Below are 64,737 nucleotides of genomic sequence, written 5' to 3' on the forward strand. Positions count from 1 at the left end.
AATATTAGTTAATGGAATTTCCACACACAGAATTTATACTGGTAAGTATTTTATCTAGATTTCTACATAGAGGGGGCACACAGCTTCATAGGTTTTTTACATAATTGCATCTGCCATAGCTATTCCAAGGACAAACTTATAAAGGCTGAAGCCTTTCTCAAATCTTGCCTTACAGATGAAATCCTTAACATGGATTCTACACATATTCCTTATATTTACCTTAAAGTATATATTTATACCTAATATCAGTCTCATACAAAATCAATCTTACCACAAGAAAGCATTGAAAGGTTTTAAAAATGTAATCATCACCTTCCAATATTTTACTCATCATTTGCACCTAGCATCTATCTTAATGCAACATCCAACATCCAATAAATCCGATTAGACCTTATGCATTTGCAAGGTAACTATTGCAGTAAGACATAGCTAAGTTTTGACAAACAGGTTTCTTGTTTTTAACTCCAGATCTAAAAAATGGCTTTTTCTAGTTCTGATCATTAACTGACTAGCCCTCTCAAATTTAGAAATAAGTTGTTGCAATTCCATATGTTTTCACCTCTTAGCCCTCATTGTTTACTATTACTGTAATGATTCATAATTTTATATTGCCATCCTCCTACAATTTCATTTGTTGTATTTTTCATCCATTACTACCTAAATCTCACTATGTACTTTCCTACATGGCACTTCAGTAATGTAAATCACCCTCCAGCAGGGACAATGCTTCTAATCTCAGTTTGCAGGATTATTCAGGTAACACGATGATGAGCCTAGAAAATCAGGTTAAAGCGGTCACTCTAGGCCTTGAAAGACAGAAAGGAGGGTGCTTACTTGAGGGAAAAATACTGTAATAAGAAGGAAAACTACTTTTTCCAGGTTATTACACCTCCAAAACCTCCCTGACAGAGTAATCTTCTCCAGATTTGTCATTTCAGAATTTAATTATTTTCAGAATTGCTAGAACCCCAGCAGAGTTAATTTGTATGTAGATAATATTTTCAAAGCAAATGAGAGCATAGTTTGATAATACTTTAAAATAATTTAGCAGATGTATTGATTTAATACATCCACTTTCCCACTTTCAGGAAAAAAAAAAAAAGAAAAAAGAAGGGAAATTTGAATCAACTGCATTGGCACAAGTGAGAGATGTTTACAGAGCAGGAGCTGGTGATGGGAACTGGTGTGGTCAGAAATCAAACTGGTCTAAGTGCCCAAGGCAACCAATGCCCAAGCCACAGTCTCAGCTGCAATGGTAATATGCACTACTGTAATCTGCATTTCTTCTCCATGTTACCTCACAGAAATGCAGTGGCAAGGGTCCTATCCTTCAGCAGCAAACAAATTACAAAATCTGTAGGGATTTTGGGTGGCTAACGAATACTATCACTTCTTCTGATGTGTTTTTACCGTGATTATTAGGTCTGCAAAATAGCGTCTAGAGGAATAAATACTCCTTTCACTTATGGCACAAATTCTTATCCGTCTTTCTTTTCCATCAAGCTTGCAAATTGGTTGGGATTTCTAAACTTTAAAAAGTATGGTGAGAGTGTTAGTAATTATTACTTCAGGCAATAAGTGATCATTGACCATAACTGTGTATATTACTGCTGAGCAGATAAACAATAGCATAAAGAGGATGAATTCATAGTGGAATCATAAAATGTATATTTCCTACATTAATTTATGTAAAAAAGATGTTCCTTTAAAAATGCAGATATAAGCACTATTTAAATTAAGCACCCTTTTTAAAGTGTGCATTTTATATGGATCAAAATGTGTCTTGGTATTTTTAATCTTAGGCCAAGTGGTTAAAGATATTTTGACACAAACGTTTCAAGTGTGAAATCCTCCACATAATTTCTCAACAATCTCTTCTGAGTTAAAAAAAACCAAACCCCTTATTTCTATAATTTAAGACGTGCAATACTAAACTTTATAACAACAAAGTCATTATAGATGCAAAGATCTCTAGATAAATACCAGCCACAGATACTAATGTCAGTATTATGAACACAACTAGTAAAATAATTTTATATGAAAATAAAGCTATTTATAAATTAAAATCTTAGGTTTCACCACATGACAGTTTGCACCAAAATCTTACGTAAGCCACCACTTCGTTTCTTTTTTCTTCCCCCTCTAACATGACATTCTTTGGCTTATTCTTTTGAAACCAACAATATAACACAAATGAAATTATACTACATCATTTACAGGCCATAGTCATGAATTTATAAGAATTTCTAAAATTGTATCTATTGTAAAATCAAAGCATTTTAAAATTATTTTGGTTGTTTTGGGTTTTGTTTTGTTTTGTTTTTATTTAGTTTACTGCATTGTCTCTTCTAAAAAAGCTTGTGATGTACTTAATAATAATGGGAAAAGCATAAATGAAAGTGAAGACGCTCTGTAGTTAAAACCAAGAGATTCAGAACACAGAATTTCTTTTCTGTGTGCCTTCTCATAGTTCAGTAATGCCAAGTAAAATCACAGCTAAGTATCAGGTAAATCCAAGTTTCTAAATGCTTCCTTCCAAATGGGAGGATATATGTTATTCAACACTTTTTTTAGTACGATGTTTCTTTTCAGGTAGGAAAGGTTTATAAGAAAAATGAATACCAGAATCAAATCCTAGCGTCAGATAGAAAGGAATTTTAAGATAACAACCAAAAGAATGACTATGGGTATGTGAAACATTTGTTTGCAAGATACAATGGTGTTTTAAGCACATACCTAGTGCCTTCTCCACATGCTGAGTAACCAGGCTAATTAAAAAGCCCATACAGCTCTTGTTAAAATCTGTTCAAATTTTTGGAGCACCTGTTATAACAGAATGCCCACAGACTTGATAGTTTAGAGCCAAGACACCTGCTACCTTATGTCTCACAGTATGTTCAGTTTTATACTGATAGTGAAAAAAAAGTCCACTTCCTGACATTTAACAATCTCATAAATAATGAGAAATAAATTGCAAAATTTCGTAATTTAACCCTTGACTGTCACTTCTCTTTACCTACCATTTCCTGTGAGCAGGCAATACAATGTGCTTTTGGAACTATCTCATTTCTTTGTTGCTGAATTTATTGTATGTTTTGCTGCACTGAGCACAGTGTATAATTCTTGCTTTGCTTTGCTCCATACATTTTAAAGGTATGGCTAGTATATAAGTAAATGTAGCTTATCTGAAAGGGGAATGTGCTTCACACCTGCAGTAAGATCCAGCTAGCTGGTATTCGTGCCTCCTCGAACCAGACTTTCTTCTCCACTACTGATCAAAAACTAAAATACACTAATTAAACAATAACATTTTACTTCAGAATTTTGTTTAAATATGATTTGGCAATATTAATAGAAATGTACCTCAGCACACAATTTTGTTAATAAACATGTATAGGCCCCAATCGCTCAAGAGTGGAAGAATTTTTGGAAATCCAAAAAAAGGGGAAGCTATTAACAAGGAGTTACCAACAGGTGTAAAAAGTAGAGAAAGATTTTATTACTTAAAAAATCATCACAATAACCTCGCGACAGTGACTCAAACCTTGTCAATATTTATGTATATGACTAATTCTACATGTATGTCAATAAAGGGTATGAGTATCTGCAGGATCATGAGTTACCTTTTGTAGGTATCTGAGTCACGCTGGAATCACTTTATGTAACTGATTGCTCTTGGAACAGGATTTAATCTATGGATTCTACAAGAAACTGTTCTATTTAGGTAGCCATAGCTACAGGTTTAATCAGACTTTAGTATTTAGAAAGAAATTGGGAATGAAGAGACTCCATGAGCACATCCTGAAGTCAGCATACCTTGCTATTCTGCAGTTTGGATCTACAAAAATCTGGATTTAAATATTTTTTTCATCTAATAACATTTTAGATATACTGATGAACACAAATACAAATCTCTCAGGTTCAGAACTACATTTTCTTTGATGAATATTCGAGACCTCACACACTAAGTACAGATATCAAGCTATTCCCATGTTAGAATATACAACAAACTTGGACAAAAAAGTGAAACAAAACTCTTTCAAGGCACTTTGTATGCCTCTACTTTTGTTATTTAACATTTCTATATGAATGCAAGTAATTGTCAATGAAAACCTGGTCCTCAAAACATAACAAAAAATACATGAAAGAACAGAAATGAAGCAAAAATGACAGAGTAATAAACCAAATCTCATCAGCACAGTTCTTCAACAGGTAGATTTCATTCACTCACGACACTTACAATTGCACAGTGACTACTTTATGGAGAATAATCAACTAAGACTTAAATAATTATTTTAATTCTTTAAATATTTCTATGTATTTCAAGTCTCATTTTCCCATAGCTTTTCGATGTATTTGAAGTATAAATGCTGTCAGTTTGCACATCCCATTTCCATTCAGAATTTATCTTCATTTAAGCCAGGAAAACTAATTGGTAAGAGATATCAAAAGTTCTTGCAAATTTTGTTAACTGTTAGTTGTGAAAATGGAATTTTTTTCCATATTCTGCCTATTGATTTGCCTTTGAGATAAAATACAACAACAAAGCAGGTGATAAGCCTTTGTTAATGCCTCTGGGATTAAAAACTGCAGCTACAGATACTGTTGATAAACAGATTTTGAATTAATTAGTCCTGCATAATTATCTGAGTTACCAAGTCTTAAAATTGAATGCAACTGGTCTTCATACATTTGTTTATATACCTCCTGCCAGCCATGAAAAATGTTTTTGTTTTATAAAAGATCACCAACTAAAAAAACTAATTTTAAATAAGGTAATCATAGAATAGTCTGCTACTGTACAATGGCATATGGCAGAAGATACATTAATTGCAGTTATTTTTATTGAATTCCAGAGGCAAGTAGGACAGCTAGCTCTGCAGAATTCAGGTCACCCTGTTGGCAAATGAAAAGGTGGGCTCTGTGCTGGTAATTCTTTTAGTCTATTTACACTGAAAAAGCAAGACTTAGACTTTAGAATTGAAGGGAATTAGAAGAAAAGTACTCTGTACTTTACTGACTTGGAAATCATGGATTTGAACCATTTCAGCCTGAAGCAATTTTGAAACATTACAGCTATATCTTTCATACTGTTTTGAAAGCTTAGGTGTTCGGGGATATTTTGGCTTCGTTTATTTTTCTGCTAAAACCTGACTCCAAAGCTTGGGGTCACTCTAAGACAAAGCTTAGAAGGTTGTCAAACAAAGACCAAACAAGAACAGAAAGCTGCATTCTGCAACCATAATCTCCATTTTAAATTGCTTGTATTTTATATATATATATATATACACACACACATACATATACATATACATATATACATATATATATATATATATTTGTGTACATCAAAGACAAAACACACAGGAAGAAAAATCATTTATTCAAAAGGTTATAGAACATAGGACATGAAGGCATGACAGAGATAAGCAAATAATATTATTTAAATATTTAAATTTTAGTGTGCATATGGCAATTTAAACAAATTACATGTCCACTAATAATTAGGATTTAAATCCCATGAATTGGAACAGCATTTCAGTCCAATTTCTTTGAAATTCCAGAGAAGAAAAATTTACTTGAGCCTCATCAATCTCAAAAATTTCAAGGAGTCATTGATGCCAAAACCCATAATATTGTGACTTTTATTTAATATAAGTAAGCTCTGAACTTCTCTTCAACACTTATAGTGAGTTTGAGCAATACACATGAAAAACAAACCAGGAAAGGAATCGTTACCTTCACCGCTCATGTATACTCAAAGAAATCCTGTGATTTGTGACTAAAAAACTTTGACAGAATATTTTATCCATTAAGAAATACAGTATTGGGTATACAGTTTTTCTGTGGATCACTTCCCACCCCACCTCCTACTCTCAGTTTTCCTTTTCTGCTAATCTCATTAAATTTTCTTCTCCAGTTCTCAATTGTCCCACTTATTCCAGCTGTTGCTTCCTTTTTCATTCAATTTTTCATCCAGTATTTTCTTCCTTAATATTCACAATTATGATAGGTGTTTTTTCTGAACCAAAAACATCATAAGAGAAATATGACCACGCTAAACACAAAGGAAATATGCTTATCTCAGGCCAGTTGCACTGGCTTACAACATAAATAGTTGTTTTGTGGAGATGGTAGCCTGGTCATCATAAAAGCCCATGATACCAGAATAAGCACAAATATAGTTGATTTCTAAATTAAACAAATTGATATCTAGATTGAGATGTACTCAAATATTTAAATCTGCTAAAATGTCTTTAAAGAACAGTGCCAAACACCAGACTCTGTATTTCAAGATCTGCCCATACAACTTGATATAGTCCTCTACTGCACCAGCTATTTCCAGGACATTATTCTCTTCTGCCAAAAAGTCACCATAGTTTCCAAGCTCCACTTTCAAAAAACTGGACTTTTCCAGTTTTCAACTGGAACTATTAGGACAGAGTGATCCTGGTTTACTTTGTCAAGTAGCAGAATAGATTTGCAGCTTAATGAGGGTGTTGTTAGTATTTGTTATTCAGTGAGATAAAAACATTGTATACTTGGTACACTTTGTCCTCTGTCAGTACAGAACCTGGACATTACATCAGTGAGAATTAATTGCAAAACTAAGAAAGGATTAGGAAAAATACATTGAAGTTCAATATTTATACAACATAAGTTGCAAATCATATTCAACTATTTGTATTTTGAAATTTTCACATTATAATATACCTTAGCTGATCAAAAACATTCTCTAATACAGGGCATTCTTAGGTAGTTGTTTTTGCATTTTGCATTTATTTGAATACGTTAAAGAAATCACAATTTTTGGGTAGAGTTCACCCCATTTTCATGAAGTTGGTCTTTAAAAGTGTTAACGAATGGCTTGAAGTGGTTAATATGTTTTCATACACGTTGCAAGCTGCCTGAAACGATTGTAATGTGACTATATATTGGCTTGATAGGAGTGACTTACTGATCTGGAAGACTTCAATAAGAATTTTATAAAAATATTTGCCTGAACATACACTTTTGCTGTCTTGGTATGTGGATACAGAAGGCTTTTTGCCCATGTCTACAGAATGACACCAGCACTACAAAGCCTGTGTGCTCAGCTGTTACGGGCTGTGGACTCTCAGAACACATGCATGGCTAGACCTGGGCTGGATTTGATGTGCAAATGCAAACCACACACAACAGCTCAAAGCCAGGAACAGTTAAAGACAAATATTAAGGCCAGTTTGAGAACTAGAGTGTTCACATTCATTGAGCCAAATGGAAAAAGCAAAAAGATATGCAGAAGTCAGTTCAGTCAACCACAAGACCCCAAGAGGAGGAGCAGGCAGAAATGAAACAGATCTAGGCAGGATGATTTCAAGGCTGAAAGATTAGAAAGTCAGAGCTCAGATTCCAGGATCAGGACTGATAGGAAATCAGAAATGAACCAATACAGTGAGTCTTTCTCTCTGGAAGCTTTTCTTTAGATCAGTTTCATTTCTGCTGACTCACTGTGAAGTTTGAGCAGAGACATGATCCTGCTGACTACAAGTTTCTAGGAGCCAGAAAAAAAACTTATGAGCAAGAACCCATCTTAAGACGGGGGACAAGAACATTTCTTTTGGAGAAGACCTGCACATAAGTCCCTAATCTATAGGACTGCTTCTTTTTTTCAGTGTTTATGGAGAAAAACAGAGAAGTAGAGTGTAAGTTCTTGGGATGCTTAAGCAGTGGGAGAAAAAAAAATGTTTCTTTGAGAAACTTCAACATTTGGGAACTTTGAATATCTAAACTTCTAACGTGGTGAGGGACACCTCAAATGTAAAGATACACAGATTTTTAGACAACCTTTCTCCTTTGGCACTTATGTAAGTGTGTTGTCCTATTCTTCACTGCTTTACTTTCCAAATGTGCCTCAGTGTCCCAGCTACTGTGATTGCCATTGGGAGATCTGTATACAGTAAGAACATTTCCCCCAGTTTGCAGTTCTTGGAGCTCTCTGAGAACTGAGCTACCTAATAGATGCCATATGTTAGCATAAACCTCTGAATCAGCAGCAATTTACTGAGTCCTGAGAACTCAATATTGCTCTTTGGAGCTGGATCCTGGGCACAGACACAGGCGGGCGCTCAGCACGCGATGGCAGTAGCTTGCTCACTCAGTACCGCCTGTACAGAGGCAAACTGAGTGGGAGGGCAGTGGTTTCCTGGGACACTGAACGTTAGGCAAGGCCTCAGCACTTCCCTTCACATCTTCTGTGAGTCAGAACAAGAAAAGTAGTAAAAATAGGTGTGTGGGAGGTGGGGAAAATGCATTATAGTTCTACTTTAATTGCAAATGGATCATTCAAGTCACAGTGCCTTTACAGATACACGGTTTTGTATTGTGCAGAAAATAGCAATGGGAGGCTTAAGGAACTGCAGAAAGTAGCAGTGCTGAATGTGGGATAATCCTAAAATGGGTGGGTGTCAAATGTGTCAACAGGATATCAAGAGATTACAATTTTTTAACAGGAATCATGGTGGTCATCAGGTCGTTCTCTGCTGATTTGTTCCTCCCTTACTCCCTCACAGACACATAAAATAAAACAAACAAAATACCCTCAACAAATTGATTAACTGCTTACAGTTCAACCTTCTCTTGAGCTTGTATGTGTCTGAAGATCATCGGAATTGCCTTTAAAATATGTTTCCTCTATTACGTTTTGAAGGGATCAAAACATAATCCCATGTCACTTAGGATTTTCCAAAGGAGGAGACAAGGTATACAAGTTCTTCTGAAGTATACTGATGTCCCACCATTCAAAGCTATAGTCAAGGGTTCACTCACAGTAGTTGAAGCGAAAGCAGAGTGTTTTCTGTTCTAGAGCTATTGCAGGTGCAAGAGATTTGTCTCTTTACTTTGTAAAGTAGATCTAAAAGTCTATTTCTTCCTTTTGATACGAGTATAAAATCTAGATAAAAAGTGATTCACACTGTGTATACAAAATCTGTTGTCCATTGAGAGCTGATGCTATTATTCATCATTTGTATGCGCTGTAAATGGGACATTATAGTTCGGAGTGAATTATTTGCTACTGAAGAATTATCTATCTAAATTAAATCAAGAGGTTGAGCAAGAAGCATTAACCAAAGGAAAGCAGAAGAAAAGTAAGATCAGGAGGAAAGAGTCTTTTTTAAAGGATCACATGGAATTTTTATCCTGGTGCTAGATGGCAACGAAAACTTTTCCTATTAAAAAAATATATATATATATTATAGCCTGTGGTGACAGTGTGACTATCTAGAGCTTTTGGTTTCTCAACATTACATCTCTAGCATGTCTAAATATCTATAGAAAGTACACGCAAAATTCTGCTGGGCTACCTAACTGAATCTTAAAGACAGACTGCTTTTTTCTTCTGAAAATCTCACTGAAGTAAGAGCTACAAGCAAAAAATACGGCATTTGACCCTTGCAATGAACAAAAGCACTGTCACACCTCCCTTCTGCCTTCTGAAAAAACTTACATTAAAGAGCAAGGTGAGTACACAACTTAGATTGATTCAGTATCTAATTCTCACAGTTTAGTGCCCAGGTCCCAGCTGGTGTTCAACACAGCGCTAAATCTCACCCTGAGAGTCACCCACACATACTGGATTCAGCTCTCCTTTAATCTGTCCCCAGAGGTGACAAAATCCTTACTTTGATTTGTAATACATGACTGTTGCTCCGTCATATCTCTGAAAGACCCTTGGTCCCTTGCTACACTCACCATGAAAGTGGAGCCCATGGGAATCTGCACCACGTGGCAGACAGATCAGGGAAGAGTCTGTGTTTGTTGAGCTTTCAGAAAACCCTTTTGCCTAACTTGAACTTGTCTGAGTACACACCTTTGACTGAAAGCAAGGTAGACTTGTGACAAAATTTTCACAAGCTGGTATTGTCACCAGTAATATTAAAATATGAATGTCATAGTAATGATTATTATATACAGATAATAAATGGATATGGAATTGCAGCTCAGTTCAGAATTTAGCAATAAAAAGGGCATCTTAAGGTATGTTTACAAATATGCCTGCCATACACTACACTTCAGCAAAATTGTGCTAGTTGTTTAGCAAAGACATAGAATTGTTTCAGAGCCCTGGGTACATAAAATACCTGGGTTTTGCAATCGGACTAGCTTTGTAAGATTCAGAAACTAAAATAGTTTCAAGTATTTAACTTATATGCTTTTAAAAAAGATAACAACAAATCAGAGTTGAACCATCTAGCAATACAAACAAGATCAAAACATGGGTTGTGATCACGGCATGCAAAGCAGTAACATGGAGACATGAGGTCTGCGGTGCAGAGTTGCTCCGCCAGAGAGAGAGAGCAGCCTGTTTATTATCGTACATTTTTATACATTTGTGGGTCTGGTTGTGGATGGGCTTTTGGGGTTACTACCCTTCCAACCCACTGGCTAGACTAGTTGTTAATTACAATATTTTTAGGTTAGAAGTATGTAAATAAAAGGAATGAAAACAAAAGGTTTATTTACGTTCCCATGCGTGAGAAAAGCGAAATCCTGTTCCTAATACTGTGCAGAAACTAAAGAAACTGACTCTATCTCATGAAAAAGTAGAAGGCTTTAAAAAACTCAGAAAAAAGAGGGTGATAATGGGTCTGAAAGCCAAGGTCTGAGAGATATTTCTGTTTTAAAATTCATTATTTATTTAGGCCAAAGAATATGCTTAGTGCTTTATGATACGGAAAATAAAAGAGATCTTATTTTGAAATAAGCAATAGATAAACCTTGGCTGCTTGAAAACAGAGCTGACACAGAGATTTGAAGTACCACTTCTCTAATCCCATATTCATAACATTTGGCAAAACTTATATCAAAACCAATGTGAATTACACTCACATAAAAATTACAAAATTATCCCCCTGCTTTGTTACATGATTACTACTTCAGTTTTTACCTCTTTTATGACAGTACACCAGAGGTCTTGGACTTTGAGAGTTCACATACTGTACAAATACACTGAAAACACTACTGACTGTTCTGAAAATTTTACTTTGATTTAAGAAAATGTGAAGACGGGAAGACAATAACAAAGAGTAATTTATTTATGAAGTGAGAGGGGGAGAATTAGTATACATAAAGGTATCAGTACGTGACTTCTATTTTCATATGGTCATAATTTCTATGCAGAATGTACATCAGTTTCTTGTAATTAATTTTTTGTGATGGACAATACTTTTTTTGGACAACTTTTGTGGTTGTTTTTTGTTTGGGTTGTTTTTGTAGGGTTCTTTAGCCTCAATTACTGTCTGAATTCTTATTAATGTAATGAGGTATGTTATTGTTCACTGCTTTTCACATCTTACACACGTATTTTTCTAAATGCTTTGTACCCAAGGATAGCCTCCATTTTTGAGGGAAAATTGTATTACAGTGCACAGAAAGTGCATTACAGAGGAGACATATGTAGGGATTTAATTCTTTTGTTTTCTGTTTATTTTTTTCTCTTAATTTAAAGGAAAATTAATTCAGGCAGAATGTCTAGAGTTGATCTCTGGGTAGGGAAAAACATGATTATTATTCATGCAGCAGTGTTTATTTCCATCTGTCACCATAGCAGTTCTTTTAATAACTTATTATACAATTAGTTCAATAGCCTTTCTGCTCCTTTGCTACCATGCAACATGAAACTATCTTATTCCTATAATGTTTTCACTGTCCACATTACACAATCCATAAGTAAATCTGTTTTCAATGTTTTATTGGTATGCTGCATCTATTTCCTGTGTAGTTTCTGAGATTAATCTCCTAAACACCTCTAGAAACTACATATGCAAAATACATACATGGTGAATTGTAAGAGATGAAACCAAGGACTATTTCTGAAATCTATTTAAATAGTTCATACATCTCAAATCAAAAATAAATTTTATTCCTGCAGAACTTTTCTGGAATTCTTCATGAGGACATGAGGGCTTTCATTAAATCTTCAGGAAAGGGGCTGAGCTCGTTCAGATGGGCAGATTTTGGAGAATTCACCAAGGGAAAACTAAATGCATAGGCCTTGTACTCCTTCACAACCCCACAGGCTGAACAGGAAGTTTTATAGCAAAGAAAGGGCATACAGGATAAGTTTATATTTACAGAACCCAGAGACCTTACCAAAACAAATCAACAACAACCAACCGAATGCCTGAAATGTTATTGGGAAAGGAAGGGAGAAGCTGGGAGTGGAGGGGAGAAAGAACATGAGACCACCAGCATCTCTGCAGAAAGGGATCTGGGATCCTGTTGAGCAAGAGGAACGTGAGTCAGCAGCTGTGCATTTGCAGTGACAAAGGCTGTATTAGCAAGGACATTTGGAAAAGCAATGTAGAATTGCTGCTCAGAGAAGTTGTGGAATTGCCACTTTTTTGAGATTTTTTTGAACTTAGATGGGTGAGTTCCTCATGAATTGCATTTAACTTTGAAGTTGACCCTTTTTTGAGCATGAGGTTGGGCTAAATAACCTTTGGAGGTCTCTTCTAACCTAAACAACCCTCTGATCTTAAGCATAATGCTACAGAGGTGCATCTGTCCTCATCATCCTATCTCGTCTTTTTGGTTAGGTCTGCTTCATCAACATTTCTGCCCCCAGAGTAGAAAATAGGAACCTGAGAGCTGACTCTATCAGTTCTGTTCCTTATTTCCAGCCCACGTATCTCTAAAGATCTGACATCTAGAGAATAATTTCCTGCAAAATCTATCTCACAGAATTAGAGAGAAAAAAAAGTATAAGGATGTATTAGCTAAGAAAAAATATTTTATTTCAATTTGCCTAAAATTTGTGGGAGAGGGGAAGGGAAGAGAGTATATATATTTCCTAACATATTTCCCCTAAAAAAAATACAGAACATGTGAAAAAGCAGTTGTGACTGCCATCTGATTTTAAAAAAAGAGGCCAGCAACATTCATGGCCTGTGGAAATGCCGATGAAAAAATCCAATTAATAGATATTGACATTTCAATAGTTGCTATTTCAGTAAAAAAATACAGAAACCTGCTAGTCAATGTTGTACTGCTGGTTTTTACTTCTTATTGTAAGGCTAAAAAAGCACCTGTCTGCCATTCCGAAACTTTAAAGAGTCTCTAGACAGGAAATATAACTCAAAGTTTTAGATCTGTAACACAAATGAGAGCATCACACTACCAAAGAACGCAGAGCTTTACAGTTTCATATCTGTAGTGACTGATTTCTGCAATCCTGGAAGACTGAAAATGTATTAGAATTATTCATTGTGTTTACTGTAGTCCAGAAATGGTAATAGCTTTCTAAGTGATTCTGTGGATGGTCACCACTGAAGAAGACAGCTTTTTCTGAATTTACCCCTCCTCACTCAGTGTTTGAGAGGCATCCCTGGTTGCTTGAGATGAAAGTTATGGGTTAGGTATGGTGCTCTCCTCCTCTCTTTCTCATAGGTCAGAACACGACACTTAAAGCTGAAGCATATTGCTGCGAAGACATTTCTGTTTTGTTTAGTTCAAAACAATTCAAAACTCATGATCTGAAATCTAAATGTGTTGAGAGATAAGAGAGGAAAGAAACTCAAATAAAAATAGGCATGCTGATAAAATGTATGTATAATGTTTCACTAAAAAGGCTTTCTTCTTGTTGTAAAATGAAGATAACCACAGTTTCATGGGCAGCTGGTAGCCCATATGCCAGAACTACCAGATTTGAGTAGAGGAATTTGGACTAATCTAGTAAGTGTGCTATGGGAGAAATGGGGGGAGATCCTGTAGCATTTTATTATACCAAGTGAAATGCCAAGAAATGTAGCTATTTCAGCCTGACCTGAACACATCACTGGGAAAAAAGGGACCCTGACCATATGAAACTTGGTTCTCACCAAACCATGTATGATTTTTTCTCTTCACTCCTTTTGTCAGACACAGATTTTTTCTTCATCATATGTTACAGGACTTCAGTTCTTTTTGCTCTTTCTGGGTTTAGGGGTTTTTTTGTTGTTTGTTTGTTTGTGGTTTTTGCATTCAAGATGTTAACTTCTTTTTCCCATTTGAAGTATAGAAACAAAGGTACTTAAAGACACGGCATTTGTGAATATATAGCTTAGCTTCTTAAAAAATTCATGTTTTATAGCAAAACCTCTGTGTACTAATGATTATCTTTGTGCAAATATGTTTGGAATAAATGTTTTCTTGCTATTGTACCTCTTCCTGCAGAAGTTCCTTTCAGCATATACCCACAAACCTGACTTCCCACTGAAGTCACCAGCCTGTATTATAATGTGCATAGAAAGGTATCTGTAAACAACAAAAAAGTTCTCTAAATGTCAACACATAAAATGATATGCTGTACTGAAGAGAAATTATAAATTGATATGTAGATTTCTCTCTATGGAATAATTAATATTGAATAGATGAAACTGAGGCTTGATGAGTGTAAAGGAAATGTTTTCAAAAGCAACTTAGTCACCAAGAGATTGCACATAGCAGGCAATCTTATCACACAATAAATTTACACCTTCATCAGATATCTTGTGAAGTCAATCATTCTTGCTTGCACTCTGATTTACAGCACTGTGTTGATGGAGTCTTCTGAGTAGTCTTCACTGGTGCAGGGCAAAACGACCTGAGCAAATCACAAAGCCTGATTTGCTGATCTGCCTGAAGGTTTCCCTTACAGGCCAGATGATGGAGCAATGATGGAGGAACTTGGTAAAAAATACCTATTTTTGAGCACGTCAAAAGGCAATGCCAAATAATGAACAGAATGTTCAGAACGTTTTCATTCCCTTGTGAATAAACCACAGAGCTTCTTTTCAAAGTGTGCCCAGGTAAAGAAGTTGTCATCATTGATACCGGTATATAGGCACAGAGAGCAGAAAAATGTAGTAAGCATCAAGACAGAGTATGGTACAAAAGAGGGATTAAGGCCATCTGCTATTGTATATTAAGTTAAAGAGTTGAAAAAAAAATATCTGAAGAAGCAAAGAGGAATAGGGAACTTCTGTTTTTGTTGTGAGGAACTGGAATCCATGCACATTTCTGTGCACTAGAAATGTTTAGGATATATTTATACAGGAAACCATAAAGCCATCAAGTCTGTGTTTGATCTGCAAGCAAACAGAAGCCTAATTAGAGTCAGGTAATTCTTGATTCTCCTAATTGGAAGAAACATTTTAATGAGACAGCTAGAAACTTTCATGGAAACAAATGGCACTAGATTGTACACAGATCTGATAAACAGTGATGCTCTAAGCCAAGGTTCCTCTTAGGAGTGGTTGCAAATTTTAAAAAGGGCAAAGAAAAGGGTCAGCAAAACATGAGACAGTCGTGTGCTAGACCTTAGAAGGGAGTCAAAGCAGCTCCCTCAGGGAGCAGGAGTAACTGGAAAGTCAGACAGAGAAACTATTAGCAAACTGTCTGTTGTTGTTTATTCATAAAGTGGGCACTGAAAAAGACTTTGTATTACCTGACCAGAAAACAAAACAAAGAACCCAAAAACATTCTCAACCATTAATTAACTTCATGCAACAACCAGTCACACAAGGTCACAAAACACTGGCTGTCTGCTTGGGCCAGAGAGCAATTATAAAGCATTTTGGTAAAAACTACCTGGTTTTGAGAAATTTAGAATACCAGTTCAAAGATTTTAAAAGAAAATTTTAATTTAAGACACTCTCAAGCTCGGTAACATAAAACTCACTATAAAACACCTTAGTTTTAGTGAGTCCAAGGCTATCTTAGCTCTGATGAAAAATCAAACAGATTGTTGGCAAAAGGAGAGAAAGATAAACTGAGCTTGCAGGTACTACTCTCTATCCATCTGTGGCTGGTGAAAAAGAGGAATGCAGAAAAGGAGACAACATAGACCTGGGTCGGTCATCTCTTAAGGAGAAGGTAAAATGTAACTCATCTAAAACCAAAATAAAACCTACTCTTTCTCCTTGCTAGCTCTGCTTTGTAAATATTAGGCCGAATTCCAAAATTAAATCAACTTGGTTCTAGACCAGGCAAGTGATTGACTGAACAATGTCAGGACTTGAATCCATTGTTCAAATGGCAAGTTATATCCAAGCTGATGCCCACCAAATAGTATTTAGTTTGTAGCCCTTGCCATCAATATTCCATGGGAAAGACTCGGTGTGGAAGCCAGCTGTCATGTTGAAATATTTTCAAAAGAATTTTCGCAGGAAGAAGTATGACAGGAAGAAAATCAAGAGTCCAAACCTATTTATGAAAATGCAGTAAGAAAGAGTTATGAAAATTTATTGTCTAGATCACACCATATTATCTTTTTAGAAATTATATGTTTCTAAATACCTTGTTCCTGTACTTTGGATAGGAATACTGTAGGAATAGGATAGGTCTGTAGTTCACCAGATTCTCCTCCTTGCTTTTTCAGAAGATGGACATATTTGTCTTTTTGCTAGACAGCACGAATTTTCCCTAATAGTCACGACTTTTCAAAAGATTTCTTAGAGATGCCTTACACTGAGGAAAACCAACCAACTCCCTTAGCAATACCAGCTAAATCCTATGGTCTTAACATACTTTCTCCAGTTGATTCTGATTCAGTTGTCTATTGTGGACAGTAACTTTCTCCCATGAACTTTGCTGCTGGGAACAGAGACCTGTGAAGTCTGAGAGCAGGCCTTGCCAATGAAGACAGAAACAAAGACATCCTTGGTGTCAGCCTTCATCCTCAGTATTAGATTGCCTGCCCCATTCATCAAGGGGAGCCATTTTCTGAGGTCTTCCATCTGTTGCCAGTGTACCCACACAAGTTTGTTCAGCTTTTTTTTTGCTGCCCACACTTCTTTCAGTTTCAGCTCTAGCTCTAGTTCTTCCTAATTCCATCCTTGCATGTCCAAGCAATACTTCCATATTCCTTCTTGGCAGCCTGTCCACGTCCATGTTCATGCCTACAGTACACTGTCTTTTAGTGCTTGAGCTGCCAAGAGGAAATGATGAGAATGTGAATGGTAATTATGTGACATTATGAATGACCAAGAGACAATCCCAGTTTCAAGACTGTATTGATGCAAAATCTGATTAATGAGAATACCTTCCATAGATAAAACTTAAGTACTCTGTATTATTTCTTGCACTTTAATAACCACAGGTTTCATCTAGAAGTTGACCACTGTTTCAGTGGCCTAAAACAAAGTCTTGAAATCCATTATATTAGACAATTATTGGGAAAACTACAAACCTGAAATTTTGTGAGCAATCAAGAAGCACCATCTGTAATAGTCTGTTAAATGTATATTATAAGAAAAAAAAAAAAAAATGAGGTAGCATGTCTATTGTTTCGAAATCCAAAAACATATGACAAACCCAAATGCCAACTAGGTATTTAATGAATCCTGCTGTTTTATGATATACACACAAAAAATATGAAAATTAAGGTCATAACACTTCTAATAATATCCAAAAACACCTTTTCTATTTCAAATATTTTAGTGCTTTTGTATTTTCCAGCAGACTATTTATATCCTTTGTATTATTCATGTAGACATTAGCTGAGACATGCTTACTAGCAATGTATGCATGCTCCTCCTCAAGAATTAGCAAGAAAAAAGTTTAAAATAATGGGGAAATAGGACCTGAAGCATAGAGGAAAAAACCAAGGAGAACTGGATAAGCTTAAGGTAAGTGTAATTTTTCTAAATTAATCCCCACCTCCAAACTTCAAGTCAGTTTTTGTTTTCTAGAAGCTCTTTACTCAACCTTAGCCAAGCTGTTTGTTTGGGTTATTTTTAACATTACCCTACTGCTAAACACAGTCAGATGTCAAAATAAAATAGGGTAGAGATAAGGAGGATAAAGAAATCTGCTAAAATAAGTAAATTTGGTAAAATAAATATATTTGGTAATATAGTAATTGTATACTCGTTACCCTTGCTGCCAGGCCAACATTTGTAGGGCTCTCAAATATCAAAAATATGGAAAGAGTTGTTTGCTTTCAAGTCAATTCATTTTAAAAGCTTACTGGTTTAAACAACAAGAACAATTTGGTTCAAACCCCCCTCTAGTATATTCTGAATGCTGAGTGGATTTAAAGGTTCAGTCTGAGCATTACACTGGATCTTGTGAAGGCAGTGAGAAAGGACAGTGAAAAATTTGCACTACAGAGAAAAGGCAAAGACGGCCAGAGAAGTAATGAGCACTCTGCAGGCTAGAACTTTCTATCACTTCTAGAATCTGCTTCAACATGTTCTCTTACTTTCCACAATCCAGCGTCTTTTGTTATTTTAATAGTCAAGAACAAGAGAGCATCTTGGCAAATAGAATTCGTCTTGTTACAACTGCAGTCGCTCTTTAGAAAGAAGTTAAAGCTGACAACAATCACAGCTCCTCAGGCTGCTGGTTGAAAAATCAGAGACGTTGCAGTGGCTGTACCATTCAAAGGGATTTCTGAGGTACAAGAAGCAGAATAGGAAGGAGTGGCTGAGTTAGAGTTGGTGGAGTCTGGGCAAAGGCAGAGCGAAAACTGAGAAACTCTTCTAAGACCTGCAGAAGCAGCAGAGGATAAAGACAGGAAGGTCTAGATAGAATGAAAGGGGAAAAGAACAAACAGAAATATCAATGCATGCTGAAAGAAAGAAAGCTTTACCTAGCATTGCCCAGCTTTGTTGGCAAAAAATCCCCATATAGAGTATGCTTTGTGAGATGCTTTGCATATTAATTGGTCACCAAAGGGAGGAAGTGGAGTGAAAGCTGTATTTGTAATGTAACAAAATACTACTACTGTAGATGAAATTATGTCAGATGCTGTCTGACCTCTCCATAATTAACCTTCTTCATTATACTCTATATCCATATTAACCTCTCATCAATTGCTGTTTTTTCCTGTAGTGAGATATTATCCTCTCATTTCTTTTAACATAAAAATGGCTAAGAGATTCATTATCACTGTTTATTATCATTATTCTTAATGATATGATGAGGTATTACCCATGGCATTTTACTGCATGTCTGCTCAAGTAGATTGAGATTTGCAGCAAGATCCTGTTTAGACACTGAATGAACCCAAGAGTCATGTTTAATAAGTCTTATGTTCAGTCAGAAAAAGTAGCTTATTACTAATGAGATGCATTATGTTATTTAATACCCAAATAAAATTCTATTTCTCAAGTATGCATGCCTGGGGCACAAATCTGACAAACACTTAGGGAAGCAAAATGCTGTCCAAAGAGACAGTGATTAATAAAGACCAGTTGGGGGGGGGGTGTTGTTTCCATGTTCTAAAATACTGGCTTTGATATACTTATTTTTTGGAGTGACTCCAGTATGAGAAAACAGTGTAAGCATGCTAGGAAGAGCTTCAGGGAACCAAAGAATATTCACTGAGTCTCTGCCTACTGGCTGAAATGCTCACATCTTACATGGTATGTTGCTGGAAACAAGAAAGCTTTTCTTAGCTACTGAAGTGATGCCTGGGTGTCTTCAGTTTCTTTAGCTGGGGTAGAAGCATAAATAAGAATTATGTTGAACTAGCATTACATTTTGCATTTCATTTGTACAATATTTTTAGCCTGGGTCCATACTATGGATATGGCCTTTACTCAAAGTGAATTTGTATCATTCAATTAACACCAATTTTCACAAGCTACGCTATGGAACAAAAACCATAACTGTTGTAATTCTCTGCTAGGATACTAGTGGTAGAACCTAAAACCTGGTATATACAATGATCTTACCCAGCTTTCTCACACCTTAGGACAGCCACATCTACAGAACTGACTCTCTTGAGTGGTTTTGTGACAATCATCTCATTTTCCCTTGCATTCTTCCGCTAAAGTAGAAGTTCCTGCATAGCAGAAATCCCTAATTGATTCAGAGATGCCAACAGGAACTAGGAATGGATGCCTAGGAAGTGAGTACTATGCACAGAAGATTCTCTGTGTAGTTTACTTCACCTTTCCTACTTCTGCTCTGTTTTATTTAAAGCTCACCTAAACACCTGCCAGCTTTCCAGAAAACTTAGTAAAGCCCCCACCACAGGGGAGTCAGAATAGAGGAGAAATATTTTGGGAGAAATACCCAGTGGGTGTAATTACTGCTAATAGTTATTTTCAGATTATTTCCATGTAAAAGGAAAAATTCCTACAGAAATGAAAAGAAACAGATTATATATTCTATAGCAGTTACCAAAAACTCAACAAAGATAGAAAAATGCTATAAACTACTTTAAAATTATATGAATCTGCATAATTTTCTCCTATTTAATTCCTTTACAGCAAATTCCACTTAAAATAGTACGTAAAGGTTTGAAACTTTGTGCTTTTTCCCATTTCCTATTTGCTTACGAACTATTCAAATATGTTTAGTTATATTTTTAGTTATTTTGAATACAGATGTATCTCTCTCCTTGAGACTGTCGTGTTTTGGGTTTTTTTGAAAGAACACTGAATTATAACATTTATTTACCTTGTTACCTCTAATCAGTATGATCGTATTGACTGATTTAAATATTTTACTGATATGACAATAAGTTTAAAAATAAAATAATTAAACCATACATTTGTTTTTAAATGGCTGGGTTTTCTCTTGACACAATGGAAAAGAAACAGAATAATTATGTCCTTGCAACACAATTGCTGCAGTCAAACATTTCGGTTATGAGTTAATATACAACATATTGTCTATAAGTGGCTTTATAGTGGAAAAAGAGGTTTAATCCTCAAGAAAGGGAATAAAATGATTCTTGATCCAGTCTGGTATTGCCCAGAACTAAGAAGAAGCTAACCTTTGGACTTGGGAAAGTAGAATGGGCATTGCATAATCTCTGGGGAAAGAATAAGGAGAGGTTGTACCTATTTTGCTGTTTTTCATTGTTCCCAAATGAATGAATATTAACTGAGAAGTACTGTTGCATATTTTATGACATTCTGAGTACACGTTCTGAAATCCCATGAGGCCTTGTTTAAACACAAATTAATCCTAAACTACACTTAATTAGCATTGCTATAGTTGATTTTGCTTTTTCTGCTGTAAGGAGGAATACAATATCTCAGACTTTTGTTTTTTTCAAATGTTAAAATATATGATGGAGGTGAAGAAGTGATTTCGGAGCTGAATGACTTCCTGGCAGGAGAGAATCTGACAGGATGGCATTTTACTAATTAAGAAGAGTGCTGGACTAACCAGATGGGAAAAATACATACTGAAACTTTTTTCTTTCATTAGTTCTTTTTTTTTTTCCCCACAATACAATGTAGAAATAATCAAGGACAATGAAGGGCATGCAAAGAAAAACTGGTAAGTAAGGAAATTTGTTAGCATAAAATAAACCTACAGAAATCAGACAATCCTGCTTTAATAGGATCAAAAATTAAGCAGAAGCCACTGATGTGAGCAAGATATTTCTATGCTTCAGACCCATCTCTAACATAAATGCACAGTGTGATTTCTGGCAAATCAGTCAGGACTACATCTACACAGACATTTTAGCTCCTAAGTCTAGTATTTAGATATCATCATGATCCTTGAAAAAAATAAATAAAGGAGTTTAAGAGATTTTCCATCTCCTTTAGAGAAGGAGGAGATAACACAAACCACCCTAATGCTAGGAACAAAGTAAGAAATACCATTCAAAAAATCCCAACACACTAAATAACAATAAGAAGGTTTTTCTAGGTAAATGAAGCTCAATAACATTTCAAATGAGTGTAAAAGAATGTAAAAGAATGTAAAAGAATGTAAAAGAATGTAAAAGAATGTAAAAGAATGTAAAGAAAAGGGGAAAATAGGAAAAGTCAAAATGGGATAAATAGCAATGCATAAAAAATATGTATTCCTGTAATGCATTCATAGCAAGACAGACAAAGGAGATCTGTTACTCAGTGGAGAAAAAGTATTATTAGAGATGATGTCCAAAAAATTGATACCTTTTTTACTTTTCTTCACTAGAAGGGTCAGCCCAAATCAGCTGGCTAGAATAATTAGTCTCGGAGACAAGGAGAGAGAATACAGGGCAGGACAATAACTTAGATAAAATACTTTCAAACCAGCTTAGCTTGAACAAATTCCTTTCAGGATACTTGGAGAACAGAATAAAGACATTTTGGAGTCATTAGCAACAATCTTTGAGAACTTGTGGTGAACAGATGAGCTTCTAAAAGAATGAAAAAGGACAGATGTCATATTTATCTTTAAGAGCAGAGAACAGAAGAAATCAAGAAATTACATACTGTTCTGTCTTTCTTCCTGAGAAAAATACTGGAGCAAATAATTGAACAAGTTTGCTTAAAAGCTTAAGTGTTTTTGTCCCGTTTTAAGGATATAAAACACTCAGCATGTATTTATTGAAAACTATGGTGGAAAGTCAGCTGGATGACGTTGTCCAGTTTGTTCATTGTACCTTGTGGAAAATGTGGTTCAACTGAAGAATAATTAGAGAGTTAGAAAAAAAATCTGTAAGAAAGAACAGAAGGTCCCTTGGGAGGCTGTGAAATCTTTATCACCAATATAGATCTTCAAAACAGGCAAACATATGTTAGAAATGGTTTAGGTAAAGCTGATGCTGCCTTTGGCAAGGATGGTATCTTCAGAGGGCTGTTCTAGGCACCAGTAAAGTAGAAAATCAGCCAGTAAAACTGATTGTCAAAAGCAGAAAAGTGGGAATGACCTACTGCCTACTGTGCCAAAAACCACATAAACACTGTTAAAAGGAGACTGGAACCCAAAGATTGTTGCAGCCAAGAGAGAAATATAGTCCCTGTGATCTGTCCCGATTAGTCCACGCAAAATCTGATTCTCCTCTCCAGGAGATGTGACTAGAAAGGATCCAGAACTACAGAGTATTACCCAGAGACAGCAGCTATACTTAAAACACTGCTTTTCAGCAAGCTCCACATTCTGTGTAACAAAGTTATGTACCAGAGGCTGTAGCGGCCACTATGAAGCCACTGGTACCATAACCCTAAATTCCTTTTCTGATTCTTGTCTTTAGCGAATCTACCATCTGTCAACAAAGTAGGAAGGGATGGGCTGGAAGATGAAAGTGTGTGAGGGGTGGGACTGATGGAGCAATACTTTATCTGTCCATAGCCTCTGAAGAATTTGGAGAAAAAACTTGAGAACCCTTCTTTAAGTTCCAGGCCATAGTATACGTCGCATCTTTTAAAAGAAAGGTTTAGACACAGCGGCCAGTTTGGCTGTACTTCAAGTTATGGACAGAAAGGTAAGGCCAAACAGCAGGGAAGGAGGTCCTCTGGTACTTAATTCTCTTACTCCCAACTAACCTGACATGTATGATTTTATCTTTCCTGGGTTTATCCCTCATATTAAGAGTTGCCTTTCTTTAATGCTCTTTTTGCCTGGTATCCTTTTGCAATCTAAAATGCAGTTGTTACTCACTGCTGCAAGAACTGATTTTTCAGTTCTGTGTAGAACTGTCCCATTTGATTTACACAATAAACTGATTGCAGTGCAATTTAAGAGCCCTGGCAGGTATGTGATGACGCTACGGCAACGGCCAAAACCTGTACAAACAAGAGAATTTTCAAATGATACAAAGGCAAAAATTAATATGAGCAAAATGCCACTTTGAACATGTCATTCGTGTTGGTGTATACACACCTTTGGTGTGTATCTAAAAAAGTAAATTGGTAATTAATAAATACAAATTAATGTATAATTGCTTTTATAAGACTGTTTTGAATTATCCCGTTCTAATTCAGATCTCGGCAACAAGCCAAAATACTCTTACATCTTTTGCTTCCAGAAAGCCAACAATAAGTGGATACAATGCTAGAAGAGCAGGTGTGTTTTCACTCAGAGGAAGCAGCTACAGATAAGAAAATGCCTTAGCAGCTGATGTATCAGAAGACTGAAGCCGTGCCAAAGTGAATGTGTGCATGTGTGTGTGTGTGCACATGAATTTTGCCACTAATTATGCAAAAAGGCCCAAACCCATTGATCATGTGTTTCTCTCCCTACTTCACTGGGAATAAATCTTGAAGTGTGACAACTCTTCCAGAAAGTCAGAGTTATTATCAGAGGTGCAATTTCTGTATTGGAACTGACAACACACAATGAATAATACACTTTTTCTTTATGTTTTTTAGATATACTCCTGTTTACTGCACGGTAAGAACAAATATCATTTGCAAGAAGTTGGTCTGAACTTTTATTATCATTAGCTCCTCTTAGCTTCACAGACGATGTGACTTTATTCAACCCAGCACAGCGAGAACACGTGATGAGCTACACGGCACATAGCTTCAAGTTTTCTTTGCTTAAAGCTGGGAAAGATTTACCACAAAATTCAGCAGGCACAGCTGCTGATTTCTCTTTTGTGCATGCAAATATCAAGAAATTTTAGTTAAAACTTGAGCAGCCTGACTGCTCAATGACAGCTCAATTTTATATATTTTTATTTTGGTCTGGGTTTGTGGGGGTTTTTTGGTGTTTTTGTTTGTTGGTTGGTTTTGGTTTTGTTTGTTTGTTTGTTTGTTTGGGGTTTTTGTTTTTGTTTTGGGGTGTTTTTTTGTGGTTGTTGTTGTTTAATCGGTTATAGAACTTCACTGCAATGGTACATTTTAAGACTTACAGAAACACTCATCTGAGCATCTTATTTTGTCTTGTCACTCTAATTAGTCAAGCTTATACCCACCAAACTCGCATAGGAAGATTGTGAGTAAGAATCAAGAAAAAGGTTTATTGAAGTCACAAAACCACTTTTCCATTTATAAAATTGTTTAAAAATGAAAACGAGGAGCTGGAACAACTATATCACAGAACAAAGATGACAGAGATTAATAATTCCAAAAAATATCTTTTCACTATGCAGATAAACAGAACTATTTATTTTCAAATTCTACTATAATATACAATCTAATAATGTTGAAAGAATGCATACCAACTCCATGTGTTAGGGAAATTATGGATATAGTTTCAGTTGCTCTATCACCTTGCAAAAATACCTAAGGACGACTAGTGGTTTTGTTAAAAGGTTACACAGGAGAAGAAGGTCGCCTTGCTGTGTATTTACACAGACATACCTTCTGTTAAGCCTTGTGAACAGTTAGAATGATATAATGTTGGTCATCATAATTTAACTAGAAACACAGTCAAATTATAGCATCACTGAGAAACCAGACAAAGCTGATTATCTTTAATAAACTTGCCCAAAGGTTCTATGTTTCAAATAGTATTCTCAAAATACTACGGAGTAATTCTGAAAGGATTTTCCAAGATCTTTGGAGTTTCTGCAATAGTAATGTTCCCTATACTTCTACAGAATCCAGTCTCTTACAGGAGGTTGTTTGATGTAGAGAAATTCCTACACATTTGTATCAGCATGAAGTCATTAACGTAAGAACATATGCCACATTGGTTCAGACCCATCTTCTCTTCAGCAGTGGCTAGAAATCAATGCCCTGGGAAGAATGAGAACAGGGCAAGCATATGTAATACTTCCTCAGAGTCTTCTCCCAGCTGCCAGCTATTTTCAGGTCAGAGAACTTCCTGAGATTGATGCTGTCTGTCTCTTTAGTTTCCCCCAGTGAATCTCTCAAGTATTTACTTGTCCAATCTCCCCCTGAACACCAAAATTTTCACAACTTGAACAGTTCTGACAAGAAATTCCATAGGTATACTAACACAGGTCCATTTATGTAATGACGTTGCATCAACACCTGTCTCCTTCTTCTCCCCAAACTTTGGAATTCTATGACACTACATTAACAAAAATAATATTGTGGAATCTGTGATCTTGCTGCATGACACAGCTCTCCTTTTTGTAGAAGAGCAAAAGAGGTCATAAGATTCCAGAAATTAAATGTTTCATTTCAAATACATCTTCCTTGACTTCTTCCACTCTTACTCCATGCTGAAAAGCTAAATAGAGGCTTGAGATCAAAAAACCCCCATTCAATAAATAGTGCAAAAACTCTGATTATCAATCATGTTTTCTTAAATTTGATACTGTATACAACATAGTTCTACACAAATCAGCTATCAAGATTTAATGAATTTTAAAATGGAACAAAGAGAAAAGGCTTATGTAATGTAGTTGCTATCAAAATATCTCACTTTTTCACATTGACAGGTCTAAGGAATTAATGATTATATGTTACATTTCCTGAATACTTGCTTCTATGGCAAAAAGGCACTTATGCTATAACATGAATTTTTCAAGGTGCTTTCCCTATATTGTTCTACAGAACTCAGTTTCAGTGGTTGAGTGGAAGCGGGGAGAGACAATTACGATAATAAAGTTTCTTTGGAGCTTAACTAAGAATCACTGGATTGGCTATTCTTCTCAAAGAAGTATTATGCTCCCCATCTTTTACTCCCTCTATATGTAACACAGGTTATATTCTATGTAGAGGAATAGCATTTGTTTTCCAAAGCTGTTGCTACTTTCTTTTGGTTTTTCTTCACAACATATTAGAAAGTATGTATTATGTTTGGTACAACAGTTGCCCTGTATGTTAACTGTTCCCACGCATGCAGGGTTGCCGGTTCATGCACTGCTCCCTTTTCATGCAGGGTAACCTTTCTCCAGGGTAGGGAGCCTCCAGGAATCACTGGCATCACTTAGGGCAGTAAAGAATGTTGCACTGGGTCCAAAACCAGTTTGCAGGCTGTTTCTGCTAAAGTCTCTGCTTCAGAGAATGACTGTCTGCACACAGTTGCATTTAAGGAAGTTCTTCAGTTGGGTATTTCTCAGTGGAAGTTCCCAGCTAATATTAGTCATAAGAAGCACAAAACCACATTTTATAATGCTGTTGATAGTCCTCTAGGCAACATAAAGATTTCCTATACTGTTACTAAAGAGATGAGAAAAGAAAATCCAAATTTTTTGTTCCTACACTTTGTAAAGACAAGGAGTAAATTACACTAATCAGCTTCAGCATTCAGATACATCAAGAAAGTGAGACATTACTTTTATGTTGCTTATAGTGCTCCAAATTTTGATTAAATATCCTTTAGCTTCTGGAACCCAGAAACTAACTTTGTCTGTTACAAACTCTAGGCAAATTACATACTAAGGTTTACACAGGCTCATCAATTACTACTCTTGATGCTGGGAAAAGAAATAATCAGCCTCACCTTCCTTCACACTAAGGAACAGCAACATTTGTTCTAAATTAATCCACAGATCTTATTTTCTGACCAGGAAAGGCATTTCAAGATCAAAACACTCTCTTTATTCAGTTAAAGTGGCAACAGATTACGAGAACGGCGGAACACCCCGTAGCAGCAGAGACTCTTTGAGCACCCAGCACGCTCCCCCGGGACCGCAGCCTGAGCTCTGGAAAAGCTTTAACATCTGACGTGAGCCACCTAGCGACTGAAAGAATGCCTACATTAACCACTTGCAAGAAACATTTTAACCTCTTCCTAATAGGAGCTAATTTGCATTTATAAGCTCAGAGATTCATAAAAAGGAATCAGCTGAAACATTTGATAACTACAGCCTTTTGCCAGATGCTCCAACAGCATCCTCTCCTGAATGCAGTGAGTTCCACCCCAGACCTCAGCACAGCGTAACCATTGCGTACAATGTTAACACATCAGCACAGACTAAGGAAAATTCCCGTTAAAATACCATTTCGGAAGTAATGTGAAACAGCAAACTGCATATAGATGATGTAAGTATTTAAACAGGCTGACCCACTGAGCGCAAACTTGAATTTTCACTATGAAAAAAGTATCAACAAAAACTATCAGCTAATTCCCAATCACCAAGAAACAAACAAACCCAAACAAACCCCCCTACTAACAACAACAACCACTCAAAGATTCTAAGCATAAGCTGCCAAAGTAAGACTTTCTCTGACTCTGAACACAGAGTGAAACAAAATAATAAAAACAAGAAGCCCTGCACCACCACTCCCAAAGCCCAGATAAGTGGCTTGCAACTCTTTTTAAAATCAGTAGATTCCTAAAATCCTAAATCCTTTTAAAAGACACTGATATGTGCTTCTTCTTTCCAGCTGTCTTGCGGGGACTACATAGAGGAAAGCAACCCTGTCTTGACAATAACATATTCAGAGCGTGAAACACTGATGTGGGGCAGAAATACAGGAAGTTGTTCCTGGAACAGTTGTAGGGAAGGGAATAGAGACAAAGATGAGGAAGCAGAAAAACAAAGAAAGCAAGATGAGGAAGAAAGGATGAAAAGTAATTTAATAATTGACTGTAAAGCAGAAAATGCTCTAAAAGATCAGAGATCAAGATAGCTATGAAATAGAGATTTTGTACTATTTTCATGGGTATTTTTCTTTTCTTCTATTTAATTTATTCAGAGGTTGGAGGTCCCTAAGATTATTAAGATGGGTTACTGTAAAGCTTGTAAAATACAACTTATTGTATTGGGGCAGGAAATGTAAAGAAAGAAGGCACTAAATAATGAAGATAGAGGAAAAAACAGCTTCTCCCGTATTTTAGTGTGAAAGAATATTACTGATAAAGCACTAAGAGATTAATGCATGTGATTTGACAAGTCATGCTTGTAGATGGTTGTCTGTTTTGAGTTGCTGAGTTTGAGACCTTCACAACAAATTTACATTAAGTACATTCCCAGAGTTTAATAAACTTTTTTTTTTCCTCCTAAAACAACTAACATGCAATGACAGTCTTTCACAGGTGGTATAAATGTTATGGCTCTACTTGAATTCAGGTAGCTATAATCTTAGTTGAGGCATGCTTATCATCAGACAACACTCACTTGTACTTTTCTGCACATTATCCCTTTTTAAATATAGCATCAGTTAAATTATATTGCATCTATTGATCTGAATGTAAGAAATGCAGGTTATATTTCAGCTGATATATCCGTTGTAATTTTAAGTGCGGAACTACTTTGCCAAAACTGACAAAAAATGTAACATGTAGAATTAAAAGAGAAATAATTGCCTTTTTTGCCCATACCCTATTTTATTTTTTTAAGACCCCATTGAATGAAGGCTTAACGTGAACATCTCAAACACCACCTCTGAAAAAAGAAATTGAATTCCCCTTTCTTTGAAACGTGCTAAAAGAGTAAATTCTCTCTGAATCTTAATAGTTTATTAGGACCTCAGCTGAAGTTCTTAAAGATGGCCAAACAGGAAGTATATTTATAGGCTCATTAGGCTATCTGCCTGTAAGTCTTTTTGGCCTTAGTACAGACCAAAACAGACCAAAAGACTTGCTAAAGTCTTTGCAGGAAAGACAAATTATAATAGAAATAATCTTCAAAAGAGCACAAAAAGCAACAGCAGGCTACTTTTTCTGTGGCTATGTTTGGGCTCCGTCCTCAGGCTTCCAAGGGCAGGCCCCCAGGGTAGATAGCTTATGATTGCTGGAACCCAAGTTCAGATCTGTGAGTGGGCAAAGCAAAAAGCTCCGCCCTAGAAGAAACACCACAGCTCGGCTGCATGGATATGTTAACTGGGGTGCCAAGACAGTCGAGCTTAATTCAAAATCCATAGTGCTTCTCTGCCGCTGGTTCTTGCGATGGTATCCTGGGCAGGTATATAACTCCTCATGTTCTCCCATTAGCTCCCATCCTCCTACACACCCTCAGGAAAAAAAAAAGTTGTGCTTATGCATGTGACCTAAAGAGAGAAGGGCTTGTAGCAGAAGCAAAATTAAAACTGTTTCCATTATTCTTACCCAATAGTATTCGCTGCCTGCATGAAACAAAAGCAGGGGAGGAAGCGCCTCAGTAGTAGCCTGCTAAACACCATTTAGAGAGAAACTACCCCGAGCGTGAAAAGTATATTACGAATGTAACTATTGTTATATCACTCTAAGTCATGGAAAGACAGAACTCGGAAAGGGCCGTGGACATCGGGAGCAGCACGAAGGCTGCTTGAGGGGTCTTCTGCAGCCAGGCAGAAAGAGGCACTGCCCGACAGCCGGAGACGGACGGATAACCTCCCACCCTCGAGCGAACCCGGCGGCCGCTGCCCTGCCCTGCCCCGACCCGTGACAGGGCGGGGAGAGGCAGGGCAGGAAGTCGCTTCTGGTTCCTGGGTTAAGGCGCCCCGGCAGGAGCGAGCGCCCTGTGCCGGGAGCGGCCGCGGGCTCCGCGAGGCGCTCGTAAGTCGGAGTGCTTTGGAAACCGCGCTCTCCTCGCGCTCCCGGGAGCGGCGGGGCTCGGCCCGGGGCCGGAGCGCGGCCCGGGGGATCCCGAGCCGGGGGCTCTCGGGCCGCGCTTCCGCCCCCCGCTCCCGGGGGTGCCGCTTCTCCCTCGGCGCCGCTCGGCCCGGCTCGGGAGCGGGGCCGGGGGCGCGAGGTTTGCGGGGAATCGGTGGACGGGATCAGCGGGCTCGCTGCCGGGAGGCGATGGCCCGGGCGGGCGAGCGCAGGAGCGGGAAGAGGCGGCTGCCCCCGCGGGCAGCGGCAGCGCGGCGGGGAGAGCGATCGCCGGCGCTCCGGGAATCGCCGCGCCGAGCCCCGAGCGCGCAGGGCAGGGGCCGCCCCGCTCTAACGCTGCCGTGCCGTGAGGGGCTCCTGTGTAAACCACGCGTCCCGCCGTCGGGCGAAGCAGGAATTGTGTCTGCTCAGAAAAAAAATAAGGGGAAAATAACAAGCCACGAAAAAGTTCAATGAGCTCTCAGTTTCTCACAGATTATTACCTCAACAGGCTTCCCGTTCCCAAGATGATGGCAGTTTAACTTACAAAATAATAGCAATCGAAAAATCTGTTTGGAAAGCAGATATACCTAGAGAAGTGCTTCGTGGTTGTATGGCACCTGTGTTCTCATCTCTCATGAAACTGTGAGAGGTAGGAAAAGGTATTATGAATTAATGTGCACATACACGATTAGCTAAAACCTCTTTTTCAGAATTTAAGGTGGTTTTTGAGGCGATACAAAAACTAGTATGAAAACTCCAGTGAGCTGTGGAGCTGGAACTGCAGCAGAAATATGTTGCTAATCTTTGTGTTGGAGCTTTATTGGTATTTTCCTAAGAAAATGCATATTACTAATTCTTTTTTTCCTGCCACTTATATCAACAAAATGTTTCTGATTTGAAGCAAATTTTTTAAGATAATCTGGAGGTTTCATTTGATGTGTTAACTTAGAACTTTGTCTTACAACATTAGCTGTACCCAATGGTTGTCCAGCGTACAAGTCTTTACTCAGGTATGAAATTCCAGTTGTCATTGCCATAGCTCCAGCAGCATAGCACTCACAGGTGTTCACACTTGCAGGACAACCTCTGTAACTAATCTCTTCCTCTAATTCTGTCCCTGTTAGAATAAATGCAGCATTTTTTTGTAGTGCTGCATCTCTGCTGACTACATATTGCTGCTAATGGTTGCGAAACTCTTTAGGATCTAATGAATATCCAGAATGTAAATTGCTAAAGATAAGGATTGTCAGCTTTGGGCTGAATTATGTTCCAGCTGCCATTTGGATGCAGCATAACTAATCATAACTGATTAAAATAGCAGGAATATTTGGGTTGGTGTTTTTGGTTTGGTGTTTTTGGGGGGTTTTTTTAGGGCTATTGGGAGGGAGTTTTTTCCTCCTCATTGGATGCAGGGAGAAGGGTAAATGACAAGGAACAGTTGGCAAATTCCCTGATAAATATTGATGCCTATGGAGGAGAAGCAGGAAAATGAGCCAGTTTTTCTAACTGCAAGGAGTTCTGGATATGAGACAGATAACATAAGAAGCAGTTATTTATTCCAGCAGCAGGCAACCCGGGGTGTGACTACAGAGTAGTTTAATCCAATCTAAATCTAGACTGCGGCAGTCCTGCCCACGGCTAGTCGCATGTTCCCACTGCCTTCTTGTGCTGGTAGTAGTGCTCCAGCAGCCTTGCAGTGAGCTAGCTCCAGTTTTAATTTCGAGGTTGTTTTTTTTAGGGGGTTTGTTGTTGCTTTTTTGAGGAAGTAGGGAGCTACTTCGGCATACTCGACTGTGTAGCATAGAAGTACTGATCGCGGTACCAGTGAGCAGCAAAAATGCAGGGCCAGAGATGGGGGAAGGCTGGCCTGTGCTTCTCAGTGGCAATGCAGACTTGTGACTCTGTTAAGTAACTGTGACTTAATGTGACAACTCAAAGCCAGTGCTGCTGTTGAACACAGGCGTTCTGTCTGCCTATTGCGGATTTCTGTCCCTGTGCAGGCTCCCTTGTGTTTTCGTGCCATTTGAAGTGGTCTGTGGATCTGCATTAAAACTAATGCAGCAAAAATACATTTAGTACTTCGTTTTAAACTGGATTGGTTTTCCTGATACAGTTTACAGCAAGGTTGCTTATGCTGGAAGAAAGGGAAGGGTAAGGTCAAAGAAGAATGGGGTGAAGATAGGACCAATTTTTCTAGTTACAGTGCCATCTTAAAGTGTCACTAGTAATGACTTTCACTGACCTTTTCTTACTGCATGGAGTCTGAAGTTTAAGGAGCTACCAGTAAGTAATTTTTCTGTACCAAGCAGAAAATCAGGCACTGTGCTGCAGTTCTGCCTGTTGGATCAATTACTTTTGATACCATCAGTTCCCAGACACAATGAATGACTAAAAGGCTGGAAATCAGGTATGAGTTTTAAATGCTGCTGTTCAAATGGAGGTTTGAGTTTGCATGAATTAAATTAAAACCTTCATTTTCTGTGAACTGTGAGCCACATGGAGCTGAGCCCCGTTCTCTCCATTTGAAGCTGAATGTAGTTTCTTAAATCCCATTGCACTAGTTTTTTGTAGTTATCTCTTATATGTAAAGGACATGCCATTTACTAGGTAAGTTGTTAGCACTGGAGAATTTCAGAAGAATACAAAATCAATACTGATTCAAACTTTGCAAGCTTTTAAAGATTGTGAGAACACACTTTCAGCTATAACAATGCCCTCTGCAGCTTAGCACTTGTCCCTGAATGCAGATACAACATCTGATTTTATTCATTGAACTACATAGAACAGTTCTTCATTTGAAAAGGAAAGAAAGCCTAACCATTTATTTAAAGGTGTGCCCCAGATATGAGCATGAATATTCCATTTAGTGAAGGGATGCCATTTGTGGGAAGAGGTGGATGAAGTAGCCTGTGTTACTAACAATGCTTTGAGACAGTATGCAAGGTCAGAGATTATAAACTACTGAACTGGTGTTTAGGAAAACAAAACAAGTCAAACAAACCCTTTCATGTGAAACAATATAGGCCTTTTATGCAAAACTTGTAAACTTGGGATTTCAGTAACGTTTGTTACACCAAAGGAACCCTAAAAAATTCCAAGTTGTTAAAGAATTTGCTTTGCTGCAAATAAAGTTCAGGCATGCCAGAGGTGAGATACAATTGCTTTTCCTGTAGGAACATATCGGTAAAATAAAATTTGCAGGACAAAATGGTGTGATGCCCATATAGTACTCTATTGAACCTTCTAGAAAATTCAGACCTCATTTCTGTATTCAAGCCCTGCAATAGGGAAGATATTCAAAAGCAAGAAAATACTAACAAAATCTTCAAGCTGCAATCTTCAGAATTTTGAGTAGTGTCCAAGGCAAGGTACCCTCATACTCTTCTTCCTGGGCTTATCCACATGTGACTTTCTTTAGTATTTGTGGTTTATGCATAATCCCAGAAGATAGTGAGAGATGATAGTGGCAGTCCGCACTGCTTTAAATACCAGAAGAGATTAAATTGCTAATTGTTTTTTCTTAATGCTGCTTTTTTATGGGGGGCTGTGGAGTGGGGGTTGAGACTTCACTAACTTGTTCTCTACTGTACTTGTATCATGTTAAATTCTGATCTTAAAATTAGTATCATATATTACTATAGAAGCAAATTACTTGTGTTTGCAAAGTTCTTGAAATAGGAGTCTGACATTTAATAGTGTTCTAGTTTTATGTGTCAAAAGTTCATGAGCCATAGTTTTGGGAATTGTTACTGAAATTGTACACAAAGTGTAAAAAATTCATAATATTGCGTGAAAAGGTCTTGATAATTCATACTGGTTGGTACCACTGATTTTTAGATAAAAGATGTTTTAACTCTACCTTGGGGTAGCTTGTGTTGACATTTTCAAATTTGGCACAGAATAGGATAGGTTTGTGTGACCTAATTGAGTTATCTTTTTATTTCTTAACGCTGATAGGAAAGATGTGTGCTAATGTCTTTACAAACAATTCCATGGGTGAGGGTATGGGTGTTAAGATCTTTGAAATGGATCTCAATGTCTTTACCAAATTCAAGCAGCAAGTTTGTTGCAGAGCCCAGACAGTTTGACTCCTGAAGCAGGCAAATGGGTCCTTACAAGCCTGAGTTTCTGAACTTTGGGGTAAAAGGACAGGTTCAAGGGGGCTATGTTGTAGGCAGTTCAGGAAGGCTGTACCTTCCTAGTACCTCAGCCAATGAGGAAAGGAAAAGGCAATGTGTGGCCAGGAGTTCAGGATAAAAGGAGGCTGAGCCCTCTGAAACCTCGAGAGAGAAAACTCTGCAAGTCGTGTGCCCCAGTGTGCTCTCTCCCTCCCCTTATTCAAACAAAGTTGCAGGACTCCTCTGTCTCTGGACACTGGCTTTTCATAGCATGGTTTTCTGCACAATGCCAAAAGCTGAGTTTAGCTTTGGTTATTAATGCCGTCTTTATTTCACAGTTACGCAAACATTAAACTTTGGGAGGTCACATAAAATCAGATAACTGGTAATCTGCACCAATTCTGAGTCTCAGTCTTAAATGCTGTAACTACAGATACATTTACACATTCTATACATCCAGAATTTGATTCAGAGTTAAGCGGCTTTTGTTTGTCTTTTGTTTAAACCTATCCCTGGACATAAAATTAAATGTTGAGGTGAACGGAGCTATAGTTCAAGCTATGCTGTTTATGGTTAAACATACTGTCCGTATCAGTTGAATAGAACAATGGTACAAGTCATGCTATATATTATTTTATTTACATACTGCTGTTCCTTAGCATTCTCTCTTTTTCCTTCTGATTACTTTTCAGGTCTGTTAATTTGACTGTCTTTCCAGTGATGAAACAACATTGGGAATTATGGACAAAAACCTTGGAGAGCAGCTTAACAAAGCTTATGAAGCCTATCGACAAGCATGCATGGATAGGGACCATGCTGTGAAAGAACTACAGCAAAAAGTAGGTGTTGGAATCTGAATTCTATCTTTGAAGTCATCCTTCCCATGGAGGATGCTAGTACATGTAGACACAAGTTTCAGTTTAGTTATGTACACTTTATTGCATCTGTTAAAGTTGGAAATTGCCATTATGAAATCATGCCAGTACACCGCGAAGTTACTCATTAGGCTTTGAGTTTATTATCTGGGTTTCTGGTTTTTAACCTTGGATTTTTTTGTATTTTTTATTCATTTTAAAGATTGGAAAAGTGTTGTCTGTTTTGGAGGATTGTTGAAGTCTTAAAATGTAAAAACAGCAAAGATATACATAAAATTTACCTAACTTTAACAAAGTACTTTTTGGAATTTAATTTGCATTCTTAAAAATAATTTTTATATTATTAATATAAATATCTTAAGTTAAACAATTTTTGTGACAGATGTACCTGAAAATTGCTAGAATAGGTATTCCTCTTTTAAAAATAATAACCTGTACATTTATTCTTTAATGAAATAACAGAAAGTTTCTTAAGGCATTTTGACCAGTAAGAAGCATCTTTGAAGTTTCAGTCTGTTGTAGAAAACATTAATTCAGTCAAAACTCTGAAGATCTTCTCAAGTAGGACAGCATATTTCAAAGTTATCAGGTTTGGGCTTTGTCACAGTCATTTTATCCTGCATATTCTGCCCAGCAATGGAACCTCTGTTACAGGCAGGCTTGAATGTTTTCATTTTACAGGACTTTCTGATCCTCAGTAGAACTGGTAGGCTGGGACTTTGTTCAGGGGGCAAAGGATCATATTCTGTGTCAAGTTACGGAGCAACAGTAGAATCGGAAGCAGGGAAGGATCTAACAGAGAATACTCTGTTATCTGGGCCCAATCTTGCCACCTCCTTGCATGGCAAAATAAACTAGCCAAGGCATCACAGAACACATTCCCAGTCAGTCAAGTGTGCAGTCATCCACCGTGCACTCTGTCTCTATTCATAGTCTTGCAGCAGTGCTGGTGTAAATCTGTAGAGGTTTCTATACATAACAAGCATAAGTAGTGTGATTTTTGTGCTGAAATTGCAACTAATTAACAAATGCACGACATTTTAGAATGTTTAGGGATCTTTTAAATTCTGTCTCTTAGGATGAACTATTAACTATTTGAAGGAAAGACAGTTAAGTTAATGCTCCTGAATCATCTAAAAGTACATGAAATAATCTTCTGACCAAGAAACAAGGCATCAAGTACAAGATCAGATAGTCCTTCTAAGGTCTATGCAAGAAAGCCAGAGAAGTGTGAGAATTATCAGTGCCAAGTGAACTAAATGCTTGCAAGATTACTCTCTGCATTTTCACTGGTTCCAAAATTAAAAATTTAAGGCCTTTGGTAAAGAATTACTGCCAGTTTAAATATTTGTCCTAATCAAACCTTCAGTAGTTGAATTTTATGATTTCAAGAGAACACAAATATTTTTTCAAGAAGAGTTGATACTAAAATTACTTGGGGTCTTTTATTTGTGTTGCTTTTTTTTTTTTTTTTTTTGAACCAAACTCCTGTTTTTTGAAAGACCTTTGTACAGTGCTTTACTCTAGTAACTTCCTCTGTTCATTGTGTGGCCTCCACACGCTGTTGGATTGTCCACCATGCTGTTGTTAACAGTTTACTACTTAAGTTACCGGTAGGCCACTTGTTTTGCCAGTCTCTAGAGCTGGGAGCCATGTCAAGCACACAGAAGCCAGAGTCATCTCGGCCAGATGGTGTTTGATACAGATGGATGGTTGGTTGTCATGCAGATCTTCTAGTTGGTAACTTGTTGCTGCCATCTGACTCAAGGAATAATTTGTGCACACTGGCTGTCAAAAGCATCTTCTCTTCTGTCTGTTTTAGCTGTCATGTCTGTGCTCTGTACAGAAGTGTTGACAAGACATTGCTGTTGTACATTTTCAATTTGGTTCTCAGTGATTTTTCTGCTTCATGAGGTCTCTTATAGCTGCTGGAGTGTACTGCTCTTTGATCACTTTTTTAAAAAAAAAAAAAAAAATCCTCTCATAGTACAACTACTACCAACTACTACCTGGCCTTTTAAAATCAATTTTGCTTGTAGATTCTTTTCCTGTCTGCTTTACAGACAAACACAGCGGACAGTAGAAGGATATAGAATTTAAATGTGGCTGAGATTTGAGAATCAGATATAGCACTATGGATAAACTATGAATAGATGTGAAAACAATGCTGAGTCTTGTTCCAGATGGTGACAGGTGGTGACCTGTTTAGTAATAGACATATTCCTAATTTCAGAAAAATTCTGTGCATTCCTGAAATTTTTCTTGTTGGGATTTCATGAGTTTTCTTGCTTAACACTGCTGTAACTGCAGCATTAGGCATGTGCTAATGAAATAATAGTTTTGAATATTAACATCTTCCTGCCACCTGGCCATTCATTCAATTAATGGATAGTCTAGCAAAATTTATAGTTTGATGAAATAGAAGCAGTATTATTAGAGGAGTCTGTGTGGCCTGTTTATAGCATGAGTTGTAGTATTGGAGACAAAGGATAAATAGGGCTTTCTGCTTACCTTCCTCCCCAGCCCCATTATGTAGGTTAGAAAAACTAGTGCACAGCATTCAGAGAAATGTACAAAACTGTTCATAGGCAGTCAAAATGGTTTACAGAGTACTTGTTGTACGGAGTAAACAATGCTGTTGTTTTCCATTTAAAATCTATCTTTTTAAAAGCCTATTTTTATATAATTTGTTAGAAAATATGGGGAGAAGATTACATTTTTCTATAGATGAACTAACTGACAAGCATTCTGAAGAATACTAAAATTTTAATTTAAGCCTGATGTATTCTACTTCTGTAAATGAGGAATCCTAACTTAAAAGTTACAACTGCCACAGTGGAAAAAGTTATTAAAACTCAGGGGTTATTTCCTACAATATCTTTTCTAATGGGTACAGTCCCCAAAAGATGGACTTGCCAAAGGTTTTTATGCAGAGGACCACAACTACAGTTATCTTTAAAAATCAGAGCTGCTTTTTATATGCCAAACAGGAGACCCCTAGTCAAAACAGAGTAAGATTAATGCTAATTAAATTATATTTGCAGACAGAAAACTACATACAGCAAATACGTGAACAGCAGGAAAAGATAGAGCTTCAAAACAGCATTATTGCAAAACTGAAATCACAGTTGGCTGCTCAGAATGCTAATAGAGGTATGTAATCCAGTTTGCACATTATTGCTTTTTATGCTGTGTTGCACTGATGAATAGTTCTGACTTTGTTACTTCAGTTTTTACAATATACATATTTCAAATGAGTATCATACTTCCCTGTGAATGTGAGAGTTAACACAAATGTGCCGTTTCAAGATCTATTTTTAAAATTCAACACTTCTGGGGTCTCTCTTTATCCTCTTCAAGAAATGGTGAGATTTTCTATAGAGGTAGAAGCTGCTTACACTGAAGCCAATAAAAATTATGAAAATATGGGTTCAAATCATTCACTACAATTTTTTAAATTGTTATATCATTATTTTTACACTTACCTGTTAATAAGTTTATCTCAGGTTGTTCTAGATGTGAGTGCTATGATTATATGTCTTTTATGTTAGATGAGTCTTGTGATGCTAATCTTACTGCATAACCCAAACTTTATAAGCAGGTAATACTCTTTCAAATCAAATAGTCAGTGATGGATAATTTTTCACTGTTTGACTGTATTACACAAATAAGAGAAAAGAGTCAAAGTAACCATGTGTTAATCTGCCATGCTCATTAAATATTTATTCACACTAGCCTAACACTCCTGATTTTCATAAATACTAGCAAAGCAGCTGACTTTTATTTTTAAGAGTAATGTGCATTTCTTTATTGCTGATTTAGTCTTGCATTGTCTCTAAGCACAGAATTTAGCATCTCTTGCTTGTTTAATTTGAAGGTTCAAAGAACTTAAAGAAGTTAATATAAGTCTAGCTTCTTTTAATTTTGCTTGTACTTAGAAGCCAACTGTGAAAAATGCAGCGATAGTCAGTTGCTTTTTTTTTTTAATTTAAGGCAATGCACATCCTTACATTCTGATGCATGAAGACATTGAAACATGCAACTTATCTTATAGCCAGCTCTCTGAAAAACTGAACATAGCAAAGCAAAGAGAAAAACTCCTAAAGGTATGTCACCTGCAGTAAGTTCACTTTTGTGCTGTGATTATACTATGGAACCTAAAAGATAGGTGAGTTTTTTACTGTCCTCTGAACTGCACATGAAGTGCATGAGTGTTGTGCCACTGCAGGCTGTTTACGTGAACTAAGCATTGTCTTTGGTCCTTCCCTGTGAAATCTCTGGCCATCAAGCTCTCTAGAACAGTTTTGATCATAAGGCAGGAGCTTAGTTGCTTATTTATTTCTTAACTTACCAAAACCCATAAAAGGGCTTTTCCTTTCTTATAAGAGCATTTCACATTGCAAACAATCTCTGTATTTTTGCAAGAAATGGAGAATCTGCACTCAAAAAGTGGTGGAGTGGGAAGTGAACGATCCGTTGCTCCAGAGATGCTGGTTTTTGGGGTTTTTTTGAACCGCCAGCATTCAGATGTCTCTTCTGCCTCTTCTCACTGAAGTAACATTAAGATTTTCACTACATCCTATTGAGTGTAACAGGAGTAAGAGTAAAGTAATAGCCCAGAATAGCTGGGAAATGCCTTGAATGGATTTTACATATTGAGAAAAGACAGTGACAGAGATGCTCATTTTTTTATTGTAAATCATCTCACAGTGGTTTTTGAGAACTGTCTTGTAACATAAAGTCTCTTATTTTTGAATGTCAACCTCCATATCTCCATAGCAGGGACTTTGTAAAGGTTGTAAAAAGACCCTTGTGAGAAATCAGTCATTAGAATTTAAAAAGATCAACTTCAGGATTTATTCCCTAAGCTACAAACAAATTAATTGCTCTAAATTCACAGAAACACTTTTTTTAATCAGAAATGTAATTCCATTAGATCCCAAAAGTAATTTCATTGGATTACTGGTGCTTGCTTAGTTATCCTGAAGGAATCTTATATGAGACTAAGCCTTTGCAAACATTTTAAACATACCATCAGCCAATATTTATATACACTCCTTTTCTGTTTAAAAGAAAGTCTTTATATAATTTTTCTACACCGAATCTGTAATTATATGATGTCATTTCTTTCCTAATCTTTGCACTTACTTGGATTAAAACACAGCTGAAGACTTAATTCTTTGATGGAACATCTTTGCATGTTTTTGCCGTTTGCTGTCTTGAGCTGGATAAAAATTGTGTCTTACGGTTGCACATGAAGATCTGACCAAATCTAGTATTTCATACTCCTCTTTCTGGATGCTTACTGAGGAGTAATAGTCTTAAGCAGCCTAGTCATGTAATGAGTTAGGAATGAAAGGAATCTGTGTTATCTGCTCTTCTTATGGGGAAGCACTAAAATAATGTGATCTCTACAAGAGATTATAGGCAATGGATGAGAAGCTGGAATCATTATTTATGGAGCTATTTTCCTAATGGAATTGGGGAAGGTTGTTTTCTTTATCCGCATTTTTGTTTTGTGTAGCCGGTTACTGCCGTTACCTCTCAGCAAGACGTATTTCATCTGGATTTTGCTGCTTCTATTCCATGAAGAGAAATATTTCTGAAATACCTCCATGCAGAACAAACCATGTAAATCTGTCTGCATGGTGGTGCATTTAAACCCAGGCACCTGGCTATTCAAATAAGGTCTTTTTAGAGTGGATGTGTAGAGACTTAAACCCACGCAAAGTTGGGTTGACCCAGCCTATTCCATGTTTCTGTTACTGGGAAAAAGCATGGAGCTTGGGGAAAGTATGTTTGACTGGACAAAGGCTGCCTTCTGCAGAGGTACATGGATATATTTGCACCATCCTTCCAATGCAAGGAGGACCCTAATGTTTGGTATTGTGTTTATAGTAAATTTGCAGTGATCTGGCAAGAGTGATACAAAAATGTCCAGACGGCACAGCAGAGGCACACACACTTGTAGTAGCTTTGGCTGTGTCTTGGCCATGCAATTCATGCCTATGAGTGAAGATATACAGCAATGTCTCTATACAACTTATCATTTTATTGAATAAAAAAAAAAAAAAAAAAAAAAAAAAAACCACCACACAGTAAGCCAGTGGAATTCATGCTTCAAGGGAAAATTGGACAACTCCATGGAAGAGACATCTGTTGAGAGTTAATAAATAGATAGAAGCTATTACTAAGAAGATCTGGGAATTTATTAACGGATATACCATGAGTGTCTCCTGTTTTCTTGTACTTTTTTTCCCCCAGATGTCATATTTTGACATCTCTTAAACTCAAAATCCACCATCCTGTCACTGACCTGTATAGTTTTCTTCTACATAATTCAATAAATTATTGGCTTTTTCAGGTATTGAAATTTGGAAGTTTGAATACTCTATTTGAAAGCCTGTATGTTTTCTAATCATATTCTATACACATTCTGCTCTAAACCAAATAAATTTTATTACTACAGCCATTGTCCTCTACAGTGTCCTTAAAATTCAAAGTCTCTCCTATGGCAGAAAATGCTTGGGTTTATTGATAACTTTTGAAACTGTCATTTGCTAAGTCCAGTGGGATTTTTCAGTGGACTGTATTCTGTGCTGCAGTAAAGTTAATAGAAATCACAAATTGATTATAATAGGTGCATGATTAGAGCTTAAATTTCAGAGGTTTAAAATGAGGGAGGAGCTATCTTTTTTTTGTTGTCTAGTAGGTGGCCATACATAGGTATTTCATATGCTGTTGCCAAGGTCTGTTGCCTGTGTGTCATAAAACGCTTTAGGATTTTTTTGTTCACATTTGTCTTCACTGAAAGAGGTGAGTGGGCCAGATTGGCTTGGCAGTCAGTACCAAACTATGTTCAAGATTACCAGAATTTTTCAGCCCTCTGCTTGAGAAGACCAAAGAGACCTATATTGCTACTTAGTTTTGAGACCCTGGCTAAACTTTGTTAAGTAGGAAGAATTGGGTCTATCTCAGAGCCAAAGCTGTACAGCAAACCAAAAACCTTAGAGATGAGGCGATGTCAAGCTTCCACTTTTTAATACGGTCAGACATCAGAATCCTTGTGAACTCAGCAAGACATGAAGCTAAAGTCAACTCCTATGACAAGAAAACATCCTTATGATCCCATTTTCCTGGTTCAAGAATCTCAGTATTAAACACTGTCTGGAATTTGTTCATCAAGAGTGCCTTTTGCTGTGAAAAGGAGGAAACTCTGTGTCAGGAATGAATGATGCAAATGTTATACAAAACTCTTCATCCTGCAATAAATGTTTAGCTCTCCTTTTTTTTTTTTTTTTTGTTTGAGTAGGACATAAGCAGAGGAATGGCAGACATACCATCATCATCTTTATGTTCTAAATTATGGGGCTAGAATTACTTATATAACTAAGAGCAGCTACCACAGCAGTCTTGTGGAGTTCCATGTTCCAGTCCATACCAGCTTCGCTAGTGTCACTTTGTTTCCTATCTTTAATGCAAAGAAAGCTGGACTTGATTTTTTTGTTGGCTGATAATATTGTGCATTTAGCAGTTCTTTTTGCTGGTATGATGTATGCAGTAGGATTAGGCCCTAATATAAGATACAAGAATTTCTGGTATTGATAGCCTTTTCTCCTATTGCTTCATCTGTTTAATCTATCTCTACCCGATAATAGAGAAGAGTTAATGGGGAAACTGTTAGAAGACACAGTTAATATTCCTTGAGACCACTTATAGTTTATCAGTTGAATTCTGGTTTTCCTTGAAACTACCTGACCATTTGTTTGTTTCAGGAAGCCACTGAAACCAGCCATTATAGCACACTTTAGGGAATAATAATGGGACCTGCCTTTGCTGCAGTACAGTCTGGGGGCTGACTGCTGTGAAGCAGCTCTGCCGGAAAAGAGCTGGGATCTTGTTAGATCTTGAGCGTGAGCCAGCAGCGTGTCATGACAGAAAAGAAGGGCAACAGCTCTTTGTGTTGTATTAACAGGAGCACAGCTAGCACACCCAGGGAAATGAGTACCTCCCTCTATTCGATGTTCACTGGACTGCATCTAGAGTACTACATTGGGCTTGGGGACCTCCAGTGCAGGAAAAACATTGACAAACTACAGTGAGTTCAGCAGAAGCCCCACTGAAGTAACTGAAGGCTGGAGTATGTATCCTGTGAGAAGATGCAGAAACTGCTCTTGTCCAGCCTGGAGAAGAGGTGGCTTCTGTGAAAGCTAATAGCATTCCAATACCTACATTCAGGTTATCAGGCAGATGGAGCCAGGCTCTTAATGGTGGTGCATGGCAGGAGGATGAGACAACGGGCAGATGAAACAGGAAGGGTTCAGACTGAACATAGGGGAAAACATTTCACCATGAGGACAGCCAGGCATGGGAAAACGTTGCCCAGAGAGGTCGTGCAGTCTCCATGCTTGGGAAATTCCAGGCCAAACTGACTAACCTGATCAGACACTGTAACTGACCCTGATTTGATTAGAAGCTAGAGAAACCTGGAAGTCCCTTCCAGTTTCAGTTATCCTCTGATCCTATAAAGCCTCTGCAAAAGAAAAGATACTGATCTGTTCATAATACATATGTAACCACTTTGCTGGCAGCTAATACCAGCATGCTTAAAAGATCCATTGTGTTGCCAAGTACTTAATTGAGCAGGTATGACCTGTGTGACATATTTATAAAGTTGATAAAGCTTATGAAGTTTATCAAGCATTAGCTTTGTAATCTTAAGCCAGTTTATAGGGGTTACCACATCATTGCAAACCACTAGGCACAGTATTGGAAACTCTTAAGATCATCAAGCTATGAAGGGTTGCCTTATTGAAAGATCCCAAAAGGTGTAATTGTTTCTCCAACTGGTATCCTGATGGTGCACAGGAATGATGATTTCCATCAGTATGTACTGATACGTCTTTACTGTAACATGTTGCATGGCTCTTCTCATGTGGCTTTTTTCCCTGCTTGTTTAAATCTTGTCTTAACTTCCTGCAGATGTAGGAGAAATGGAGAACCACTGGCTATTACTGCACTGCCTCCAGTTATCTGAAGGCCTTTGAAAGCCCACATGTGAATTGGATCTGTAATAGTATCAAAGAGATAAATTATGCTGTATCACAGGCTCAGTGAGTTATTTTATTGTCCTTAAGATACAATAGTTCCTCAAGGGCAAGCGTTATCTTTGATGAAAGCTCCTTCCTAGGTGTTTGGATTTCCAGCAAATAATGATGAAGGAAAACACAGGAGAAGCTGTATCCCCTTACCTTATTTAAATGGGAAATTGAATTTGACCTGTCAGAAATGCAAAGCATAGAAGTGTTAGGATTAAGGAGTTTTGCTGGGATTGAAACATGCCATTTTTAGACAATGTTTCGAAGTTGCTGAGCAGAAGAAGCTTAATCTGGATCCTTAAAATACCACCCAAGTCTGGAGTGGCACTGAAGCTTTTACTGTAGATTTGCGGTTGAGACTATAAACCAGTGCCTTCAAAGCTATTTTTTCTGCAGGTTTTTCTTTTTTATCCAGCTAGTATAACTTTTTGAGGCTAAACAGTTGTGTCAGCTGCATGTACACACATCCATGCTTAGCCAGCTGTTGTCTTGGTAAATCAGCTCTGGCCCCTGCATGACTGTCTTTGTCTAGTAGGGTAGCCCCTACCTACCTAATCTCCAAATGCTCAACCTCACTCTATATAAGTTCCATTTTAAAATAAAACAAAAGGTCGTGGAAAAGCACTTAGTTGCTTCTTTATCTTACCCTACCTTCTACAGACTTCTACTATTTAACTGCATTTCACTTATATTCTTCTTTAAGAGTTAACCCTTTGGGATTACTTCTCTTGCAGAGACAATCATGGGGCTTGGAGACACTTTTTGTGACACTTGATACAATTCCCCAGATTTCATAAACTAACAGCTATAAGGTTTTCATAGGAACAGTTTTTAACTGTAGGTTGTTTCTTGAAAATTTTTGTCACTACTATCTTCTAAAAATATTTTTTAAATCCTTCATTATTTTCTTCTTTATTCCACAAAAATCCCACATAGTTAGAAGTTCCATGAATTACTAGATGGATCATCAAAGTGAGAGCAGGCAGGGCTTTTTTGTTCCACAAATCTTTATAGGACTGAACTATTTGCAATACAATCCTGGTTATGCATAAAGAATGGAGGATGAGAGGCTGGAGAGCAGCCCTGCAGAAAGACATCTGCAATTTGGGTTGACGGCAAGTTGATAGGAGTTAACAGTGTGCCTTGGCAGCCAAAAGAGCCAGTTGTGTCCCCGAGGGCATCAGGCACAACGTCGCCAGCTGGGCAAGGGCTGGAATTGTCCCGCTCTGCTCTGCAGTGGTGCAGCCCCACCCCGAGCACTGTCTGCAGTTTTGGGTGCCACAGAAAGGACATCACACTATTACAGCATGTCCAGGGGAGGGTGACCAAGATGGTGAAAAATTTTGAGGGCAAGAATTAGGAGGAGCAGCTGAGGTCACTTTGTTGAGCCTGCAAAAGAGAAGGCTCAGGAGTGTCCTCATCACAGTTGACAACTCCCTCAAGGGCAGCAGTGGCTGGGGAGGAGCTGCTCTCCCCTCTCTGGGGAGCAGCGACAGGACACGAGGCAACGCATCAGGGGAGGTTCAGGCTGGACATTAGGAAAGGGTCCTTCACTGAGACGGTTGTTGGTCACTGGAACAGGCTCTCCAGGGAAGCCATCACGGCACTGAGCCTCTCAGAATTGGAAGAGTGTCTGGACAATGTTCTCAGTTCTGTGGTTTAGGTTTAGGTAGTTCTGCAAAGAGCAGAGTTGGACTTGATCTGTATGAGTCCCTTCCAACTGGAGATATTCTAGGATTGTGTGATTGTGTTCTTGGGTTTGCTCAATTTGCAGAATTATCACCATACTCAAAATGGTGTAAGATTGAAATTAATTAAATACTATTTTATGTATCATATATGCAAAATATTATACAAAAAATGTTAATGTAAATGATACAGTAAGTGAACCGAGAAAGTGTCTTTATTTTGTATAAAGACTAATATAACTTCCAGAAATTCAGAAGATACAGTTGTTTTATCACCTGTGAAGAGTTATAGCTCTGTATAGGAGTAGACGGTCTTTACTATCAATTGAAAATGATTAATGTAATAAACAAGACTAACCCTTACTTATGATGCAAAACCTACATTTAGTTTATTATAGACTGCTGAATAGTGATATTCCACAAGCCTCAAATTTATTAATTGTACTTATGTTTCTAAAATTATTTTTTAGGAACAGTTAGACAGTGAGAGCATGAAATTGAAGCAACTTGAGGACAAAAGCAATCAAAAGGAAAGGAAGCTTTTATCTATTATTTCCAATCAAGATGATAAAATAAGAAATCTGGAAAGCAGATTGCAAGAATTAAATGAAGCACAAAAGGGTGTACAGATGCCAACATATAAAAGGGAGGTAAGATAAGAAACCAAGTAGAGATGAAATTAAAAAGACAAACATTTGTAAATTATTACTTCTTTCAAACATGAAATGTTTGGAATTCATACTAATTATTGTAATAAACTTATTTTATATTTCATCATTATATAAATCCTAGGAAATTGTCAAATTATACAAAGCACATAGAGAGCACCATTAAATACATACTGGTTAGTTGGTATGTTAATTATTTTGTGGTATGTCTTCAAAATTCTCATATTTGTGAAAAGACCAGATTAGCATTTCTGGTTTATAATTTTCAGCTGGAAGTTTTCACCAAAACTGAGTTGATTTTTTTCATTTTTACGCCACCCTATTTTTGTTACAGAATAGCATCCAGGGTGCTATTCTGTCCTTGTGGGATAGCTAGAGTGCAGTCACCGACGTGACTCTAACCATGGATACACATATTAGCTACCGATTTAAAGTGAACACAGGTAAGCGGAGGAGTGCAGCAACACAGAACTTGTTGCTGTTAGACTCCCTAAGCATTGCTTAGCTTACTGTGGCAAAGACTTGTATCCTGTGTTGCTGGGTGTAAGGCAGCTGAAATGCATCTACAGGAGCTGCAGCCGCACTTTAGCCTTACAGGTAAGACACACCTGTGGTTACAGGCAATGTATTAGCTTGTGCACATTTCTAAGCTTACACATCTTTGAAATCGGCTGATTTGGCAGGCGTGCTCAAGTTCGTGTCTGACTTGGAGCACATATGAACTACCCAGGCCATCTGGTAATGTAGCTCTGGTGCAACTGCAGCTTACTGACTGCTTATTATGAAAACTTCCCCTAATGCCTGGCAGATGTAAAACCATGTAATACTGGAGTGAACCACACGGTGGTAGTCAAAGTTAATAACTTATTTAAAAATCTGCTAGAACTCCTGACATATTAGCTTCCGATGTGTTCATTGAAATTTTCAGTGAATAAATTGATTTTTAAGAGGTAAAATAGCTGGGTAGCAAGCTTATACAAAAGACAGAATTTTACCTTATACATGACTGAAAATGAATTACAATCAAGCAATATTCTTAGAACTAGTTCCCTTTCAAGGGAATAGGAGCAGAGAAATGCCACATTGAGTTAACAAGTTAACCTAAAAGGAACTAGGAATTTCGTACAAACTCCTTTTGTCATTTTGACAGTGCTTTGACAAAGCTTTTGACAAAGCTTTCAACAGGACTAGGTGAAGGACCCCATGGCATTTTTATTCGTATCAAGGTGAAGCGCAAAATTAATATGCTAACAGGCTCAATATTTTCATATTTTATTTCCAGGGGAAAAGTAAGAAAGTTGTTCCAGATAAGCCTGAATTATCTCTAGGGTTCTCTGGTATTTCACCTGAAAGGTAAATACTCCTGCAGCATTTTTCAAATTTGCTTTTGGCTTTTCTGCAATTTAGTAAGGCCAGCTATTGCCCTCTTTCCTACACAGTACCTTAAAAACTAGCTGGGCAGGGAGTCGGGAGGGGAGGGTGCATCAAAGGTCAAAGAGCAAATGCAGGAAGATAATAGAGCCAGCAACTGTGTGGAATCATAGCTGGGGCTTTACAAGTATGGAGGGCTAAGCTGGGAGGGAGAAAGAATAGCCACTTGATTCAGCAGGAGGTTAAACTCTGGGAACATGTTAATGCTGGGGTATGGATAAGCATTAACTGCCTTGCATTGACTCTTGTGGACAGGAATGTACAGCCATTATGGATTAACTGATGGCAGCACAGCACAGGAGCCTGCTGTGCTGCCAGGAAGAGGTCTGATAGGCAGCATGAAGAAATAATTCTTGGCCTGATCCATCCTAAATGAGGTTGTTTGAAACCAACTTTATCTGTAAGCTGAAGCCAGCACGCCCCTGCTATGACCAAGGGGTCAAAAGCTGTAGATTTCCTCTTCTGCCAGTGATTTTGGAAAAATATTGACCAAAATCTTAGGTTTGCATTTTTCATAGGATAGGCAGGAATGCCACTTTTAACAATTTTGCTGTGGTCAACTAGAAGATTCTCTAAGGTGAGGTTAGGGCAGTATTAAGGGAAAGTACCAAATTCTTGCTGTCTTACTCTCTTGCCTAGGCATCTGCTTTTGACCACTCCCATACATAGGCTAGGTGAACCACATGGATCTTTAGTCTGGCTCACTACTCTTACGATAAGAAAGAGAGGAAATAAGACTGTAATGTGAGAAAGACTTGTTTGTCTTTTTGATTGATATCTAAAAAATGAAAAACCTTTACCTCTCTTCTGTCTTTCTGCTCTCAAATAGCTTCCTTACTTTACTGTTTTCTTGGAAAGAGGTATGTGACTGGTAGATTACTGGTAAGATTACTGGTAATCTTACACTAGTAAGATGATAGTATCACAAATGTCTAGCAAATAAAGACTGTTTCATCTAATCATAGCTGTATTTTAAAGTTCTGATTAGAAACTTCTTTTTTTCTTTTATTTCTTATTTATCAAAACATCTCTAAAATCATGAGAATGTGTTAACAATAGCAATTTTAAGTACTTCTGTAGATCTTTTTTTCAAATGAGATACAAATAGACATTTATGTCCTCAAAAAGAGAAACACAACAGAAATAGGAACACAGTCTGATTGCTATATGAATAAGCTATAAAAAAAGAAAACAATCCACTGGATTAAAGAAAAATTCCTTTTGAGATCTTTAGATGTAAAGATGAAAAAGAGAACGCAAATCCAACTTCACTTTTTTATCTTTGAAGTTCATTTTATAAAATCCATTATATTGTGCTTAAAAATATAAATTACTCAGCAAGTTTATCAAAGTTTCACAGTGGAATTTTATGGATGCATCAGTAACTAAATAGCAGTGCCTTTGGGCAAATAAACCCACACCAACATGAACAACTTTTACCATCCTCAGTGCAGATAACTAAATATCAGGTTCTGATATGATACTCTGGAAAAGATATAGTATAATACATCCTTCAGAACAAAAAGAAAAGTCATATGATATTGTATGAAACCAGAGGGAATGAGTTTACAAACTGCTGCCCAAAATGCAAGGTAGATGTAGAAGGAAAGAGCTGTAACAAATGCTTGTGTGTTCCTTCTTCTGCAGTCTGAAGTGCACTGGCAACAACAGAAAACATTTAATGTTCATAGTGGCAGCATCTTATTTTCCCTAGAATTGAGGTGGAAACAGTACCCTTGGGAAAGATAAACTCTTTCACAAAATATCTGAAAGACTGGAAGAACTGAAAGGCTGGATTTTTGGGGGTGGTTCTTGCAGGGTCAGTTCCTATGTTCAAATATATATGCTTATAGTTTAACTATACAAACTCTTTGACAAGATTTCCTTTTCATTTTTCTGCTTGCTTTTACTGAGGAGAGCAAAAATATGTATACATATGTTGAGGAACAAGATATCCAAGAAAAGTAGCTTATACTATTGTTTTTCTCTGGTTTGTGGGTGTGACTAGATTAAAGGTCACAAGAAGCTGAATTGGTTGACTCTTTAATTTACAATTTTGATCTTCCAGAGAGAATCTGGAGACCATTTTCCAGGACATGAAAGAAGAGTGTCATCGAATACGTATGCTAGCCAGAGAACAAACAGACCAACTGAGTATATTTAAGATAAAGCCAGAACCTGAAACTGGTAATATCATACTTAAGCGCTTATTGTGATTCAACTGTTTGAAAGCTTTGCTTTATATTTGAAAATACTGCAAATTACACATACATAGAAGTACTTCCACTGTTTACCATCTGCCTTTTTCAAGTCTGTTCACATGGTGCTCAGTATTTCACCAAGAAAACGCACCGCCAGTTTTGGCATTCTATGACGAATGCTCCAAATCACATGCTATAAAAGACAGTCATCACATCAATGGCTCTTGTAATTGTTTTGTCCCTTGGAGTGAGAGGCAGGCACTTACTACATGTGATATCCCATCATACTGTGTGAATGACAGCACTTGCTTGCTTTTAATTTAGCTGTCAGTTCAAAAGATGTCTGCTATGAATGCCTCTAGCCCCATATCTGTTAGAGGAAAACTGCAGGACTGAGGAAACTCAGAGGATGTATTTTCTAGACTTCCTTGTGCAGACTTTTAAATACTGTTTTCTTATATGGGACAAGAGCTTAATCCAACACTTCCTGAAAACAAAGGGAAGGCTTGATATTTGTTGAAACTGTGAGAGATCCTGAATGTCCAGTTCCGCTAATGCTTACCTTTAACACAATGTAAGCGACTATGGCTATTCTTTACTTACTTTTCTTAATAGTAGGATCAGACTCTTAAGTGATTTCAATAAACACCTGCCAGATGCACACAGTTGATGCAAAAGATGCTGATTTCAGCACTTGACTTTAATTTAGGTCATCCATTACTGAAGTTTTGTTACATGAAGTGCTGACACGTATCTTGTTGCTTCAAGTTGCTCTGTCTGAACTGTGTTGTGATAGTCTGATTGTATACTAATAAATTCATTATTTGGGGGTGGGAATTTTGGAGGAAGTGTGTTTGGCAACTTACTTTACAAGAATGGTTTTGTTTTCCCAACAAAAGTGCCTAACTCAACCGTGTGAAAAGCCATACATGATATAAGCCACATAGATGAAAGAAGTGCTTAAGTCAGCTGTGTGTCAAGGTATACATGACGAAAGCTATAAAGATTTAATGTTTGATTTGTTACTTCTGTGTTCCACTGTCAGAAGTACAATCAGTTTTTACTGAAATTATTCTCTCACCTGGTTAGGAGTAACCATTACCATTTTTATTAATATAGCGCCAAAAATGAAGGGTGAATTCTTGAAACAAAGGGAAAACAGGGTCCTGTTTCTGAATAGTTATTCAATTTAAATATTTAACTAATTTGGAAGCCAGTGGGAGATAGGTACCTGAATACCTTCTAAAATCGTGCTCATGGTGCCTAGCATGTTCTTGGCACTGTGTGAAATGGTTTGGGTTCCAGCTTCTATTTCTGCCAGAACACTTCAGTAAATATGCAAGTATGTGTTAAGAGTACGGGACAACGTAATTTTCAATAAAATTAAAATGTTTATAGCCATAAATCAAAGAGAAATATAATTATTAGAAGAGAGTATTTCCTTTTATTTCTGTTCCGATTGGTTTTGTGTCAGAACTATTGTGAAAGAACACTACACCTCAATCTGATTTTAAAGAGAAAATAAACAGTTAAAAAAGCAGGGAAGGAAGATGGAAAAAAAATACCCCAACACCACATTTTTATAACTATATTTCAATGGACTATTTAATATTTTCTTAATTTTTTTTCTTCACAGAAATACAGTTTTCCATGCCGATACAGTGCACTGATAAAACTGATGAACAAGCAGAAGAGCTTTTTAAGCCTCGGGTTATAAAGGATATAAATAGAGGTGCATCATGCATCACATCTATCACACCAAGAGGAGTGGGCCAAGATGAGGACAACAACTCTGTAGAATCACTTTCTAAATTTAATGTCAAGTTTCCACCTACAGACAATGACTCTGCTTTCTTGCAGAGCACTCAGGAAAAACCAACAGTTCCTTGTACTGGTATATCTGAAAACATGCTTCAAGATCATCATTTTAACCTGGAGCACAGAGACCATGCTGTTAACCTCAGTAAATTGGAACCTAACTCATTTGAAGCTCATGGCATTGATCTCATGACCTCAGCTTTACAAAGCTTAACTACTGTTGACAAAACAAACCCCTCAGATCATGCAAAGATGCCCATAGAAAAAATCTGTGACAAACCATGTTTAAAAACAACAGACAGTTTCACATTTGTACCTAAGCACACAAACCAGGGTGTACCTGAAGTAATTTTTTCTTTAGAAGATGCTGGAACAACCGTCAGAGGTCCTCATCAGGTATCTTTCTATAAATGTTCTACATTTCAAAAAATGGTAATGATTCAGACACGCATTTTGCAAAGATCTTTGAGACTGGATAAAAATGTTCTCTAAGAAACCTCATCAGTCTTTTTTTAAGACAATATCGCTTGTCATTTCTTCTTCCTAATACTGCAAAATGTGTTCAAAATGCTTTTCTAGTGAAATGTCAGGAATATAAGCAGACATAAGCACTGGACGTTTTTACAAATTTCAGTTCATCTAGATATTAATTGCTTCTATATCTATTTCAAAGCTGTCATTAATCCTAAATTGCCCCCTAGATTGCTTTCTTTCTACCCTTGATCTCAGTTGTATAGGGCACACATTTGTTTTAATTGTTTTTCATGTACAGCAGAGAATAAGAAAAATGAACCAATTAAAAAGCTAAACAGATAAATACTTCCACTATGAAAAAAATAGCGACTTTTTGTCTTAATCTGAGGTATCAACAACACCCTTCTCTTCTGCTCTAAGAAACTTAAATTTTTGTCATTGTAGGAAAAAAACATAATTATGTTTTCTAATGAAGGAAAGTTCACTAAAATAATTTATTTTAGGTTTATGTATGTAATTTGGGCTTAAATTTCAGTTAGAGCCTGAAGTCCATGGGAGCTCCCGAAAACAAGGCCCAGTAGCTGTAATGCAGAAAATCTTATTGGCATGTTCTGACATCTCTGAGTACTTTGCTTCTTTTGTGTAACATCCTGTCTCAGCTGAAAGCTAGCAGAATTATGGAGCTTTATAGACTGGTTCAGTGTTCGTTGGTTTTTTATTTCTGTGGCTTTTGTGGTACCTTGTGAAAGGACAGGTTTTCAAGAATGAGCAAATAGTGATAATTAGGAATTCTCTGAGGGTGAAATTCACCTATTCTTACTATTTACATGGATAAAGTTTTCTGGTCTTTCCCAATGACAAGATGCATGCAGCAGAAGAGCTATACCTCTCCATTTGGTCACAGCATGACCTGCAAAACCAGCATTTGGAAAGTGCTGTAGGACATGATAGCTCTGATGCTTTCTTCTCCTAAAATTTACCCAGTCTAGTTTTTAATTTTCTATTGCAAACCACTTTTGAGTGAAAATTTTAAAGCATTGAAAGATTGCTACTACAAGCTTGATTTTTTCACAAACTATTTTAAATATCTGTTTGTAATGTAGATCTCAATGCTTTACCAACTTATTAATTACAGTTTTTATTTTATTTTTCATTGGGTCCTCAGTTAAAGTTGTGACTTAGTTAAACAAATTAACACATTTATTTTACTGCTAGTAGAATTCCTATGGAACTGCAAAGAATTCATTCTATTGCTTGTTACTATCCTCCTTTTCTGTATTCCTTCTCCAGCCTGTTCTTTTACTAGTTAGCCTGTGTATTCATTTTTCAATAGATGGCACCCTGCATTGTACATTGCAGCAAATGAAACAGCTGGTATGTGATTATAAATTGATAGGGGAGTATGCAGCTTGAAAAGTACAGAACAGTGGTTGAATAGCAGTAAGCCTCTGACCATTGGTATTTCTGCAAAATTAGGAAATTAATTTGGAGCCAGCATTTAAAATGAGAGTGATCTGTTTTGTGGAAAAAAATGAACTAATGCTAGCACTCAGAGAAAAAGAAAGCTAACAGTGAACTGGTTAGTATTTGAAAGTCATATCTACAATAGCACTGCTCTGATTAAAATGTTATTTCTTATCCAGAAGTTTGTTTGAAAGAAGCCAGTATTACTTTAGAATCCAGTATATGTACATCTACGTGTATCAGTATATTTAAATATACATCTCCTTTATTCAGCTGCTTTCAAAATAGGTTTTTAAGTATTTTTCCCAATTAATTTGACTCAGTCCTAGAGGGTTTTTCTGACTGTAAATTGTGCTAAAGATTTGGTCACAGATAATATATATATCGATTAAAATAGGTGGGGTTTTTTTTAAGTTACTTGTATACATGCCCTTTTCACTGTGTTAACCTTAGCAAAATTTATGCATAAACTTGTTCTTAGTATTTTTACCACCTTTCTAGGGGGTGGTTGTGCTGCTTACAGCTTCTATCATCCCCTCCAAAAATGAAGGAAAAGCCAAGAAAGAGGGAATTATATACCTCTTTTTTTTCCTAGTGTAGATAAAACTTTCAAGTATTTACTACATATGTTAACTTATAAAATGGAAAACCCCATAAATGCAATAGATTTGGCAACAGCAAGTTCTTGGAACTGCTCTCAGTTGGTGTAATAAATTTAGCTCTTTCCTTCTATGTGGATACTAAATCTAAAAACTCAGTACTGTTTTCTTAGAATGTAACTTTAAAAAAAAAACGTGACTGAAAAGAGCAGTAGATTAAAATAAACATGGATATTAGTGAACCTAGGATTTTACAGACTACATTTAGCTGAGACTTTCATATAGATGCACATGTTTATTGGTATTTGCAGTTTGAGGGAGTTGTTTCCACCAAAATACTTCTAAGTATGTTTATGATTTTAAAAGCAAATCAGTAGTCAATTAATCTCAGTATTAATGTTTTTGAAATTGAATGTCTGCTTAAATATACCCCTGTTTTGACAAGGATATTAAGCACAAACTTAGCACTCAAGAAATGGAAGTTCAGTGCCTGTGTGTGTGGATACCTCCCCTTGTTATGTTTCCAATATGACAAATAGTTTTTACAATACTATTTTATCTTTGTCTGCAAACATCATATCAGAAACAAAAAATTCTAAACACATTTATGTAGTGTGTTTAAGTGTGTTAACTTGTTTAAGTGTGTCAGTGTCTAGATAGATTTAATATGCAATTTACACCAGCAACATACAATAAGTAGACTCTTTGAGCTGAAAAAAGTGGTGTGATTGCACTTAATTACTAATTAGTCAATTTAATTATATGGATTGCTGACCATAATGAAAGACAGTAAATCTGCTATTGCTATGTGATAAGCTAAACACTGTTTAAATACAGAATGGGCGGGAAATTGACTCCCGAGAAGTTCAGGGTGGTTTAAAAAGAAGGTTTAACCGCTGTGAAAGCCAGCGGAGTTGTGCACTCGATTGCTGTGGGAGAAATGCACAATAGATTGTAACTATTTGGCATGATGAAATTTAAAGAGCTGAAAACTAAGAATCATGGGTATCCGTAGCAAGAAATTTAAAACTTCTAAAGAAACGACTTTGTATTCTTCCTTGCCTTCCCATGTTTGAGTGAAGCAAGAGGAAAAAAATCAGCCAAACAAACCCCTGTAGGGCACACTCTCTTGTAAGTTCCATCCCCACATACAGCTCATACCAGCTTGCTGCCATTCCTTCTACTCTGTAGTCACAACAGGATGCATTTGGTTTTCACTTCACTCAAAACCTGATTGTCCTGCCATAACGTGCATATTACATTATATGTAACATAACGATTTAATCTTGTCTTGCTAATACTCAAGTTATGAAACTTAAGTTTTAATTTTACTTTGAAAACTGATAGAAGACTTTTTGATTCCCGTTTGGTAACAATTCTAAATAGTGTACACTTAGACTCTGAACTTAAGTGCCTTGAATTTCAGTGTTGAATAAACTGTCTTGCTGGCTTGAAACTAACTAGCTCAGGGACCAAGAGCAGCGCAGCTGCTGAACCAAATACAATGTAGTTACAGAATTGCCTGAATGCATGGATAGATATTCAGACGGTAGCCATGAGTTTGATGCTGTCATGGCAGGAGGAATCCCAAACAAGATTATTTATAACATATTTACATTAAAAGGCAACCAGAGCAGATAAGTACCTTAAGCCATGACATGGATCTAGTAGTCATTTTGGAAGTAAACTTGTTTTATGTCAATAAGAATGGAAATAAAATATGAATCATATTAATTCTGTACCAGAAACATTTTATTCTAAGGTAAAATGTATTTTCTCACTTCTGCTAAATGGCTATTGTGCACTGTGACATCTACAGTAAAATACTGAAATGCAAAGTTAAAGAAAAGTTTTAGTATGTACTGGACTGATAGTACAGATTTCTGCTCTTAGCAATATTTATCACTAATAGATACCAAGGTATTTTTAAATATTTGCAAGGATTGTTTATAAAACCTTTAAAAAAACAAAGTCCTATCCTGCTTTTCTTAAATGAGAACTCTCTAGTTAATGTCTCTGGCCAGGCAGGTATAAAGAAATCCTAATTTAAAGAGGCAGGTATTTCTTTTAATATAAATATAAACTACAGCATAATGCAAACCACATTGTAAACCTCAGCAATAATAATTTTCTGTTTCTTTTAGCCCATTTGGCAGCCTCAAGACAATGATTTGTTGGCACAAGCATATGCAGACTCTGAACTGAATCAGTGTGGAATATGTGAATTCTGTCGAGAAGTTTTCCCACCATCTCTAACATCTAAGGAAGATTTTCTTCGGCATCTCAATTCCCACTTTAAAGTACAGTCTTAGTGTATGAGAATTCAATGGTTCGCTGTTTTTGCATACATTTATACTTTTTTTTTTTATTCAATAGATATGATAAGAGTTTAAGAATTAGGACTTCTTGTAACAAGAACTCATGACTGAAATTGTTTGTCAGATAAGCACCTTTTTAGTTGTTTTTTGACAAGGCAAAATGAAACTAAGTCACTCAGTACTGTAATTCACATTATTGCTTGTTATGCTTCACTATTAACTTTGAGAGTGATATCAAACACTTTTTTTCCAATTAATCTTTCCCTGAATAGGCCTGAAGTTGTGACTTTATTTATGAATGTAGATTTGCAGAATGAATGCCTTAATCTGGCTGGCAAAAATTGGTGTAATGCTAGGATTTTTTTTTTTTTTTTTTTTTTTTCCTTCAATATCCACTGATGTGATTATGTTCTCCCTGAAGTAAACAGAAAGAGAAGTAGGCCCTCATTTTTCATTTATATTATATAATTTCCAAATTTAACTTACAATAGTGAACCTCTTAATTCAGATTGTTGTAAAATTATCATAATTGTTGAATCCAGGTGTGCCAGAATTAGGATAGGCTTGTTTACTAGTAACATAAATGAATGGTTGACTTTCCCAGATTAAGTTTTTACTAAAGCGAGTAATCAAAAGTAACATAGAAATTACCCTTTTACCAAAATAGAACGGTAATGATTTTATTAGTATCTGTTACATGTTATAAAAAAAATAATTATCTTGTTCATGTACCTTTATAGCATTAATAATTACTAAAAATGCTTTCAGGGAACAGGTTATATTAATATGAAGGATAGAAAAGGTTAAACTTTCCCCAAGACTAATAATACCAAAGATTATTTGCCTTCCCTTCTGGTCTGCTATGATGGATTGCCCAAGTCTGGTACGGACCAGAAAGGAAAGGGGAAAACCTAATCACCCAAATCTCAGTGACTTTATTTTTAACCTGAATATGCTTACTGGCTTTCTCAATGCAATTAAAATTTGTGTTTAGTTGAAACATTGAAGTCTGATAAAGTACACACATTTTCTGGATTTACTGATATCAAATTTAAAAATAGGGGTGTTGCCAAGTATTTTAAATTAATGATAAAGGGTGCTTGCTTTTTTAATTTGAACTGAATATAGAGTTTGGCCCTGATATGGATAATTAGCATTAATATTTTCATAGCAGCAAAGCACAACACTTTCTCTTTTTAAAGATTTGTTTGCAGGTGACAAATTTCTGGAAGAATTAACACCTGCGAAATTTTTAGAAATGGATTTTTCTGCAATTATTTTCTCTATTTTAAACATGTCATGTTTGTGACGGGCTGTCAACAGAGTGTACTGTAATAAGGAGCAGTGTACGGTGCACGTCTGCTACGTGACCTGGAGGAAGAGTTTGTTACTCTGGAGCTCTAAACCCTGGCGGTGCGCAGCGCTGAAGAGGCGATGTCCGGCGCGGCCGGAGTGTGAAGCACTTCCCCGGAGAGCACGGCTGGGGGTGGTGCCCGGGAGAGGCGCAGCTCCCAGCCTTGGGAGGAGAGACGGGGATTCGCGCATCTCCTGCCAGCCCGACGCACAGCACCGACTCGTCCTCTCGACCGTGAAATTCGAGCTCGGAAGCTCGCGTTATTAAGAGATGCACAAACTGCGAATCACCTTTGGAGAAAATAAAGTCATCTGTTTCTCCCCCCCCTCCCCGGGGCCACGCGTGGATGCGTTTTCCCCGGGAGCCCTTGAGCTGGCAGAGCCGGGAGCCCTGCGCCGAGCCCGAGTCCCCGTTCGGGACAAGGCTCTTTGTTGCTGGGGGCAGCCTGGGGTCCCCCGCGACCAGGGCACAGCGGGGAGGGCGGCAGGAGGTGCGGGGAACGCGGCTGACCGAAGTCTCCTCGACCAGCAGAACCCATCCATCTCCCGCTGTGAGGGCTCCCGCCTAGTGCGGCGTTTTAGGAATCTGTTTAATCCTGCGTGCGTAAAATTGTTGCTGCCTGAGGGCATCCACATAGGCTTGCCGATCAGACCACTGCGAGGAGCACTCGCAGTGTTTAGTTTTTAAATAAATAATAAATAATTAAATAAATAAATCTCACGCTAAGCAGTTGTGAGCGACTCGGAGTGGGAGGCGAGTGCTGTCCCTGAATGGGCCCCCCTTATACAGCTTTCCTGGAGGCGGCTGCTGCTGCCAGCAGGGACATCTGCTTTATTACACTCACCAGAGGAGGCTCGGTATTCCTCCCCTTCCCTACCTCTTCCACACAAGCTCAACCCGGCAGAGGAGGTTGAATCTAAAAGGGAAGTAGAATGTCATTAAAAATAATAAATACGGTGGAAGGAACTTGACAGGAAGAGCCGCCAACTGGTGCCAAGGTGTTCTACCGAATCCCAAGTCCGCCGGGGCCAGCGGAGCGAGCCCTCGCCGGGGCAGCCCCGGGGCTGGCGCAGTTTCAGGGCTCCCGCACGAGTTCATTGTCACCCCGCCCCGCGCTGACGGTGCGCTACGCGTGAACCCCCCGCGCTCACAGCCAGCGTTCGCGGAAGCTCTCGCAAGGAAACAAACTGCTCCCGTTTCCTCTCGGGAGCTCTCTGAGTGGAATTCCTATCGGGAGCTCTCTGAGGGACACCGGGGGTACTGCTGCCTCAGCCTGCTGCGAGGGCTCAGTGCCGGCGGCCGGGTAGAACACATGTAGCTCCTCTGTCTCTCCGGCTAACTCGACAGCTGCTCGTAGCTCCAGTAATTAGACTGTCACTGCTTGTTAGAGGAGAGGAAAACGCTCCTATGACAGATTCCACGAGTCCTCTGTTTTTTAAAATCTCGCAGAAATCACCAGAGCATTAACTGAGATTTCTTATTCCTTTACAATCAGAAGGAAAGAAGTTTCCTCTCCCATCTCGCACTCCAATCAGATCTCTTTTCCGACTCCCGTGAAACCGTGAATTCGTTCTAAAGGCTGAGGAAGTTACCTTCCTTCCCCTGCCTACCGGGGAGGAAGAGGAAGCTTCCTGGTCTTGTGAACTTGCTTTTAAAATCCCTTCCCCGTATGTCTGTATCTAACCAGATAATAGAAATGCAGTCTTTTCTCTATTAACTGAGCGGAGGAGTCGCTCAACACACGATCCTTCCCCATCCGAGACAATATTAATTCAGAGGATGCTCAGGAGAGGATGTTCCCCCTTACGAACAAAAGCACTGTAGGATCAAACCAAGATGCCTCTACCCCCACCCATGGTTCACTCAGCAGATGAGACTCAGAAGTGGCGATTTCTTCCCCTCCCTACTGTACGTTCCCCTTTTCCCCCGCAATCATACAAGGTTAACTCAACAGAGGAGTCTCAGTCCAAATGGCAACTGGGATTGCATTAAAAAAAAAAAAAAAAAAAAAAAAAAAAAAAAAAAAAAAAAAAAAAAAGGAAGGGGGAGAAAAAATCAGAAATAGGGAAAGAAAAGAGAAAAAGCAGCAGGCTGATTACGAGGTGTCAAAACTGCCAGGAGCAAGAAGGTGATAGCAATCAGGGGTGAGAAGAGTGCGCCATTCGTGCGGGGCAGCTAATTATCCGTCTCATTTGAGAAGAGCAGCATTCGAGGCAGCAGCGTTCGCCTGCTGAACGGTGACAGATTGGCGCGGAGGAGAGGGGAGGTGTTAAAACAATGGAGCCGGGCTTGCGAGCGCTGCTGCATGCTAATCAGCCCGGCCTCCTTCCTTCCTTCCCTCCGCCTGCCTGCCTGCCGCGATCCCTCCTTCTCGCTGGCCGCATGGCAAGCCCAACGCTACCCGGCCCCTCCGCAGCAGGCGGCACCGCACCCGGCATAGGTGGTAACCCAGAGAGAGTTCCAGCGGGAGCGCGCAGCGGGGCTGGCGGCACCCGGGGGACCTGGCAGGCTGCTGGGTATCAGTGGTAGATTTCAGAGCTCGCCCTTGGCGCCCGGGCTGGCAGGAGCCCGTCGGTGCGCTCCCCGCGAGGAGCAGAGGCGAGGGCTCCTCGTACGAGTCCTGCGGGCTCTCCGGGCTGACTTCCCGGCGCCCCCCAGCAGAGGCCAGCCCACAGCCGGTTGCCCAGTGAGGGACAACCTATTGCCGCACCCCAGACCAGGCCGCCGAGGCGAGCGAAATGCAGAGCTGTGCCAGTTACTGAGGGACTCCAGGGGCTCCGTTGCCCTCTCAGCTCCGCACAGGAACTAGAGACCGTGAGCAGTAAGCAAGGGGTACGGCCTCTCTTCACCGCTGCCTTTTGCCTCTTGGATTGCTTGGCCTTGCAAGCCTGAACGACTCTGCATGTGCACAGTGTGTGAGAAGGTACTAAAAGGTCTGGCCCTCTCTCAGTCTAGGAACAACCATTCCTTTTCACAAACAGTGCAACAGGGTCTGCAGAGGCAGCGGGAATGCTTTCTAAGGGATCGCTTTGGCCCTAGCTCTCCCGGGAAGTCCACGCTCCGCAGGACTCCCAGGGCAAAGCCCTGGGCTGGAGCATTCGCAGCCCAGCTACAGTAAGTGCTCCGCTCTGCCAGGGAGAAGCAGAGGAATGAGCGTTGGAATGTTTACTCTCCAATATTTCTCAGTTTCCATTCCATCCTGCCCTGAAAGATTTTTGATTACTATACACTTCAAAATAGTATTTATTACAGATTTACATAATCTGTATGTTTTATGTTAAGGCAATAACACATTGATGCTGTACTACTGAAAGGAGTTAATCTAAACTATGTAGTGTCTGTTGTAACAGAGTTCCAACTAAAACATATCCTTGCTTTCTGGCACTGACAAGAAACACATACCCAGAGGGACATTGCCCAGCACATTGGGTAAACTGCCAGGTGAAGCCGTTGCTTGACTCCTGAACCTTCACTGGGTTATGGATCAGCACTTGGCCAAATTAAATGATGTAAGTCTGTGTGTAACCTCACATTTAATTAAACAAATGTTATTTCAAAGAGCATGTGCCTGGTTTACAGGAGGATTCATGGGGATAAGAAAACACTGAAAGGGAATAAACTGGTTTAGGCCTGAGGTAAGCAGCATGATAACTCAGGTCGAATGCTATTTAAAGTAGATTTGAGTGCATGTACAGCTAGGCGGTAGTAATAGCGTTTAAATTTTGTTATTCTAAGTCTGTCGTTGAGTGTACTTGATGAGATTGTCCATGAGCATGCAGATGGTGAGATTTTCATGCTTCTGTGGCATACTGACATCTCAGGCTGTAAAAATAAATTCCCAGATCGCTGTAATACCTAAGAAATAGAAAAATGCAGTCCACCTTAATGCTCTACATTTGAGTCCTTTATGTTTTAAGAGATTTTATATACTAGATACGCAAGTTTGTGCGTATTAGAAAGACATTTGCAGTATAAAGCAAAATCCGAGATAAACTCTGCACCCTTTTTTATGTGCTCCTGAATTTAGAGATATGGGGGATTGGAGATAAACACTTGCCTTTGCTATTATCTTTATTTTTTTAAAACTGTTGCTTGTGGTTTGTTTGTGGCCTGCTACCAAAAAACAGGCTGTGCCAAACCAATACATTTGTACATAAGGATAAAAGGTAGAAATAAGTTTTCATTAGGCCAAGTTTACTTTTCAAAGATTCTTGGATTGTTTCTTGATTACATGTATTTTTTTCAAGCTGGAAATGGACTATTATATCTACTTGGATGATTTACACTAAAAGGTATTTGGACCAAAGAAGAATACCAAGATATCTTCTCTAATATAATAGGTTTTTTCCTCCCTAAGAAGACATAGTGTGGAGCAATCCATGCATCAGCCGGTTCAGCTCAGAAACCAGCACTGATATTGATCATAAATATCCAGGATAGGGCATTCCTATTGGTTACTGCCTGGTCGCAGACAAGGTGCTGTGCTTATCCAAGTTTCTGAACTGACCGCATTAGAATTTTAAATAAAAATATATAGCAGGGTGATATGGTGCAAATGAGCTAAAAGAAAAACATTTTGCAGAGACAAGTACATAGTTTTAAAATGTTTAAAATATTCAATCGGTGTAAAAAATAACTACTTGTAAAAACGTGTGTATTTTCATTATGCTTAATTTGCCATTCAAAACAAGTTTTTCTTAATAAGCTCTATTGTTTCTATCTGTTTTGTGAAATGTAATACGTGTGAGACAGAAAGCAGACTCGGAATGTGAATGAGTCTTGTTTTCCCTTTCTTTCTTTCGTTTTTAAAATACAACTTTATTCATAGTCACAGGGATCTTTAAGTTGAGAAAAGGATTAATGGAAGTGGCACGACACTCCTGAGGTCATGAGCTGAAAAGATGAAACACGAAATTCTATCTGCTAGTCTTTTCCTATATCTGATTTGCATGCAATAGGAAAGTATCCATAAGCAAAACACTCTATAGTTAATAGTTATGTTTACACTCTCAGCAATGACACAAGCTTTGTCAGGTTTTTGCTGTTTGTATAGTTCATTAAAATGCTTTAATAAATGACTCATTGTTTTAAAAAATCACCACACTATCACCCGAGTAAAAACATCTATATCCTCCCAATTTCTGCAGTGTCAAAAGTACAGTCTCTGAGGGCAGGAGGTTATGGAGCCTTCATAAAGGTTTCCATCTGTCATCAAGCATAACATCGAGCCCTCTAGGTGCTGTGAAAATGATTTTCTCCGGAATTCTCCAGCCCAAAGATGCCATCCTCTTAATTACAAGCTTTTGAGATAAGGAACGCCACTGAATTCCCTGGAGATTCATAAAAGATATGCAAAAATAATCTCTTCTCTTGCTTGCCTGCCAGGGCTTCTGTACCTGCCCACAAGCTAGTCGGCTAATTTGCAAGGTAATGATGGATGAACCCAGGCAGTACATCTGCACTGCTGCCCCTCCTATCCTTGCTGACATGCAGTTTTTCAAAGTTTCTTCTTCATAATTGACTGCCAGCAAAGGAGTGACAAATAATAGTTGGGGTTTGTTTTTTGGTTTGGGCTTTTTTATTTTTGGGGAGGGGTGTAGTTTGTTGGGGAGGTTTGTTTGTTTGCTTGTTTGTTTTTAATTGATCAGCTGCCCTTCTCACCATCACGAGCCTCTTGTACATGGGTTATTCCATATACACAGGATAACGGAATGAAACAAGTACTTGAGTTCACGGATTATAAAATATTCTAATAAGAACATCTGCTTATAGTTGCCCTTTCAGTTGCCCTGCAAAAACACAGGAACTATTCCTGGGGTCAGTGTGCATGCAAAAGAGTATACAGAAACACAGGGTGTGTGAGACAAGCCCATGCCTGCACAGCAGAAACTGAGCCTCTGGTCAGGTGACAATCCTATCTACAAATGTCCATTAGCACTTTTCCAGCGGTGACAACCAGGTGAAAGGCCATCTGACCTACCAATTTATCAACAGTCGAGTGTTGGAGGTTTCTGTGGGGTTAAAGGGATTACAGTAATTACAGGTGGAGATACAGAATGTAAAGTGAGCAGGGGGAAAAAAAAAAAAAAATCATCGTAGTTTTATGCAAGTTCTCTGCCAGAACAGAACCAGCCCAGAGGAACTAGCTGGCTGGAATGGTACAGTTCAGAGTGCACATAGACCTGGTGATGGATATGTCTGGAGAGGCTTAGCATTGTAAATCTGAGCAGTATAGACTGCATTTTTAATATGTGGAAACATGTACATAACTCTGGACATAAGGGTGGGGGCGTAGAAAAAGCCACGTCCAAACTCAATAGGATCACGGGAGAGAAACCTCGGGCTCCATGCCATCCGAGATGTGAAAGCCCACAGAGACTCAGCAGCCAAAATCGCATACACTGAGTTTTTAATAGAGTTCTTATCCATGTGTCCATTTAACTGCAGTTAATACAGATCAAATAAGCTTGTTACTTATAGATTCCCAGTTGCCTCAAGTGATACAAGACAGCAGCAACAGGAATATCCCTAATTAGAATGGATTCATCTGATTTCTTTATTCAGGGAATTT

At 37.9% G+C, this 64,737-nt stretch overlaps 1 protein-coding gene across 8 annotated transcripts; it reads left to right on the forward strand.

The window, feature by feature from the left end:
- Positions 1-29,899: 29,899 nt before the first annotated feature.
- Positions 29,900-58,821, forward strand: TANK (TRAF family member associated NFKB activator). 8 transcript variants are annotated; one of them, XM_040070104.2, is made up of 11 exons: positions 29,900-30,021; positions 30,569-30,719; positions 34,871-35,017; positions 38,098-38,206; positions 39,047-39,159; positions 46,310-46,489; positions 47,790-47,860; positions 50,007-50,125; positions 51,776-52,353; positions 56,639-56,794; positions 58,015-58,821. In XM_040070104.2, exons 3-11 carry the CDS (start codon positions 34,919-34,921, stop codon positions 58,048-58,050), a joined length of 1,461 nt encoding a protein of 486 aa, XP_039926038.1. In that variant the 5' UTR covers positions 29,900-30,021; positions 30,569-30,719; positions 34,871-34,918; the 3' UTR covers positions 58,051-58,821. The 8 variants fall into 8 exon arrangements, with proteins under 8 accessions (XP_039926038.1, XP_039926043.1, XP_039926037.1 ...); XM_040070109.2 differs by having other exon boundaries at positions 30,569-30,709; positions 56,639-56,823; positions 58,136-58,821; XM_040070103.2 differs by having other exon boundaries at positions 30,569-30,709.
- The last annotated feature ends 5,916 nt before the right edge of the window (positions 58,822-64,737 follow it).

The sequence above is a fragment of the Hirundo rustica genome, chromosome 7, assembly GCF_015227805.2.
Source record: "Hirundo rustica isolate bHirRus1 chromosome 7, bHirRus1.pri.v3, whole genome shotgun sequence".
In the NCBI taxonomy this organism is placed as follows: Eukaryota; Metazoa; Chordata; class Aves; order Passeriformes; family Hirundinidae; genus Hirundo; species Hirundo rustica.

Excerpts from the sequence above, each read along its gene's own strand:
- TANK (XM_040070104.2), top strand. The coding sequence starts at position 34,919 with ATGGACAAAAACCTTGGAGAGCAGCTTAACAAAGCTTATGAAGCCTAT. Across the intron at positions 47,861-50,006 it reads TCTGGTATTTCACCTGAAAG|AGAGAATCTGGAGACCATTT; the intron begins GTAAATACTCCT and ends TTGATCTTCCAG. Across the intron at positions 56,795-58,014 it reads ATCTCAATTCCCACTTTAAA|ATTTGTTTGCAGGTGACAAA; the intron begins GTACAGTCTTAG and ends CTCTTTTTAAAG.